At 43.3% G+C, this 72,089-nt stretch overlaps 1 protein-coding gene across 1 annotated transcript; it reads right to left on the reverse strand.

The window, feature by feature from the left end:
- Positions 1–24,049: 24,049 nt before the first annotated feature.
- Positions 24,050–27,212, reverse strand: LOC311141142 (reticulon-4 receptor-like; the record flags this gene model as incomplete). The annotated part of the gene is made up of 2 exons (XM_084176396.1): positions 24,050–25,464; positions 27,203–27,212. The coding sequence occupies 2 exons, from the start codon at positions 27,210–27,212 to the stop codon at positions 24,050–24,052; spliced, it is 1,425 nt and encodes a 474-aa protein (XP_084032522.1).
- Positions 27,213–72,089: the final 44,877 nt, after the last annotated feature.

The following is a 72,089-nucleotide window of genomic DNA, read 5'->3' on the forward strand; positions in this document are numbered from 1 at the left end:
ATCTCTGCATGTCTGGCAGACATATCAGTATGGATGACGGATCACCACCTCAAGCTGAACCCTGGCAAGACGGAGCTGCTCTTCCTCCCCGGGAAGGACTGCCCGTTCCATGATCTCGCCATCACGGTAGACAACTCCGCTGTGTCCTCCTCCCAGAGTGCGAAGAGCCTAGGCGTGACCCTGGACAACACCCTGTCGTTCTCCGCCAACATCAAGGCGGTGACCCGCTCCTGCAGGTTCATGCTCTACAACATTCGGAGAGTGCGACCCTGCCTTACACAGGAAGCGGCGCAGGTCCTGGTCCAGGCACTTGTCATCTCCCGTCTGGACTACTGCAACTCGCTGTTGGCTGGGCTCCCTGCCTGTGCCATTAAACCCCTACAACTCATCCAGAATGCCGCAGCCCGTCTGGTGTTCAACCTTCCCAAGTTCTCTCACGTCACCCCCCTCCTCCGCACACTCCACTGGCTTCCAATTGAAGCTCGCATCCGCTACAAGACCATGGTGCTTGCCTTTGGAGCAGTGAGGGGAACGGCACCCCTGTACCTTCAGGCTCTGATCAGTCCCTACACCCAAATGAGGACATTGCGTTCATCCACCTCTGGCCTGCTGGCTCCCCTTCCTCTGCGGAAGCACAGCTCCCCCTCAGCCCAGTCAAAACTGTTCGCTGCTCTGGCACCCCAATGGTGGAACAAGCTCCCTCACGACGCCAGGACAGCGGAGTCACTCACCACCTTCCGGAGACATTTGAAACCCCACCTCTTTAAGGAATACCTGGGATAGGCTAAAGTATTCCTTCTAACCCCCCCCCCCCCCCCCCCCCCCCCCCCCAAATTGTAAAGTGGTTATCCCACTGGCTATAGGGTGAACGCACCAATTTGTGAGTCGCTCTGGCTAAGAGCGTCTGCTAAATGACGTTAATGTGCCCTTGAGCAAGGCACTTAACCCTAATTGCTCCTGTAAGTCGCTCTGGTTAAGAGCGTCTGCTAAATGACTAAAATGTAAATGTAAAATGTAAGACTAGAAAACAAGAACTTGAGAACTGGAGAAACGGGAAACACGCTGGTAAGACCTGACAAAACAAGATGAACTGGCAACCGTCAAACAGAAAACACAGGTATAAATACACAGGGGATAATGGGGAAGAATAGCAGACACCTGGTGGGGGGTGGAGACAAGCACAAGACAGGTGAAACAGATCAGGGTGTGATAATACCCACCCACCCCCCCTCTAGGGGCGCCACCTGGCATCCTACCCGGGCACACACCTGGTTGACCGGGGTGAGAGCTGGGTCAGGATGTTCCTAGCGGGGACCCAGCACCTCTCCTCCGGGCCATAACCCTCCCAGTCAACCAGGTACTGGAATCCCCTGCCCCGAGGTCGAACATTCAGGAGGCGCCTCACCGTGTACGCCGGATGGCCGTCGATGAGACGGGGGAGAGGGGTGGGAATGTAAACAGGAGACAAAGGGCTGTGAGACACATGGAAAGTGGGATGTATACAGTGGGTGCGGGGCAACCGAAGACGAACAGCAGTGGGGCCAAGGACTTTAGAGATGGGGAAAGGGCCGATAAAGCGTGGGGAAAGTTTATGGGACTCCACCCGGAGGGGCAGATTTCGAGTGGAGACCCATACCCTCTACCCGAGATAATAGCGGGGAGCCGGGGTCCGGTGGCGGTCCGCCTGTTGCCGATACCTGGAGGTGGTCTTAAGAAGAGCGGACCGGGCTCTCTTCCAGGTATGCTGACAGCGGTGGACGAACATCTGGGCAGAGGGTATGCAGACTTCTTCCTCTTGCTCGGGGAAGAGCTGGGGCTGGTAACCCAAGGAACACTCTAAGGGTGAGAGACCAGTGGCCGAGCAGGGAAGGGTGTTGCGGGCGTACTCCACCCACATGAATTGCTGGCTCCAGTTGGTGATGTTGGCAGAGACGAGGCAACGAAGATTCATCTCCAGGTCCTGATTGGCTCACTCTGACTGGCCGTTAGATTGGGGATGAAACCCGGAGGACAGACTGGCTGATGACCCAATGAGGGTGCAGAACGCCTTCCAGAATCTGGAAGAGGACTGAGGACCACAATCGGCCAGCCTGTCCTCCGGGTTTCGTCCTCCGGGTTTCGTCCCCAATCTAACGGCCAGGGGGAATGAAATGGGCGGCTTTGGAAAACCTATCCACTACCGTAAGGATGGTGGTGTTGCCATTGGACGGAGGGAGACCAGTGGCAAAGTCCAGGGATATTTAGGCCCAGGGGTGGTGAGGAACAGGGAGTGGTTGAAGTAGGCATGCCGCAGCTTGCCACTGAGTCTTACTCTGTGCACACACAGTGCAGGCGGCGACGAACGTGGAGACGTCAGGAACCATAGTGGGCCACCAAAACCGTTGTCGGAGGAAAGCCAGGCTCTGGCGGGAGCCGGGATGGCAGGTAAGGTTAGAGGAATGAGCCCATTCCAGGACCGGGGACCGGGCAGAATCTGGGACAAACAACCGGTTAGCCGATTTCCCATTTCGTAGTTCCTCTCAGCGGGATTAAGACGATGGGTCAGGAAGGCGCAGGGATGCAACTTTTGGTCCTAGGGAGAACGCAGGGACAGGATGGCCCCCACTCCAATGTCCGAGGCATTGACCTCCACCATGAACTGAAGGGACGGGTCCGGCTGGATTAAGATGGGGGCTGTGGTTAATCAATGCTTGAGATCCGAAAACGCCCGGTAAGCAGCTGGTGACCACGTTAACGGAACCTTGGGTGAGGTGAGTGCAGAAAGGGGAGAAGCTAGGGTGCTTTAGGCCAGGATGAAGCAGCAGTAGAAATGAGCAAACCCCAGGAAGCATTGAATCTGCACTCTGGAGGTGGGTTGTGGCCACTCCACCACTGCTCTCACCTTGTTAGGATCCATCTGAATGTTCCCTGCAGTGATGACATATCCCAGAAAATAGATAGTGGAGCAATGGAATTCACATTTTTCAGCTTTAACAAACAACTGGTTCTCCAGGAGGCAGAGAACATGCTGTTGAGCCGAACGGGAAAAGATAAGGATGTCGTCGGGATAGACCAACACGAACCGGTTCAACATGTCACGGAGCATGTCATTGACTAGGGTCTGGAACACTGCGGGAGCGTTGGTCAGTCCGAATGGCATAACCAGGTACTCATAGTGCCCGCTAGCCGTGTTAGCCTCTTAAGGATCTGACCCTTTTTTTCAATTTTTGCCTAAAATGACATACCCAAATCTAACTGCCTGTAGCTCACGACCTGAAGCAAGGATATGCATATTATTGATACCATTTGAAAGGAAACACTTTGAAGTTTGTGGAAATGTGAAATTAATGTAGTAGAATATAACACATTAGATCTGGTAAAAGATAATACAAACAAAAAACATGCATTTTCCTATTTATTTATTTATTTATTTTTAGGATCTTTGAAAGGCCACAATATAATATTGCAACTTAGGCGCAATTTAGAATTTGGCCACTAGATGGCAGCAGTGTGTGTGCAAAGTTTCAGATTGATCCAGTGAAGCGTTGCAGTACTGGACTATTTTGTATCAAGTCTGCCCAAATGTGCCGAATTGGTCAATTGATACATTTTCAAGTACATAACTATAAATAACATACATTTTGTATTACCATATCATTTTTGTAAGTTTACACACTACCAGGAATGTCATGCATGACAGATCATTAATTTATACACTAACTTTCACACATCTAGATGGCCGGATGGGGTGGGTGTGGAGCAAGGGTTCAAACTGTAGATCCCAGTTCCTACATTTCAATATTACAATGGATTTTATCAAACAAAACTATGCTACATTTTATCTCTGGGACCCTTAGGATGACAAATCAGAGCAAGATTACTGAATGTAAGTACATTATTTACCTTCAGAGGTGAATGTATCAAACCAGTTGCCGTGAAGTTTTTTGTTGTTGTGCACTCTCCTCAAACAATAGCATGGTATTTTTTCACTTTAATAGCTACTGTAAATTGGACAGTGCAGTTAGATTAACAAGAATTTAAGCTTTCTGCCCATATAAGCCATGTCTATCCTGGAAAGTTTGCTGTTACTTACAACAGTCATGCTAATCACATTAGCGCACGTTAGCTCAACCGCCACGTATATGGGACACAGATTACATTGTATTTAGGCAGATATTACATGTACTCTGTGGTGTACTAGTGGGTTTATCCTCCCACTTGGATGGCAAGGAGGTTCAGGTTGTCATAATGGGCAACATACACATTAATTGTAAGCACATTATTTTATTATAATCTGGGATGACACCAGTATGGTAGACCCCAGTCAGTGAGGTTGACCTACATCTGATCTGTTTTTGTAAACTCAACCAAGTTAACCCAGATGAAACACTTTTGGGGTTAACTTCCTAGCAACAAAATGTGGAGATTCACACATAGGTAATTAGAGCCTAGTGAGCCTCCAACATTTCTAATCTAGGACACCCAGCGCATCTATCCATGAGAGATCATATCCTTGACCGAGTACGCCCCCATTCTCATCGACAGGACTGTAGTGGAGCAGGTTGAGAGCTTCAAGTTCCTTGGTGTCCACATCACCAACAAACTATCATGGTCCAAACACACCAAGACAGTCGTGAAGAGGGCACGACAAAGCCTATCCCCCCTCAGGAGACTGAAAAGATTTGGCATGGGTCCTCAGATCCTCAAAAGTTTCTGCAGCTGCACCATCGAGAGCATCCTGACTGGTTACATCACTGCCTGGTATGGCAACTGCTCGGCCTCAGACAGCAAGGCACTACAGAGGGTAGTGCGTACGGCCCAGTCCATCACTGGGGCCAAGCTTCCTGCCATCCAGGACCTCTATACCAGGCAGTGTCAGAGGAAGGCCCTAAAAATTGTCAAAGACTCCAGCCACCCTAGACATAGACTGTTCTTTCTGCTACCACATGGCAAGCGGTACCGGAGCGCCAAGTCTAGGTCCAAAAGGCTTCTCAACAGCTTCTACCCCCAAGCCATAAGACTCCTGAACAGCTAATCAAATGGCTACCCGGACTATTTGCATTGTCCCCCCACCACCCTTAGTTTTTACACTGCTGCTACTCGCTGTTTATTATCTATGCATAGTCACTTTACCCCTACCTACATGTACAAATTACCTTGACTAACCTGTACCCCCGCACATTGACTCCGTACCGGTACCCTATGTATATAGCCTCGTTATTGATATTTTATTGTGTTACTTTTTTTTTGATATATTTATTTTTACTTCAGTTTATTTAGTAGATATTTTCTTAACTCTATTTCTTGAACTGCATTGTAGGTTAAGGGTTTGTTAAGTAAGCATTTCACTGTAAGGTCTACACCTGTTGTATTCGGCGCATGTGACAAATAACATTTGATTAGAACATTTGATTTAATTATTATTTGTAATCATGCTAAAATGGATCATTAGATGTGCCAGTTCTACTGTGGCTGTTTCATGAGGTGAAAACTGCCAAATCCTTTTGGATATCAGCCTAATATACTGTAAATGCTCTGCAGCCTCATACTGCAGCTTTTCAGTGGTTGCTGTGTCCCTAACTAGTAGGAATGGCTCTAAAATAGTCTATTAATCTAGGGAATTGGGATAGAGAATAAATTGCCACTCTACATTCCATAATCCTAACTGATTGTGAAATTATGAGCAGCTCATCTCTCTATAAATGGTTCATGGGATTATCCCTGTTGAATACTACACCTCCCCTGTCCAATGAGTGGAGTAATGTTGTTTCATAACGTACATAGATACCGTATACAGATAAATGCAGTCATACCAGATCTAGGTAAAGACTGGTTTGAGAAATTTGTTGGACGTTTCTAATCCTTTAAAATCCCATATGAGATTTCTCATAGGGGGCACCAACATATGTAGGGTTAGGTTAGGACTTGCTTTCTGTTTCTACAATCCCACCTGGATGTCTCCTATATTGTCCTACAGCAACAGAAGCCATATTGTTGTTGTTTTTGTTCTTACTGTCTTACCTGTAAGCCACATTGTGAAGGAGATGGTGGATAGATGGTCTCCGATGTCACAACCTCTAAAATATGCTCCTAGGATTCTGCCCCCATTTCCCATTGCAGTTTTGTTTTTCAATCGCTTTGGTGCAATTTTCACAAGTAATTTATGTGGTACATTTTGACAACCTTTTATATACAAAACTCAAAACAGATCATCAAAAAGGCAGTTTCAAAACTGTAAGCACATTTTCAATTGACTAAGCACAACACACAAAATCATACAGTCACTTTTTCACCTAACTTAGTGAAATACATGTTTCACATTGCAATACATGTTTATGTTAAGTAATTGCCTTTTACATTACATTATTGATGCGATTCTCTTCTCATCTGTTAAAACATTTTATGATTACTTAATCCGACTACTCTTAATCATTTAACAGTTTTGAGAAAAACCTGCTGATTTTAGTCCCACTAAGCCCAAACCAGATGGGATGGCGTATCACAGCAGAATGCTGTGGTAGCCATGCTGGTTAAGTGTGCCTTGAATTCTAAATAAATCACAGACGGTGTCACCAGCAAAGCACCCCCACACCATAACACCTCCATGCTTTACGGTGGGAAATACACATGCAGAGATCATCCGTTCACCCACACCGCGTCTCTTAAATCCACAGCGGTTGGAACCAAAAATCTCAAATTTGGACTCCAGACCAAAGGACAAATTTCCACCGGTCTAATGTCCATTGCTCGTGTTTTTTGGCCAAAGAAATCTCTTCTTCTTATTGGTGTCCTTTAGTATTGGTTTCTTTGCAGCAATTTGACCATAAAGGCCTGATTCACACAGTCTCCTATGAACAGTGGATGTTGATGTGTCTGTTACTTGAACTCTTTGAAGCATTTATTTGGGCTGCAATTTCTGAGGCTGGTAACTCTAATGAACTTATCCTCTGCAGCAGAGGTAACTCTGGGTCTTCCATTCCTGTGGCGGTCCTCATGAGAGCCAGTTTCATCATAGCGCTTGATGGTTTTTGTGACTGACTGCACTTGAAGAAACGTTCAAAGTTCTTGAAATGTTCCGTATTGACTGACCTTCATGTCTTAAAGTAATGTTGGGCTGTTTCTCTTTGCTTATTTGAGCTTTTCTTGCCATAATATGGACATGGTATTTTACCAAATAGGGCTATCTTCTTGTCACGACACAACTGATTGGCTCAAACGCATTAAGAAGGAAAGAAATTCCACAAATTAACTTTAACAAGGCACACCTGTTAATTGAAATGAATTTCCAGGTGACTACCTTATGAAGCTGGTTGAAAGAATGCAAAGAGTGTGCAAAGCTCTCATCAAGGCAAAGGGTGGCTATTTGAAGAATCTCAAATATAAAATATATTTTGATTTGTTTTGGTTACTACATGATTCCATATGTGTTATTTCATAGTTTTGATGTCTTCACTATTATTCTACAATGTAGAAAATAGTAAAAATAAAGAAAAACCCTGGAATGAGTACGTGTGTCTAAACTTTTGACTGGTACTGTATGTCTGTAATGTAAAAACATACAGTATGATGTATACTGTAATGTACTATTATGATGATCACTATTATGATTTGACTACACAGTAAGTGAAAGATAAATAATCGTATTGACATGATCAGAGATGTAGTTTACTCTATGTAATAAATGAATCCCCTATATAGTAAACATTTATCCAACATGAAGTTGATGGGTGGGGGGTTAAAACTGCTTTACTAAAATTGCATTGGTCAGTACAGTACTGTAATACTGTTATATATAAAATGTACATAGCAGTAGCTTATATCCAAAATAACAGTATTTCTTTGTATGTGACCCCAGTGGACATCAAACCCACGACTCTGGTGTTGCTAGTGCCATGCTCTTATGAACTGAGCCAAGTACAGGACCACTACAATAGATAAGTATGACGGAGTCATTATACAGGTACAACCTGGTGCGCATTAGGGAGGGAGATGAGTGGAAGACAGCATTCAGTACCACCTCAGGTCACTATGAGTACCTCGTCATGCCATACGGGTTAATGAATGCTCCTTCAGTCTTCCAATCGTTTGTGGACGACATTTTCCGGGACTTGCGTGGACAGGGTGTAGTGGTGTATATTGATGACATTCTAATATACTCCGCTACACGAGCCGAGCATGTGTCCCTGGTGCGTCGAGTGCTTGGTAGACTGTTGGAGCATGACCTGTATGCGAAGGCGGAGAAATGTCTGTTCTTCCAGGAGTCCATCTCCTTCCTGGGACATCGGTTGTCCGCGTCAGGGGTGGAGATGGAGATTGACCGCGTTTCAGCCGTGCGTAATTGGCAGACCCCCACCACGGTGAAGGAAGTGCAGCGGTTCTTGGGTTTTGCAAATTACTACCGGAGGTTTATCCGGGGCTTTGGACAGGTAGCAGCTCCCATTACCTCCCTGCTAAAGGGGGGTCCGGTGCGTCTGCAGTGGTCGGCTGAGGCGGACAGGGCTTTTAGACATCTGAAGGACCTGTTTACCTCGGCTCCAGTGCTGGCACATCCGGATCCCTCTTTGGCGTTCCAAGTGGAAGTGGATGCGTTCGGTGCTGTACTGTCTCAGCGCTCGGGTACGCCACCAAAACTCCGCCCCTGTGCTTTCTATTCTAAGAAGCTCAGTCCGGCGGAGCGCAATTATGACGTGGGGGACAGGGAGCTGTTAGCTGTGGTTCAAGCCCTGAAGGTGTGGAGGCATTGGCTTGAGGGGGCTAAACACCCTTTTCTCATTCTGACTGACCATCGTAACCTGGAGTACATCCGGGCAGTGAGGAGGCTGAACCCTTGCCAGGCAAGGTGGGCTATGTTTTTTTTACCCGATTTTGTATTTCAGCTCACCTATAGACCAGGGTCACAGAACTCTAAGGCAGACGCCCTGTCCCGACTATATGACACAGAGGAGAGGTCCATTGAGCCCACTCCCATACTTCCGGAGTCTTGTCTGGTGGCACCGGTGGTGTGGGAGGTTGATGCGGGCGTTACGTACCGATCCTACTCCCCCACAGTGTCCAGAGAGTTGGAAGTATGTGCCGCTCGAGGTTCGTGATCGATTTATATATTGGGCTCACATGTCATCCTGGTATTGGTCGGACAGTGCACTGCCTTAGTGGGAAGTACTGGTGGCCCACTTTAGCTAAGGACGTGAGGGTTTATGTTTCCTCCTGCTCGGTGTGTGCCCAGTGTAAGGCGCCTAGACACCTGCCCAGAGGGAAGTTACAACCCCTACCCGTTCCACAACGGCCGTGGTCTCGCCTATCGGTGGATTTTGTCACGGACCTTCCCCCTTCCCAGGGGAACACGACGATCTTGGTCGTTGTGGATCGGTTTTCGAAGGCCTGCCATCTCATTCCTATGCCAGGTCTCCCTACAGCCCTACCAACTGCTGACGCCCTGTTTACACACGTCTTCCGGCACTACGGGGTACCTTAGGATATGGTGTCTGATCGGGGTCCCCAGTTCACCTCTAGAGTCTGGAGGGCGTTTAGCCGTCACGGATTCAGCCGAGGCTGCTCCTCCTCCTTGCTTGGGCAGGCTTCGGCGTTCGTCGTCCCCGGAGTACTAGCTACTACCGATCGATGTTTCGGTGTTTGTCTTGTTTGGTCTTTATTGTTTACACCTGTTTTCCATTATGTTACATGGTATTCCCTTTTAAGTACCCCTGTCTCTCATTGCTTGTTGTGTGTGATTGTTTTCCGTGAGGTCGGCAGTTGCTGTTTGTATGCACATATTGTTCCTCCCTGTTAGGAGGTTTTGTATGTTCCTTTACTGTGCTAGTAAAGTACGTCTGCCAGTAGCTCGGTGTCCTGCGCTTGACTTCGTTCACCGCATACACGTCACCTTGACATGGATTTAACAAGTGACATCAATAAAGGATCATAGCCTTCACCTGGATTCACCTGGTCAGTCTGTCATGGAAATGGCAGGTGTCCTTAATGTTTTGTGTACTCAGTGTATGTCAGGCTTGAATTCGCCATGCCAAAAGGTTTTTCCCCAGGTGCATGAACAATGAGGACATTTACTGCGATGTCGATGGGAACCTATGGCCAAATGCTCAAGAATACCTGCTAAACATTGTTTCTTTCATTTATTTTATTTGATTACAATACACCTATGTTGTAATTATATCTCAACAATTGTCACGACTTCGGCCGAGGCTGCCTCCCCTCCTTGTTCGGGCAGGTTTCGGCGTTCGTCGTCAACAGCTTACTAGCTACTGCCGCTCCTATTCTCATCACTCCACTTGTCTTGTCAATCACACACACCTGGTGCTCATCCCCTAATTAGTCTGTGTATAAGTGTTCCCTCTGCCTCCTTGTCTTTGTGAGTGATTGTTCTATGTGGGCGGAGAGTAGCTCGGTTGAAAAACGCTCTCATTTATTTTGCCAGGGTTGATTTTCCCCCTGTGTCATTACATTTATTGTATTTTCTGAGACTGTGTTTGGTCAGGGAGGATTGTTTCTCCTGTACCTGTTTCGATTGCAGTTGTAGGTGCATTGTATGTCTGGAATGAATAAATCTGCATCCGGTTATTTTACTCCTGCGCCTGACTCCGTCCATCATTCACCACAGAATCACTCACCCGCTGATATGGAGTCAGCAGGAGAAGACCGCATTCCTGGAGTCGTGGCAAGGGTCCAGGAGCATTCCACGATGTTGGCCAGCTTGGGGGAAGCGATGGATCGGGTTCTTCAGGTCGTCCAATGCCTGGAGAGGAGAGGACCCGATCTGTCGAGACCAGCTGGCCAACAGGATCCAGCCACCTATACCCGGAGGGATCCAGATATCCCGGCCACCGGCGTTTGATGGGACGGCAGCACGCTGTAAAGGATTCCTTCTCCAACTGGAACTGTATTTCTCCAGCATCAGGCCGGCGCCATTGGAGCGGGCGAAGGTATCCGTCCTCGTTTCCTGCCTCTGCGGGAAAGCCCTGGAGTGGGCCAGCGCGGTGTAGAACGAAGGAGGAGCCGCGTTGGAGGACTACAGGGAGTTCGCTCGCCTCTTTCGGGCGGTTTTCGATCAGGCGGGCGAGCGGCTGGTCCAGCTGGGGGACGAGGACCGCACAGGACTACGCGCTGGACCTCCGGACGTTGGCAGCGGTGACCGGGTGGAACGAGCGGGCCCTGATCGACCATTTCCGGTGCCACCTACGGGAGGACGTCCGACGGGAGCTAGCCTGCCGGGATGCCATGTTATCGTTCTCCCAACTGGTGGACATGGCCATCCGGCTGGACAGTCTGCTGGCAGCCAGAGGACGTCCTGGTAGGGGTCTGCCCGTTCCCACCCCGGACGACTCGAATCCCGAGCAGATGGAGCTGGGTGGAGCCGCCGGTCGAGAGAGTGGAGGAGGACAGCGACAGTGCCACTGGTCGCACGAAGGGACAATACACCTCACGTCGCAGTCAAAGTTATTTTGGGTCTGGAGGCGGTAGGCAGGGCACTCACGCATCACCCCAGGTATCGAACACCCACACTTGTTCAGAACCCTTTGCGGCGCACTGTACCCTATCTCCTTTCCTGATCACATGGTAGTTCCCCAGTGTAAGGCGCTAGTCGATTCAGGCGCAGCTGGGAACTTTATGGACAGGGCATTTGCACACCGTCAAGGCATTTCATTTGTTCCCCTATCCATTCCACTCCCCATCAGAGCCCTTGATAGTCGACCATTAGGGTCTGGGTTAGTTAAGGAGGTTACTGTACCAGTCACCATGATCACCCAGGAGACTCATTTTGAGCAGATCACCTTTTCGATTATTGAATCTCCTGCTTACCCCGTGGTTAGCCCTTCACAACCCCAATTTCTCATGGCCGCAGAGGGTTCTTACGGGGTGGTCGCGAGAGTGTCCGGGTAGGTGTCTAGGTGTCTCCGTTGGTGCAACCACGGTGGAAAGTCCAGACAGTAACCCCACCGTGCGCATTCCCCCCAAATACCATGATCTGGCGCTCGCGTTTTCCAAGACGCAGTCGACTAAATTACCACCTCATCAGAATGGGGATTGCGCGATAAACCTTTGGGTAGACTCTGTACCTCCCAGGAGTCATGTGTATCCCCTGTCGCAGGATGAAACGGAGGCTATGGAGACATACGTCACCGAGTCCCTGGGCCAGGGGTATATACGTCCCTCCACTTCACCTGCTTCCTCATATTTGTTCTTTGTGAAGAAGAAAGATGGTGGTTTATGCCCGTTCATTGATTATCGACCACTGAACAAGGTGACGATACAATTTAGTTATCCTCTTCCCCTCATTCCTTCAGTGATTGAGTCAATGCATGGGGCCCGCTTCTTCACCAAATTAGATCTCAGGAGTGCCTACAACCTGGTGCGTATTCGGGAAGGGGATGAGTGGAAAACAGCATTCAGCACAACCTCGGGGCATTATGAATACCTGGTGATGCCCTACGGTTTGATGAATGCTCCATCCGTCTTCCAGTCCTTTGTGAAACGAGGTGTTTCGGGACATGCTTGGTCGCGGTGTGGTGGTCTACATCGATGACATCCTGGTGTATTCCGCTACGCGCGCCGAGCATGTGTCCCTGGTTCGCAAGGTACTGGTCCGACTGCTGGAGAATGACCTTTATGCTGCTGGGTCTGTTCACCTCAGCCCCGGTACTGGCCCACCCCTATCCATCACTACCGTTCGTAGTGGAGGTGGATGCTTCCGAGGTAGGGATAGGCGCTGTCCTGTCTCAACGCTCGGGCACGCCACCCAAACTCCGCCCCTGTGCCTTCTTTTCTAAGAAGCTCAGCTCGGCGGAGCAGAACTACGGCGTTGGTGATCGGGAGCTGCTGGCTGTTGTCCGAGCTTTGACCTTGTGGAGGCATTGGCTCGAAGGGGCGAAACACCCTTTCCTCGTCTGGACAGACCACCATAACCTGGAGTACATCTGGGTAGTGAGGAGGCTGAATCCTCGCCAGGACAGGTGGGCCCTCTTCTTCACCCGGTTTGATTTCACACTATCATACATTCCGGGTACGAAGAACGTGAAGGCAGACGCACTGTCCCGGCTGTATGACACAGAGGAGAGGCCCAGAGACAACACCCCCATACTCCCGGCCTCTTGCATCGTGGCGCCAGTAGTGTGGGCGATGAACGTGGATATAGAGCGGGCATTACGCACAGATCCATCTCCACCTCAGTGTCCAGCTGGGCTGCGGTACGTGCCTGCTCTTATCCGTGATCGTTTGATCTACTGGGCACACACGTCACCCTCCCTGGTCACCCAGGTATCGGTCGTACTGTGCGCTGCCTGACCGATAAATACTGGTGGCCTACCTTGGCTAAGGACATGAGGGTGTACGTCTCCTCCTGCTCGTGTGTGCACCCAGAGTAAGGCACCTCCCAGCGGGTAAGTTGCAACCCTTACCAGTTCCACAACGACCATGGTCTCATCTAAGTATTGATTTTCTACATTTACTTTTTACATTTTAGTCATTTAGCAGACGCTCTTATCCAGAGCGACTTACAGGAGCAATTAGGGTTAAGTGCCTTGCTCAAGGGTACATCGACAGATGTTTCACCTAGTCGGCTCGGGGATTAGAACCAGCGACCTTTCGGTTACTAGCACAACGCTCTTAACCACTAAGCTACCTGAATATGAGACTTGCTGTGTTACAAGTGATACCAGTTTGGAGTTTTGTACTAAGAGTTTAGAAAATTCACCACATACTTGTGAAAATAGTAATATTTGAAAAAACTGTAATATTACCTTCCTGTCTATTCTGAGCAGACTGAGAACTGGCGAAGGTTAATGGATTTCCCGATTGATTCCAGCAAATGTTCACAAACGTGTAAAATGCTCACAAGGTATTTAAATTAGGCTGCATATTCCATTGTGCTGCGCCGTGTGACCGTCGGAGAGGAGAAGGGTGACATTGATGAACCATCTGCTCGCCGAGGATCACCGTAGGCAGCCGTACTGATGGACAGAGCCCTGTGCCTTCTGACACTCCGTGCTCTTGAAAATGCCAGCTCAGCAAATATTTGGTGTAATAATTATGTACCAACTCTTGTGAACCAGAACCAGCAGAGTACAGTGAGCCCTCTCCTCTCTCTGGATTACATAAAGAAAGGGAGAAAGAACATTTTCGGAAGTCTGAGTGAGAAAAATTGCTTGTGAAGGCTGGAGTATATTTTTGCACTGGTTCATGACAACACTGAACCTTTCAGGGTTGATTGTATGTGTGTGTGCGTGCACATGCATGTGTGGGTGTGCATGTACTGTAGGTGCGTTTTGTCAGAGAAAAAATGTTAGTATGCAGACTGAAAAGCAAGCAACTGTTTTAGCCTTTATAATTTATGTCTGAGGTCCTTCAGTGGTGAGCAGTGAACAGCATAAACCTTCTCATATAAGCCTACGCTGAGAAAAATGTCTTATTACTCATGATCAAAGGGTGCTGTTCTGTGAAGGAGATGTGGAGAGAAACAAAATATGCATGAAGAATTGTAGGCAGGTCACTTTTATTGAATATTGGAGAATTTTCTGTCTGGACTGCGGATATTTATTCTTTGTTGTTGTGACTGCTTGTTCCTGTGTCTTTTAAGCAAGCTGGAGTAAATGAAAATAGGCTAAATATCACCATATTAGGCAATATAAACAATAAATAACTGCTAAAATGAGTTATAATGAAAATGCTATGACAAATGTGACTGAATTCAGGAAGGTGAGCTCATGTCAACATTTCAAGATTTGATTTTTTTTACAGGTATATCACGCTGCAGTTGGAGGAAACATGGGAAAGTTATGCTTCTTTGAAATTTGGTAAACATGTTATGCCACTTTGCGGACAAGTAGGAGGAAAATTACCTTGAATGATTTTCACACTTTCTAGAGAGCTCTTCTTTATTTACGTCCATTCAGCATCGTTCACGCCCTCTTAATCCTTAACCCATCTCTTAAAAAATGCACATGTACTGAACAAAAATATAAACGCAGCATGTAAAGTGTTTCATGAGCTGAAATGAAAGATCCCAGAAATGTTCCATCCGCACAAAAAGCGTATTTCTCTCAAATGTTGTGCACAAATTTGTTTACATCCCTGTTAGTGAGCATTTCTCCTTTGCCAAGATAATCCATCCACCTGACAAGTGTGACATATCAAGAAGCTGATTAAACAGCATGATCATTACACAAGTGCACCTTGTGCTGGGGACAAAAAATGCCACTCTAAAATGTGCAGTTTTGTCACACAACACAATGCCACAGATGTCTAAAGTTTGCAATTGGCATGCTGACTGCAGGAATGTCCACCAGAGCTTTTGCCAGAGTACTGAATGTTCATTTCTCTACCATAAGCCACTTCCAACATCGTTATAGAGAATTTGGCCGTACGTCCAACTGGCTACACAACCACCTACCACGTGTAACCACGCCAGCCCAGAACCTCCACATCCAGCTTCTTCACCTGCAGGATCGTCTGGAACCAGCCACCCAGACAGCTGATGAAACTGAGGAGTATTTATGTCTGTAATAAAGCCGTTTTGTGGGGAAAAATTTATTCTGATTGGCTGGGCCTGGCTCCCCAGTGGGTTGGCCTGGCGCCAAAGTGGGTGGGCCTATGCCTTCCCAGGCCCACCCATGGCTACGCCCCTGCCCAGTCATGTGAAATCCATTGATTAGGACCTAACAAATGTATTTCAATTGACTGATTTCCTTATATGAACTGTAAATCATTGAAATTGTTGCATGAGTCAGCATGGCATTGTCCTCCAGAAAGTAGTCCCTCTATTATCCCCCTCCATTATCTCAGCCAGTCATGGATCTCCCTACATACACTGCGTATACAAAACGCCAGGCCCACCCACTATATGGCTAAATAATGTATTGAGTCCTCATGCTGGGCCTCATTGCCTTCAAGTCACTAGTATCACAGTCTCAAATTTGCTCAAATTTGTTCTACTACATTTGTAACAAGTTAGATTTTCTATAACTCTCTCTCGCTTCCGGGTGAGGTAGATCAGGATTGGAGACAAGATCTTCACTTAATTTGCCGCAGATTACATGCCCTCGTGCTGTTTAGCTAGAGGCTGTTTTCCTTGTCAAAATACTTCATGGATGACATTCAAATTCCACATCATTGTACATACAGTTTATGTGCATTTTGGATGTGTACTGAATATTGTACATAACAATGTCTCTTTATTATAACCACTGTCAAGATTAAAATAGCCATGTGAGTGTCGTTTCATTGAATATTCAGCCAATTTATCATATGCGCTGAAATCATCAGAATTCATAGATTGCAATAGCGCATTCGGAAAGTATTCAGACCTCGACGTTTTCCACATTTTGTTACGTTACAGCCTTATTCTAAAATTGATTAAATTGTTTTTTTCCCCGTCATCAATCTACACACAATACCCCATAATGACAAAGCAAAAACCGTTTTTGAAAATTATTTTTTAAAACTGAAATATCACATTAAAATAATTATTCAGAGACTTTACCTTCTTTTGCAACGATGACAACCATGCCCATTCTTGGGTATGACGCTACAAGCTTGGCACACCTGTATTTAGGGAGTTTTTCCCCATTCTTCTCTGCAGATCCTCTCAAGCTCCGTCAGGTTGGATGGGGTGCATCACTGCACAGATATTTTAAAGTCTCTCCAGAAATGTTCGATCGGGATCAAGTCCGGGCTCTGGCTGGGCCACTCAAAGACATTCGGAGACTTCTCCCGAAGCCACTCCTGCATTGTCTTGGCTGTGTGCTTAGGTTCGTTGTCCTGTTGGAAGGTGAACCTTCACCCCAGTCTGAGGTCCTGAGCGCTCTGGAGCAGGTTTTCATCAAGGATCTCACTGTCCTCCGTTCATCTTTCCCTCAATTCTGACTAGTCTCCCAGTCCCTGCCGCTGAAAAACATCCTCACAGCATGATGCTGCCACCACCATGCTTCACCATAGGGATGGTGCCAGGTTTCCTCTAGAAGTGACACTTGGCATTCAGGCCAAAGACTTCAATCTTGGTTTCCTCAGACCAGAGAATCTTCTTTCTCATGGTCTGAGAGTCCTTCATGTGCCTTTTGGCAAACTCCAAGCAGGCCGTCATGTGCCTTTTACTGAGGAGTGGCTTCCGTCTGGCCACTCTACCATAAAGGCCTGATTGGTGGAGTGCTGCAGAGATGGTTGTCCTTCTGGAATGTTCTCCCATCTCCACAGAGCAACTCTGGAGCTCTGTCAGAGTGACCATCGGGTTCTTGTTCACCTCCCTGACCAAGGCCCTTCTCCCCAGATTGCTCAGTTTGGCCGGGCGGCCAGCTCTAGGAAGAGCCTTGGTGGTTCCAAATTTCTTCCATTTAGGAATGATGGAGGCCACTATGTTCTTGGGGACCTCAATGCTTCAGAATTTTTTGGTACCCTTCCCCAGATCTGTGCCTTGACACAATCCTGTCTCTGAGCTCTACCGACAATTTCTTTGACCTCCTAGTTTGGTTTTTGCTCTGACATGCACTGTCAACTGTGGGACCTTATTTAGACAGGTGTGTGCCTTTCCAAATCATGTCCAATAAATTGAATTTACCACAGGTGGACTCCAATCAAGTTGTAGAAACATCTAAAGGATGATCAATGGAAACAGGATGCACCTGAGCTCAATTTCGTGTCTCATAGCAAATGGTCTGAACACTTATGTAAATAAGGTATTTAAGTTTTTTATACATTTGCAAAGATTTATAAAAACCTGTTTTTGCTTTGTCATGATGGGGTATTGTGTATAGATTGATGAGGGAAAAAAATAATTTCATCCAATTTAGAATAAGGCTGTAACGTAACAGAATGTGGAAAAAGGGAAGGGCTCTGAATACTTTCCGAATGCACTGTACATAAACCTTATTTGATCTTCCTGTCAGTTGCCCCAAGGCATGTCATACAAGTGGCATAATGTGTCTGCAGTTAATGCTAAAGAAAGATCTTGACGCATGCAGGGCATATGAACAAAGAAACAGTGGTATAGCTATTCCAAATTGGCTTTCAAATCAAATCAAATCACATTTTATTTGTCACATGCACCAAATACAACAGGTGTAGACCTTACAGTGAAATGCTTACTTACAAGCCCTTAACCAACAATGCAGTTTTAAGAAAGAATACCCCAAAAAATCACAACAAATAATTAAAGAGCAGCAGTAAAATACCAATAGCGAGGCTATATACAGGGGGTACTGGTACCGAGTCAATGTGCGGGGGCACCGGTTATTCGAGGTAATTGAGGTAATATGTACATGTAGGTAGAGTTATTAAAGTGACTATGCATAGATAATAAACAGAGAGTAGCAGCAGCGTAAAAGAGGGGGGTGGGGGTGGGGGGGGGGGGGCAATGCAACTAGTCTGGGTAGCCATTTGATTAGATGTTCAGGAGTCTTATGGCTTGGGGGTAGAAGCTCTTTAGAAGCCTCTTGGACCTAGACTTGGCGCTCCGGTACCGCTTGCCGTGCGGTAGCAGAGAGAACAGTCTATGACTAGGGTGGCTGGAGTCTTTGACAATTTGTAGGGCCTTCCTCTGACACCGCCTGGTATAGAGGTCCTGGATGGCAGGAAGCTTGGCCCCAGTGATGGACTGGGCTGTACGCACTACCCTCTGTAGCGCCTTGCCTTGCGGTCGGAGGCCGAGCAGTTGCCATACCAGGCAGTGATGCAACCAGTCAGGATGCTCTCAATGGTGCAGCAGTAGAACCTTTTGAAGATCTGAGGACCCATGCCAAATCTTTTCAGTCTCCTTAGGGGGAATAGGTTTTGTCGTGCCCTCTTCACGACTGTCTTGGTGTCCTTGGACCATGTTAGTTTGTTGGTGATGTGGACACCAAGGAACTTGAAGCTCTCAACCTGCTCCACTACAGCCCCTTCGATGAGAATGGGGGCGTGCTCGGTCCGCTTATTTTTGCTGTAGTCCACAATCATCTCCTTTGCCTTGATCACGTTGAGGGAGAGGTTGTTGTCCTGGCTGTTTCGTCGTTGTCGGTCATCAGGCCTACCACTGTTGTGTCATCTGCATATTTAATGATGGTGTTGGAGTCGTGCCTGGCCATGCAGTCATGAGTGAACAGGGAGAACAGGAGGGGACTGAGCACGCACCCCTGAGGGGCCCCCGTGTTGAGGATCAGCGTGGCGGATGTGTTGTTACCTACCCTTACCACCTGGGGGCGGCCCATCAGGAAGTCCAGGATCCAGTTGCAGAGGGAGGTGTTTAGTCCCAGGGTCCTTAGCTTAGTGATGAGCTTTGAGGGCACTATGGATAGCATTCTCACATAGGTGTTCCTTTTGTCCATGTCTGAAAGGGCAGTGTGGAGCGCAATAGAGATTGCATCCTGTGGATCTGTTGTGGCGGTATGCAAATTGAAGTGGGTCTAGGGTTTCTAGGATAATGGTGTTGATGTGAGCCTTGACCAGCCTTTCAAAGCACTTCATGGCTACAGATGTGAGTGCTACGGGTCAGTAGTCATTTAGGCAGGTTACCTTAGTGTTCTTGGACACAGGAACTATGGTGGACTGCTTGAAACATGTTGGTATTACAGACTCAGACAGGGAGCGGTTGAAAATGTCAGTGAAGACACTTGCCAGTTGGTCAGCACATGCTCGGAGTACACGCCCTGGTAATCCGTCTGGCCCTGCAGCCTTGTGAATGTTGATCTGTTTAAAGGTCTTACTCACATCGGCTACTATTAGACCTATTAGTCTGTGTAGATCTTTTTCAAATAGCTTGTAGAGGTCACACCAAAAGCATATATTGATGAACGTGCTTAGGGTAGGCCTACTCTTTACAGATATATCAGCTTTGATGACATTAGACCAGATAAACTTAGACCCCCACAAATGTAAAAAGCTAAAAATGAAATAGCTTTTAGAGGTCATCATAAAAGCATGTAGGGCAGGCCTATTTACAAAAGGTGTATGGGCACTCTCTTTAGACATATCAGCATTGGTGACATTAGACCAGGTGCCTTTAGCCCCCCACAGAGTAGAGAAATTAAAAAGAGAAAATAATATGAAAGACATTAGCCCCCCCACACACACACACACAGACAAACAAACACAGTGGAGCCAGCATGTCACTCACTCGGGTGGCGGACGCCAGTATCCCGTAGAGGACTGAGAGGAGTAATAACTAAATGTGGAGTACTACTGTACTGGGGCTTGAGATCAGGCCAGGTTTGACAAAGCACTTGGTCATCAGCCACAAACAATGAGCCTGCCTTGACACAGTAGGCCTGGGCCAGAAACGGACTGGCAATAGAGCTGGTCCATCTTTACGCAGTGTGCCTGTCTAAATTGGGGCTCTTGCACAGAACAATCATTATTTGGCTAATAATGGGGGCCTCAAGGAAGAAAATGGGCCAGAGCGTGGGCCTGCCATCTGTTTAGAAGAAACTGAGGGAGAGATTACAGTCTACATACAGTGGGGGGAAAAAAAGTATTTGATCCCCTGCTGATTTTGTACGTTTGCCCACTGACAAAGAAATGATCAGTCTATCATTTTAATGGTATGTTTATTTGAACAGTGAGAGACAGAATAACAAAAACAAAATCCAGAAAAAACGCATGTCAAAAATGTTATAAATTGATTTGCATTTTAATGAGGGAAATAAGTATTTGACCCCCTCTCAATCAGAAAGATTTCTGGCTCCCAGGTGTCTTTTATACAGGTAACGAGCTGAGATTAGGAGCACACTCTTAAAGGGAGTGCTCCTAATCTCAGTTTGTTACCTGTATAAAAGACACCTGTCCACAGAAGCAATCAATCAATCAGATTCCAAACTCTCCACCATGGCCAAGACCAAAGAGCTCTCCAAGGATGTCAGTGTTACGTTCCCCAGTTTCTGTGTTGTAGGTTGTGTATTTTCATGTATGTATTTCAGGAAATGGGTTCCTGAAATTCCCCAACAAGCAGCTGATTGGTCAATGAACATTGATGATTGGAGAGCTGACCCTGCGCCCTCGTCAGGACGCAGCTGTCTCCAATTACCAACTCCTTCTGAAGCTATATAAGCCCCAGTTCTGTTGCTCAGAAGAGGAGAGGGGAACCAGAATTGCTGAGAGTTATAGCATGTTGGTTGTTGCTAAGACATTTGGTATGTACTGTGTAGTTGTTGCTGTGAGAGCTGATTGAAATGTTTTGTGTTAGTTTGTTGCTCAGAGAGTATCTTTAATGTCCTGAGTTAGTTTTTTTTCTCAGGTTTTGTTGTGAGCCAGTTTGTATTATTCTGTTTCATTTGTTCCCAAGGGGGGAAGGGGAAGGCACCTAGGGAGTGCTTAGGCAAGAGGCCCGCGGGCATACATTACCCGTAGAAGTTGACTGTCTATGCACACTAGGAAAGACCTGGGCGGACCATCCCTTGTATTTTGGTTAGTGCACCAGGTGGTGCTAGTTAAGTAAGTAGTGGGTAGGCAGGTAAGGTAGGAGAGGGGGCTTTGATATTTACTTTCTTTGCTTTGGTTCCGTCCAGCCCCTTTTCCCCAAACTTACCGTGCGAAGGAATAAATTCCCTGTTAACGGTATTCTCTGCCTTTTGTCATCCTTACTCACACCTACAGTCCCATTCCTCTTTCACACCACGGAGAGTTGAGTTGTAGCAGGGTGTTGCGTTCCCTCTTCCGAGAGGCGTGCGTAACAGTCAGGGACATGATTATAGACCTACACAAGGCTGGAATGGGCTACAAGACCATCGCCAAGCAGCTTGGTGAGAAGGTGACAACAGTTGGTGCGATTATTCGCAAATGGAAGAAACACAAAAGAACTGTCAATCTCCCTCGGCCTGGGGCTCCATGCAGAATCTCACCTCGTGGAGTTGCAATGATCATGAGAATGGTGAGGAATCAGCCCAGAACTACACTGGAGGATCTTGTCAGTGATTTCAAGGCAGCTGGGACCATAGTCACCAAGAAAACAATTGGTAACACACTACGCCGTGAAGGACTGAAATCCTGCAGCGCCCGCAAGGTCCCCCTGCTCAAGAAAGCAAATATACAGGGCCGTCTGAAGTTTGCCAATGAACATCTGAATGATTCAGAGGAGAACTGGGTGAAAGTGTTGTGGTCAGATGAGACCAAAATCGAGCTCTTTGGCATCAACTCAACTCGCCGTGTTTGGAGGAGGAGGAATGCTGCCTATGACCCCAAGAACACCATCCCCAATGTCAAACATGGATGTGGAAACATTATGCTCTGGGGGTGTTTTTCTGCTAAGGGGACAGGACAACTTCACCGCATCAAAGGGACGATGGACGGGGCCATGTACCATCAAATCTTGGGTGAGAACCTCCTTCCCTCAGCCAGGGCATTGAAAATGGGTTGTGGATGGGTATTCCAGCATGACAATGACCCAAAACACACGGCCAAGGCAACAAAGGAGTGGCTCAAGAAGAAGCACATTAAGGTCCTGGAGTGGCCTAGCCAGTCTCCAGACCTTAATCCCATAGAAAATCTGTGGAGGGAGCTGAAGGTTCGAGTTGCCAAACGTCAGCCTCGATACCTTAATGACTTGGAGAAGATCTGCAAAGAGGAGTGGAACAAAATCCCTCCTGAGATGTGTGCAAACCTGGTGGCCAACTACAAGAAACGTCTGACCTCTGTGATTGCCAACAAGGGTTTTGCCACCAAGTACTAAGTCATGTTTTGCAGAGGGGTCAAATACTTATTTCCCTCATTAAAATGCAAATCAATGTATAACTTTTTTGTTGTTATTCTGTCTCTCACTGTTCAAATAAACCTACCATTAAAATTATAGACTGATTTATGTTTTTGTCAGTGGGAAAACGTACAACATCAGCAGGGGATCAAATACTATTTACCCTCACTGTACTGTACACATAGGTGAAGTGTAATGTGAGGTTTCACATGCTGTTGTTCACTATAGATCTGAAGGCAGTTTTGCTGACAAGATCCGAGGGATCTTTTTGTGGTATTATGGGTCATATATTTTTCACATACCTCATTCAAATAGTATAACAGAATGCTTTTGTACATGTTCATGAATGTTGAAAGTTGATGATGTAATATTTGAGTTGGCAGTGTAAGAGGAAACATGCCTCTGCTATTATTTAGGTTATGAATTATGTCATGGTGTTCATTAGATCATACACAATGTATAATACGGTCTCATATTACTATGTGCGAACGAATTCAGACACGGCCATAGGCCTACTATATGTTTGGACATGTCCATTATTACATTACATTCGTAAGCATTAGTCTGCGGAAGCAATATATGATTGAGTAGTCATGAGTGATTCTGGTTAATGCTGTTGAATTCTGTGTGATTATTAGTTATACTTGAGTGCCTAAAAATACCACATCAATAACCAACCAGCTATACGAAAGGATAACTTTTATTCATAATATATTCATACTTGTACACAAGTAAAATAAAATCCATATCTATGATTCCATTGCAATCTCTGTGAAACATTTAGACAGCATTATTTTTGCTACCCGTACCTATACTGTGATTAAAACATAACTCAAACTGGGGAGAGAATAAACATTTGTCTTTACTTATAAACATAAAAAACATAACAGTACCCAACAAATGCAACACTTTTTGAATAAATAATGGGGGGGGGGGGGTGAAAATCTATTTTTCAACAAACAGACCCCAAACTTTCTTTGTGTGCGTTCAGACCCTCGGAATTAATGTGTATTTTATTTTACATTTTTTGTGGTCTGTCTCAGCAGTCACTGTCTCTGCAGTAAAAGCTTTTGAGACGGAAAAAGGAATAAGGAAAGTCTCCAAAGTGGTGTAGCTTAGACACGGTACACTACATATAGAACAAACAATTTTGGGCACTGATTTGTAATATACATTAGATCTGACATGTTCTGTAAAGGCATCCATTTTTGTTAACATGTTTATTATCATTAGTCCTTGTTACCCTGGCGACGGGTCCAAACCTGACTTCCTGGGTTATCAGTCTCTGGGCTGTTAGTGGAGGTCAGAGATCACTGCAGATAAATTCTGTATCATTGTCATGAGCATTAATAATAATCTGTGAGTCCCAACAATGTTTATTTAGCATGTGATCCCATCCCAGGCTCTAAGGTCCTAAGACATGACCAACGAGAACCAGAACCAGATTATGGACATGAAGAGAAAACTCAGCGCCGCCTGCATTGTAGATCCATGGCCTTTGAGACATTGTGCATCAGATTTGGGCTTTTTAGTGCACTTCTTTTTCTTCCTGGTTGGGGCTGTAGAAGGTTCCAGATCTTCCAGTTGGACTAAGGACTGGTCAAGGTTGTTGGACAAAGTCCCCAGAGGCCCGTCGTTGAGACTCTGCTTATTCCGGATGGTCTCGTTTTTTGTTCGCTCCTGCTCTCTGAATTTGGTCTTGGATATGTTCTCCTTCTCCTTGAGGGGGTTGTTGGTAATCTGGCGGCTGTTGTAGGATGAGGGGTCAGGGATGGTTTTCCCGGAGATAATAGAGGACTTATCATTATCTGGAAGACAACACCTGGGAATTCCATCTCCAAGAGGATTTTCCGTGGAGGCGAATTTTCCAGACTGCGGCTTGGAGCTGAAGAGCTGGGTTTGGATCTGAGGAGTTTCCACACACCCTTCCAGATCATCACTCTTCAGCCGTTTCAGGTCCTTCCCAAACAACTCCAGTGGGACGTTACACTCAAGCTCTGAGCTGGAGCCCTTGAAGCGTTTGAACCAGTCCCACAGGGTCCTGGCCCGACAGTCACAGACCCACTGGTTCCCGTTGAGACGCAGGTACTGGAGGGACCCCAGCGGGTCCATGGTCTCCCCGGTCAGCACGGTCAGGTTGTTGTAGAACAGGAACAGCGTGGTCAGCTTTCCCAGGTCACTGAATGCCATTGGTTGGACGTAGATCACCCGGTTCTGGTGCAGCAACAGGCGGTCGAGGTTAATGAGGCCACGCAGCATGTGGTCTGACACGGTCTTGATCTTGTTGTTGTGCAGGAAGAGATAGGTGAGGTTGGCCAGGTCCAGGAAAGTGTCATCGTGCAGGGCCAGTAGGTTATTGTCCTGCAGGTAAAGGTACTGCAGGGAGAACAGTCCCCGGAACGCTCCGACAGGTAACTCCGACAGGCCGCACCTGTGCAGGTGGAGGGTGTGGAGCTTGGACAGGCCCCTGAAGGCCGTGGGGCTGATGATTCTCAGGTTACTGTTGTCCCCAATATCCAGCTCCTCCAGCCGCTCAAGACCATAGAAGGCCCCGGCCTCAATGTGGCTGATGTTGTTGGAGTACATCCAAAGGACGGTGAGGTTGTGCACAGAGCTGAAGCTGGTGGAGCGGACCACGGTCAGCTTGTTGCTCTGGAGGAATATCCGCTGGCTCCGCTCAGGGATCTCGTTGGGGATGGAGAACAGTCCTTGCTGCTGGCAAGCCACGGTGGGCCGTGGCTCACTGTAACACACACATTTGACCGGGCAGCCCTCCGCTCCTCGAGGCACCAGGTTTAACCACACCACAAGGAACAGGAGTCGGCCCCCTGGAGAGAGAGAGGAGAGAGAAGAAGAGATGAGTGGGTCAGTTCTACAAGTACATAAAAATACTTCATCTTAATTTCAATGTAAATGTGATTTATAAATGGTTTGTAAATGTGTTTTGTAAATGTGAACACCTCTGCCTATCTCTTGATTGGATCTTCATTTTGCTTTCCTCTAAAGCAAAACAACAACTTTACAATATTGTTCCCTAATCTCCCTGGTCATTTTCTGCAATTAGACACGGGCCTAAGATTCAACTTCAATACATATACCTTCTCTCCAATCACCATTACAGCACTTTCCTTTACATTTACAGTAAGTCATCCCCAAATATTCTGCAGCATAAAAGGGCAGTGGAATACCCTCTAGGCCAGGGCTCTCCGACCCTGTTCCTGGAGAGCTACCGTCCTGTAGGTTTTCACTCCAACCCTAATCTAGCACACCTGATTCTAATAATTAGCTGGTTGATAAGCTGAACCAGTTTAGCTACAACTGGGGTTGGAGTGAAAACCTACAGGATGGTAGCTCTCCAGGAACAGGGTTGGAGACCCCTGCTCTAGGCTCTCTTCTAGTCCTCTCCTAACTAGTGATGCAGTGTGTCTTTTAAAGAGAAAACCGTCAATAGTTATTTGCCCCTGGGGACCCATTTCCTCCTTGCTGCCAACGCAAGCATGAAGACCCGGACGATTGAGGAGAGGAGTCCCGAGAAGCTGATTAATTAAATATGGGTGTGTAGCTTTTAAGCAGAATTAACCAGCACTAACAGGGCGGACGGAACTAATGTTTGACATTTAGCCTGTCGCATAAAGATAAGTGTAGTGGGAGCCTGGACCCTTTCGTGTCTGGCTGAGATGCTGAGATCTTGGTGCTGGTTTTCAGGGTGGAGAGCAGACCTGGGTTCAAATTGTTTTTGAGATCACTTAAAATAAGTTATCATAGTTGTGTTTCTAATTGTTTCCAGAAGTAATCAATTTCCCCTTCCGTTATAAGAATGCAATGTGTTATCGCTAACCTAACACTGGAACATGCAGATATAGTACAGATACAAGTACAGCGATTTCACTAATTCATCAAATGCTGATCAAGATTTCAAAGTGTGACAGCAGGAGAGGCCAAATCCAATATGTCATGTCAGATGTCAGTGGCAGATATTGTCCAAATCTCCGTGAATCCAGCCCTAGCTCCTGTCCTAACTGAGGATTTCCATCCCCAGCTGCCACAGCCATCACTGGAATCGCAGACTCTCTGCCATGACAGGTAGTGAAGTACTGGAAAATGCATGAGCTTTACCCTCCTTCACTCACTCCCTCCCTCTCTTCACCACTCCTGTTTTTCCTCCCCTGCCTCCCTCCCTATCTCGCTCCATCTCTTTCCTCCTCCTCCCCTCCCCTCCCTCCCTCTCCATCTCTCTCTTCATCCTCATCCCTCCATCCCTTCCTGTTCATCATGCAGCAGTGGTAGCAGCTCATCCCTGGCTGTTGTTAAACGGGGGTTGTGGTGTGGCCTGACAGCAGCTCCCTGCTGCACTTTCCCTCCAATCTCCCTCTTCAGCCTTCAGTCAGACACAGTATGCCACCGGAAAGCTGTTAAGAGTTTCCTTCCACTACTCTTTATTTCTGCATCACAGCACTTTTCCCTCCCAGCTCCCAGCCACCTGCTTCTCTAACAATAGCAATAAAAAAATGTTGTCACTGCAGTACGCTTTGTATCTCCTCGCCGTATCTCTGCTCGCTGTCTTACTTCCACCCATGCGTTGTATGTCGGAGACCTGGTTTTCTCAGTTCCTGGTATAATGTTCTCTTCATTAGCAATGTTGTCTTCATTAGCATCTTTTGAATGACAGTATAGTCTAAACCAGTCAGGTGTCAGTTTTTTTTTTAAACTAATTATTTCTTGCCTGCTGACTGGTTTCCTTATATACAGATGTAGGATATTAATTATAGCCAGTTTGCTACAGCAGGAAAATAATCCTGCAGTAATAGGAAATGTGAAGTATTATGTGGATTATAATTAATGGACATTGTTGTAGGGGTTGATACATTTTTCAAGTCTGAAATGTAAAAGTGGAAATTACAAACTTCAGAAGCCTTTTTAAACCTCAAATATGCTACAAGTTTTAAGTTTCCTGCATTGCAGTAAAGTTGTCCTGCAACAGGGTGATCAAATTAAGATCCTACATCTGTAGGACTGTGTCAATTGCCTTGCTGTCAAACAGAATTAACAATCCAAAGCCGTTATTGCTCTCATCACGTTGACCTCTTGCACCTTGTTTTTACTGTGCTTACACTTCCGTGTAATAACTGTGTTAACAACATAGTAGTTCCATAGGTTTTACTATGTAACTACATGGTAATAGGGTTGTTGAGGAATCAGTTATTACACAATTGAAACAAGGAATGTGTAATTACACATTCACTTGCGGAAGGTTATTTCACATGTGTAACTACTGATGTTATTACACATTCTTGTTCCATTATGTAACTAATGTTTTGTAATTACACATTTGAAAGTCACCTGTGAATGACCATGTTAATAACTCGAACCCAAATCTGACCTTGTTACATGTAACTACAAGGTTGCACTACCATCAAATCCACATGTAATACCAGGGTTGATAAATAGGCTAAATAACAACAATTGTAACAAGGCACGCCCTGTCATTAACTACCGGCCATTTTCAATTAGTTTATTACTATGTTATGGAACAAGCAACAATGTAACGTGAAGTGACATTTGAATTGCTTTGTAGTTACAATGTAACAACTTTTGCAGACAATAGGCAAACCAACAGAAATAAGGATACAGGAAAATGTTTTTTCAGTTTGAATTTTCTTTAAAGGATTTGACAAAGATTCATATTCAAACTATTCAAATTCAATTCCCCATTTCAGACTCAAAGCAATAACTATTTTAGTTAGTAAAAATACAGGATGGTAAAGCTAGCTTGCTAGGATTTCCCCATCATTCACTAATGTAGATAGCTAGCTAGATGGCTAACTAGGCACTGGTAGCCTAATGTCAACACGTTTTCCAACTCGGTTAATATACATTACTAAATCATCATAAAGCTCATGAAACATTTCATGAAGTTTTACGATATCACTAATGTTCTCCTGTCTCCTAATTTCTCCTGGTTAGCCTGTTGTCCGCAAAGGTTTTTCATTTTAACTACAAAGGTTGTTACATTGTAACTACATAGTAATTATAAAGCTTATACCCTACTGGGTTTCACTTTACGTTAAGTTGCTTGCTCCTGGTTATGTACATGATGATGACAAGTATATGTAAGTGTAAGTCGCTCTGGATAAGAGCGTCTGCTAAATGACTAAAATGTAAATGTAAATGTATATCCTATGTAACTACATTGTTCTTACAATACACTTGATTTGGTATAGCCTTTGAGCCAGGTCATGGCACACATGTGGAATAACCTTCAGCAAGCGAATGTGTAATTACACTTTCCTTGTTCCAATTGTGTATTAACTGATTCCGCAACAACCCTATTACCATGTAGTTACATAGTAAAACCTATGTAAGTACTATGTTGTTAACAGTTATGAATGTGTTAGTTACTTAGAAATAGGGGCAACTTAATGTAAAGTGTTACCTGAATACATATATAGAACATTGTTATTGTTTTGGTGCCAACCTTCATATCACACAATCATAAAATGTAGTATAAATCCACAAAAAAACATTTATCTTAGTTTGTTTTGCCGGCTTTGGTTTCAACATTGAATCTCCCCTATCTGGTGTGTCTAAACACAGTCCAACACAACACAATGTCACAAATCCACATCTCCAGAAACTGGTGTTTCAGAAACTGGCATCCCACTTAAAAAATTTATTATGGTCCAACATCAATCTTAACTCTGTCTAAGATGAGCCAAGAACCTCTTTGTCTTATGGCGACGAGACAATGTCGTACATCCTCCCAAGCTATTTGTAAAATGAAGCTCATTGACTTAGGCTCGCTTCTGTGTTTGAGAAGCAATTGTACTCACAAAAGGATGCAGAGGCTGAGTCCCAACTGGCACCCTATTCCCTATATAGTGTACTACTTTTGACCAAAGTGCTATGCCATTTGTGACACAGACAGAGAGGCAGACAGGGAGACAGAGGTGGAGATATGCCCAGACAGTTAACAACCTGGTGATGAACGGCAGACATCAAGCATAATCCTCACTTGTCTAATTGTATTATTTGCCAAAACAAAACAAAAAGACTGAACAATGTGGGAGAACCGAGAACACTCCAGATAATAGCGAGGGGTGAGAAGGGGTAAGGAGGACATAAGTGGGAGCAGCCAGAGAGCGCTGTTTACTTAGCGCAGCAGTGCATGACAAGCCTGACACCCTCCAGCTCATTTGCATACATCCCTGGCTGTGTGTGTGTGTGTGTGTGTGAACTACTTCCCTACTCCTCTACTCTAGCCCCATCCGTGGCTTTCTCTCAGCATGCTAGAGGCATCCTATCCCGACCCTGGCGGCACCTTGAGCACACACAGGGCATGCACACAGGGGATCCAGGGGTTCTGCAATCCATCATGCTGGCTTTACTCTGAAGAGGCCTGTATTGGGCCCGGATGGGTAACATGACAGTATTATCCCTCAGCTGAGAGGAGAGGAGAGTGGAAAGGAAGGGAAGAGAAGTGACATCTCTCTCTGAGATCACACGGTGCATCTCAAGGGATGCAATGGCCTCTTTCTTTCTTTACTCACACAACATTAATGATTGTTGTTTCTGTGTGGATTTCAACATGTTCTTAATATAGTCAAGATGTGTGTACGTTAGGCTGTTTGTTGTAAATGCATTCATGCATACAAATGCAGCCTTATATCATGTAGAAATGAATAACTTAGATCTGTCATCTAGGGTGATGTGGTGTTATTTTCCCAAAGCACTGTCACAAAGTGGTTGTAAACCCAAGTGATTGTGTATGGTGATAGAGTGCATTAAAACCTCTTCCCTGCTGTCATTTAAGGACCTACATTTTGACTGAATGATGACCAGATTTGGAAAGTTGGTACCACTCCTAAATGCTTCCCCCCAGGAACATACAGGCATGGAACTACTGTTCCTAAATGTTTTCCCACATGAACATATGCAGGGATGGAACAGATGCACTCTTGTAACAGTACATAAAGATATGTGCATCCTGATCAACCAAGGGTGCTTAGGACAAGATGCCGTATAACTAGCATTGGAGTGGGAGTCACTGCCTGCTCTGTGTGTGTTTGTGTGTGCATATGTGAAAGTGTGTGTTTGCATGTGTATCTGTGTATGTGTGTGCCTGCGTGCATGCATGAATGTGTGTGTGTTTCTGGGGGACACCATGGTCTAGCACGCAGGTGTGGACACAATTAGCAGCGGGCAGAGGGACAGATCAGGGCCTGTCTGCCACACATCTGAAAAAAAGAAAGAAAGAAAGAAAGAAAGAAGGGAGCAACAGTGTGTGTGGCTGGGTGTGTGTGTGAGGGGAGGGGGGATGGGATGGGGAGAGGAGGATGGGCGCTATGTGTGGGAGAAGTGAAAATATGTAGACAATACCAGATTGTGAACTACTTCTGGCCCCAAAGCACTGTCTTTTCAGAGGCACGACTCTTCACTCGTAAAATGGGAAACAATACGAGAAAAAAAGAATACAACACTGACACAATATAATCTAGGAAGTCACTGGGTGAAGGCCTCAAAGCACAGCATTTTTAGAATGCTTGTCATCATTTCTAAAATGGTCAACACAACGCCGAGACCAATTTAGAAAAACAGTGAGCAAATCACTTAAAGTCTGGGATGAAGTTATGAAAACCTGAGACCACTTGCCCTGTTTTGTAATTGGCATCCAACCAACATGCCCTCAATACAACCTCATGTCATCATGGTAAAATGGGAAGATAGTCATAGATGACATTGAAGTCCCTATGGGAGGTTTTTAGAGGTTTCTTCCATACAGTTCTCTCTCTGCACCCCCAAACCCAAAGCCCTTGCCACTTCGCACATTAATGCAAGTAATGTGAGCTGACAATAATGTAGGGGCCTCAGCTGAGAAAGTGTGGGGGTTCTAAACAAAAACCACACAGGAGCCATAGCAGAAGAGTTGGCCTACTTTGTGTTATATAATGTGGTTCGTCCAAATCCCTTATAGCCCATAGCATAAGGAGTAACAGCAAGCGTCATTCTGCATGGACATATTTTCTTCAGCTAAAGTAACTTAATTATGCCATGCAGAAGCACATAAGAATAACGTAAATATGCCAAGGGGAATAAGCAGCACAAATGCGAATGTATTTAGTGTGGTTGCCATCTTTCAGATGTTTGTGCATCTAAGAGCATCATTCTGCATGGGTGTAGTTTTTTCTGCATACAATTACACTATATATACAAAAGTATGTGGACACCCCTTCAAATTAGTGGATTCTGCTATTTCAGCCACACCCGTTGCTGACAGGTATACAAAATCAAGCCCACAGCCATGCAATCTCTATAGACAAACATTGGCAGTAGAATGGTCTTACTGAAGAGCTCAGTGACTTTCAACGTGGCACCGTCATAGGATGCCACCTTTCCAACAAGTCAGTTTGTCAAATTTCTGCCCTGCTAGAGCTTCCCCGGTCAACTGTAAGGGCTGTTATTGTGAATTGGAAATGTCTAGAACCAACCACGGCTCAGCCACGAAGGGGTAGGCCACACAAGCTCACAGAACGGGACCCCCGAGTGCTGAGCCTAAAATCACCATGCGCAATGCCAAGTGCCGGCTGGAGTGGTGTAAAGCTTGCCACCATTGGACTCTGGAGAAGTGGAAACGCGTTCTCTGGAGTGATGAAACACGCTTCACCATCTGGCAGTTCCGACGGATGATTCTGGGTTTGGCGGATGCCAGGAGAACGCTACCTGCCCCAATTCATAGTGCCAACTGTAAAGTTTGGTGGAGGAGGAATAATGGTCTGGGGCTGTTTTTCAGGCTAGGCCCCTTAGTTCCAGTGAATGCAAATCTTAACACTACAGCATACAATGACATTGTAGACAATTCTGTGCTTCCAACTTTGTGGGAACAGTTTGGGGAAGGCCCTTTCCTGTTTCAGCATGACAATTCCCCCATGCACAAAGCGAGGTCCATACAGAAATGGTTTGTCGAGATCGGTGTGGAAGAACTTGACTGGCCTGCACAGAGCCCTGACCTCAACCCCATCAAACACCTTTGGGATGAATTGGAACGCCGACTGCAAGCCAGGCCTAATTGCCCAACATCAGTGCCCGACCTCACTAATGCTCGTGGCTGAATGGAAGCAAGTCCCTGCAGCAATGTTCCAACATCTAGTGGAAAGCCTTCCCAGAACAGTGGCGGCTGTTATAGCAGCAAAGGGGGGACCAACTCCATATTAATGCCCATGATTTTGGAATGTGATGTTCAATGAGCAGGTGTCCACATATCTTTGGTCATGTAGTGTACTTCAATATATCACTTGGCAGTACAGAAGCTATTGTATTTAGATTAGTGTTGCCAGATGCTTAAAATGAGTCACTAGGTAGCTCATAATGGACTAGGCACAGATAATGGTCCTTTTTTATCATGGGACCTCCATTAATCAGAATTTAGATTAAGCCATCATAAGTAAACAGTTTAAAAACCATGCCCCTCCTTCACATTAGAAATGTCATCACTGTCTCGCATTTGGGCATTTTATTAGCAATAAAGCTTCAATTTGAAATCTGTGAAGTTGCCATCCCTGCAGGGTTGAGAGAATGCATTACCCTGAAATAAAAGAGAATGATTCACCACTGCATTTTCAGAGGGCTGTGCCACACTGTTAAGTGTTAGATTTGAGCTGTGATAGGTTAGGATGCTTTCTACCCAGACCTAAACCAAGCAGTTCCAATTAAAGTGGTTATTCACGATAAATGAAACCATGTCAGACCTCTCTCTAACATGATCTACTCTGTACGCAATCGCAACATCAGTCTGACAGGTTCATAATGTTACATTCTAGTGTTTTGCAGCAGACTGTTTCAGACTGGTACTTGTTTTATTCTTGTCAGTTAGAGACAGATTTTTTTTGTGTGCCCTAAAAAAACCAGCGGCCCACATTATCTACTCTCTCTGCAATCTCTGCATCCCCATGACAAGTTAATTATGGTACAATTCTAGTGTTTGGCACCATTTTAGATTGGCATTTGTTCTTAGCTTTTTTGTCTTGGGCATAGTTACACAGTTAGTTAGGCAATTTAGAAATGGTTTAAGCCCCAGCAGCCCAATAAAACAGTTGTTTGTGCTTAAAAGGCACTACAGTCTGACCTTTAACGTTATGTACTCCATCCACATCACTTGGACAGGATCATTACCGCAAAATTCTAGTGTTAGGCGTTTGGCACCTAGACTTTTAAGAATGGCACTTGTTTTCTGCTTGTTAACAACAGAGGCAAGTTGAGATGAACTCTGTTTGCAAAGGGTGTTAGAATTGGAGGAAAACAAATCAAACAAGGTTCTCTCTTACTCTCCACCTCTAGACTAAATCCCATCCACTTCTTAAATGATCCATTTACAGAGCATTGTGAGCGATAGACGGTAGTAGAAATTGCCTGGTAACCAAGCTGCTGCAAAGGGGGAACTTATAGGGGATTTTGATTATCTTCTAACACCTCTGGGTTTTGAACTATTTATCTCGAGCTCAATGCGAACTTCCAACCCCTTATAAGTACTTTAAAAGCTTGTACCATTCGCCATTGTCATTGTTTCTTGCATTTTCCGCACAAGGCAATTAGTCTTCTGTATCATGCTTTTCAATGTGACTAGGGTTGCAAAGCTACCGGCAATTTACCAAAGTTAGTGGAATCTTCAGTAATTTTTTGTAATGAAGAGGTAATCTATGGCAATGTATGGTGACTTTGGTAATTTGTACCTGAATAACTTAGAAATACATATTAATGTACAGAATTCCTTTTTTTTAAATGGGTCCATATAGAATACCACAGTATGAGTCATAATACCTAGTGGTCCCATAGGGGATTTTAGAAATAAAAGAGAATGATTCTGTGAAGTTGTGTTTCGTGTAGGCTTACTCTGTCATGACATTATGATAACCGTGACAATCACTCTAGGACAATGTGACTTTTTTCAATATATTTGCCTGTATTCCCCCCCCCCCCCCCCCCCACCCCCCACCCCCCTCAAAAAAGAAGAAAATAAATGCTAATTAGCTGCCAATGTGGCAATCAGGCAAAGGTAAGAATCTCTGGATTAACTATCTAATGTTAGCTAAATGTAGTAATGAATAAATTGGCTACATTTCTTTAAATGGACAATTCTGTGAACTGTCTTGTGCAAGTTTTAAATTGACACAATACCTGTAAACAAAGGTGTCAGCTAGAGATTACATGCAGAAGCTTGCAGGGATTTGTAGTTTTGCATGATGTCTACTTTGACGCTAATGAGCATTTTTGAATCTGCGAGGAAATAGAGCCAAATGTATTGCTAAGTCACCTTGTCCGAGACAGATTTATATGGTTATCAAAACGTCATGCCAGGGTAAGCCTACATGAAACACAGCCCTTATTTAAAGTGTTTCTAAAGTCCCCTATGGGAAAAATGAATCGTGGAAAAACTATTGGAACCATTTCTCTGTTTGACTGCTAGGTTTTATGGGTATTATGACACCTCCACTGTGGGGCTCTATTGTCCATGAGTTTCTAGTGGATAGACCATATGGTTCAACAGGAAATTATTATTTTTATTCTCTTTGTGCACACTACAGATGCTCAAGAATAATGACGTGATGACATTTTACACAATTCCCGGGAACCCGTTTTGCGGCGTGCACAAAGAGAATAAAATAATATAATTGTGGTGTGCATGTGGGCTGAGCATGTTGGGCTCACCCCACAACATCATTGAACAATACTGTGCTGACCTGATCCCACCTCACACTTTAATCCTTAAGAGTCGATTGATCTGTGTGTCAATCTAATTAACATAACAAGTCGCCATCAAAATCTGTCCGTGTAGCTCTTTCCTGCAGTCAAATGACCAAATCGCCCTCTTGTGGCCTCATGGGTGGAATGTTATTAATATTTTTCATTATTCCATACACAAAATAAAATATAAAGTAGAAAATACAGTGTTTCTACACTACCAATCAAAAGTTTTAGAACACCTACTCTTTCAAGGGTTTTTCTTTATTTTTACTATTTTCTACATTGTAGAATAATAGTGAAGACATCAAAACTATAAAATAACACATATGGAATCATGTAGTAACCAAAAAGGTGTTAAACAAATCAAAATATATTATATATGTGAGATTCTTCAAATAACCACCCTTTGCCTTGATGACAGCTATGCACACTCTTGGCATTCTTTCAACCAGCTTCACCTGGAATGCTTTTCCAACAGTCTTGAAGGAGTTCCCACCTATGCTGAGCACTTGTTGGCTGCTTTTCCTTCACTCTGCCGTCCGACTCATCCCAAACCATCTCAATTTGGTTGAGGTCGGGGGATTGTGGAAGCCAGGTCATCTGATGCAGCACTCCATCACTCTCCTTCTTGGTAAAATAGCCCTTACACAGCCTGGAGGTGTGTTGGGTCATTGTCCTGTTGAAAAACAAATTATAGTCCCACTAAGTGCAAAGCAGTTGGGATGGCATATTGCTGCAGAATGCTGTGGTAGATATGCTGGTTAAGTGTGCCTTGAATTCTAAATAAATCACAGACAGTGTCACCAGCAAAGCACCCCCACACCATAACACCTCCTCCATGCTTTACGGTAGGAAATACACATGCAGAGATCATCCGTTCACCCACACGCGTCTCACAAAAACACGGCGGTTGGAACCAAAAATCTCAAATTTGGACTCCCATTTCCACCAGTCTAATGTCCATTGCTCGTATTTCTTGGCCCAAGCAGGTCTCTTCTTCTTATTGGTGTCCTTTAGTAGTGGTGTCTTTGCAGCAATTCGACCATGAAGGCCTGATTCACACGGTCTCCTCTGAACAGCTGATGTTGAGATGTGTCTGTTACTTGAACTCTGTGAAGCATTTATTTGGGCTGCAATTTCTGAGGCTGGTAACTCTACTGAACTTATCCTCTGCAGCAGAAGTAACTCTGGGTCTTCCATTCCTGTGGCAGTCCTCATGAGAGCCAGTTTCATCATAGCGCTTGATGGTTTTAGTGACTGCACTTGAAGAAACTTTAAAAGTTCTTGAAATGTTCTGTATTGACTGACCTTCATGTCTTAAAGTAATGATGGATTCTCGTTTCTCTTTGCCGTTTTGAGCTGTTCTTGCTTTAATATGGACTTGGTCTTTTATCAAATAGGGCTATCTTCTGTATACCCCCCTACCTTGTCACAACACAACTGATTGGCTCAAACGCATTAAGAAGGAAAGAAACTCCACAAATTAACTTTTAAGAAGGCACACCTGTTGATTGAAATGCATTCCAGGTGACTACCTCATGAAGCTGGTTTAGTGTGCAAAGCTGTCATCAAGGCAAAGGGTGGCTATTTGAAGAATCTCAAATATAAACTATATTTTGATTTGTTTAACACTTTTTTTGGTTACTACACCATTCCATGTGTGTTATTTCATAGTTTTGATGTCTTCACTAATATTCTACAATGTTGAAAATAGTGAAAATAAAGAACGCCCCTTGAATGAGTAGGTGTTCTAAAACCTTTGACCGGTAGTGTGTGTCAAATGTTTTTGTTATATTTCAAACCTCTTTGATGTATATAAAGTGTAATATTGGGATGCAATCTCAAAATGTAATGCAATTGAACTCTATATCTGACATGGTACAGGTGTCTTCTTTTTTTAAGGCCCATAACTATGTGTGTGACGTGTACACTTTTGTTTCAAAGTAGATTTGTTTAAGACTACCAAGAAACACTCTGTGGGGCCCTGATTTAACCCACTAGAGTAAATTAAGCTAGACATATTTTTTTCTGAGCTTTCTTATGTCTTCGCGATATAGAGCGATAAATCTTATGATTTATTTTTGACAGTCTGTTTTGCCATCTATGAACGTGTTATTCAATGTGTTTCTAAGGGCTATGGTAGTACATCCTCTCCTACTACTCCTTGAAAGTATTGATTATATCATATGTCTACGTGATGAATGAAAATCACTGGCAATCAACAGCTGGAGTGTTGCCAACATTGATTACCCCATATCATTGAATATGTGTGTGAAAGTTTATAAAAACAACAGGCGGACACATGCAGTTCTTTGATTGGATGGATGGTTGACACAATATAAAAGTACACCGATATTTTCTTAACTTTCTTATCTAAAAAGTTGGTGAAAGTTTGCAGTATACATTTCTCGAACGCATCAAAGTTGTGTGTTGTGTCGCGATTGAACAGGATAAATGGATGAACGCGCTCCTTGTAAAAACCTTATAGCCTATTGCACAATATATTCCAAAATTCTAACAAAATACACCAGCGACACCAATTAGGATATACAGGTTGTGAGCATATTGTTTCTGATCGGGTTGATAATTATCTTTGAATGTATTTGTGTGGCTACAATGCCATCTTTAGCACACAACATTTTCTGGTTTGCTGAGAAATACATTGAAACAGATCAATTTAACTACTACAGCAGTCTAATGGATCTAACTTCTAATTTCAAATGTTTTCTAAGTTATGATGCATGGGTTTGATCGATGTATTCAATGTATTTTTCTGTTATCAAAATAACTACTGGTAAGCCACTCATCCCACTTGCTTCAGCAACTCTTCCAACTGTTGACTTTTTTGACAACTGCTACTAGTTTGCCACCAAAACATTTACAACAAAGACATATTGACATTGTAAAATAAAAAAGTGTGTAAAAAAAATGAATATTTCATGCGGAAGCTCTCATATTGAAGATGTCCTCTTGTTGAAAATGTATGTCCCATGTATAAATACAGTAAAGTACACACACTAAAGAGTAAAAAAATAGGTTTTGAGCAAAGGAGTAGGGCATTCAAAGAGTTGGTCTGATGGTCAGATGTGATGTCATCAGCCTCCCTCCCTCTACTAGGTTACTAGTTTGTAGGCCAATGTTTTGACGTTACAGACGTTTTTCATGAGAAGACGATTTCCGGGATGTCTCATGGTCTGCCAAACACCGCTGTAGCTCGGCCACCTTCCTCCGCAGATGCTGTAGGCCGACATAGGCGGATGCGGTGGATTGAGATGCAGCCCAGATATCTCAGTTTAAATTGACGGATTTTGATGGGATTTTTTTTATTATTATGTTACTTAGATTGACGCACGGGTGCGTCAATAGACTTTTAAGGTTAAAATAATTTTAATGGATTATTTTATATATTTTACATGTGATAAAACCACACAGAGGGCCAAAGATAATTACAGACACCTGTGATAATCCGAAGTACCCAAAAAGGCCAGTAGATTTCATCTGATTGAATTCCCCCCCAAAATTGAAAGTTACCAAAATTCTGGTAGTTTACTGGTGAACTTAAAAAATGTCCAGTAATATACCCTCCCTTTGAAACCCTAAATGTGACAGATTGATAGTGCTTTTGCAGGGGGGTAGAAATCTGAACTGTGAATGGTTTGAGAGACAAACCACTATCGACCCCTCTCTTATCTCCTTAATGTGTCATGTAACCTCCCGCTGTCTGCTCTGGTTCTGCAGTCTCTGCACTTTGTTGGAGGGCTGCGCTCTCTCGCTGACTACGCAGGCAGGTGGCAAATGTGTCATCCACAATCATCTCAGGCTTAGCTTGATTGGGAGTGGGCCAAGGGGTATGCTTAAACTGATAAACCAAAGTACGTCAGCAAGTCTAACAAACAGAATGGGCTAATCCTTCAGTGATGCGTTATAGTGTTGTGATGGAGTTCAACTTAGAAGTCACATGAATGACTTGAAAGCACAAATAGAATCAACATGCACGTGCGCACACACACACACACACACACACACATACACACACACACACACAGAGAGAGAGAGTTCCATATGGTTTAGCATTCTGTAGCTTCCACAAGCATCTGCCATTCCAACCTCCACTTCAAGGCAGCAAATGAATGATGCAGACGTTTGTTTCATTTCCAAACAAAAGACGAAACGTTTTTTATTCCTAAAGGAGTTCTGCTATTCCCCTACCAGCCAGTGATAGGTTGGTTGAAACTAGATTCATTGGACTTAAAAGCCTGCAATGCAGTAAAAAAGCTTAAATGAACCTGCACTTGTTCGATCCAGAAATTGAATGCGCTGATTGAAGCTTGATTGACATGAGAGGTGCGTGCGTGCATACGTGTGTGCGTGTGATGTTTCACCCTGAAAGTAGCACCTGGTAGTCCTTGGTCTTGGCATACACAGTATATACATTATGACACAATGCTGACATGCTGATCGCTGAGAGGCATGCTTTAGATACACTAGTACACAGTTGACAGATGGGCTGCTTTGTATCTGGAAAAGTAACTGAACTGAGCTGACATCTTAGAGTTCTGTGGCCTGTCTCTGAGCTCAAGTATTGCATCGGTGAATTCAAGATTGCGGGGTATGTAATACTCTGCTTTGTAAGGAGTGTAACGAACGGACACACTACTGGATGAAGATAAATGGATGAGATGGATTGCATAGTGCAGGTGTAGGGACTCAGTTACAAGCTCTTGAGGTGTATGCGTGTAGGGATGAGGTGTGTGTGGTGTGTGTATGCATATATGTGTGAGTAAGAAGAAGGACTATATTGTTGACATATCGACTACAATTGTAGTCGAACCTCGGCCTACAGTAGAGGTCGTTATCCCTCAACTGACTTTTACAACATTATAATTAACAAGGCTCGGCTCACACAACACATTTGTTTACTCAAGTGGCATCTCAAGTGACATCCATTAGCTAGCCATTAACTCACATAATGAGTACTAATCTGAATGCAAAGCACACCTGGACTCATAGCATAACTCATCACTTAAGGGGAAATGGGGAGAGCAAACTATGCAGCTCTGTGATTTGTAGGCTACATCCATTTTTGGTATTTTAAAAGAATAATATATCTATTGATTCTTCAAGAGTATCATCTCATAAATGCCTCATGAGCTAAGGTCAACACCAGTCGACTGCAAACACGCCCGGATAATCACAATAGAGACATGAAGCTGGAGGAGTGATTCACACAAGGCTTAGCCCATACAGATACAGTAAGCTCCCATCACAGAGCAGTCTCTACTAATTCTGACCAAGCTTTTTGCAGATCCATCTATTTTCGATGCTCAGGCACCCTTGAGGCACGTTGACCTGGAAAAGCCAAACCCTCTCTCTACTTTCATCTCTGAAATCTAACGCATTAGGGCCAACTGTACAGTGTGCCTTAGTTCTCTCCTGTGATTCTGCCCAGTAATAAGAGGAGAGCTATTTTCTACTCTCCTCTTCTGTGCTGTTTGGTCAAAAATATTTCCACCCAAGACAATTTGTGAAATTTTAACCCAAATATCTACTAATAGACATATATATATATGCTACACATCTAGCCTAGACGCATTTTTATTCTGAAAATAAATTCACCTTTTCATCTTGTTCTATTCTGTGATTCTGACCAGCAATAAGAGAAGAGCACTGTAACTTCTCCTCTCTGTTACTGTGGTGTTTTCAGTCGGTTTCTCTTTTCAAAAAAGCAATGTCAAAGAGATACATTTACTGCTTAGTGACTGTAAATCCCATTTGTTTTGCCTCCATACTGAGCTGTGTGTGTGTGTGGGTGGAGAGCTGACATCACGGGGGCATGCATTCTCATATCTTACTTTTCTGCTTCCACATATCGCTACGTATCTGTAACTCATTCTACTCTAAACCCATCACATACACTGGATATTACACAAAGTGAAATACACTACTCAACTCTTTTGAGACTCTTTATCCTAAAACTCTGGGTTCATTGTTACCATGCTTAAACTATTTTGAGGAAGTCATAAAAGGGACCACCTAGTGAATCAGATGATAACATCTTTATTATTGTATGATGTAAACACTTCAGAGTGACGATAATGAGGGATTTCGGGGGAGAGAAAGAGAAGGGGAGGATAAGACAGTCATGGCATTGGGGAGAAATCCCCCTCTTCGTGCAGAGAGAGATACTGTATAACAGGCAGGCAGAGGGTTTAAGTCCCAAACTTTGAATGCAATCAGGCCTGCTCTGCTCTGAATCCCTTCCAGAGGAGGATGCCTGCACGCCTTCATAGACATACGTCACATTCACCATCTGCTCCTCTGCTTGATGTTTGCTGCTGTCAACACTGTAAGCCAGCAATTACACAGCAAAGAAACAAGCTGGCCTAGCTGGCCTACGATCTGGGAACAAGACCCCATTTGCACCGAGATGGACAAAGGCTGAGGACGAGTGCTGGGGACTCTTCTGTGCTGCATTCTCAACATCTCGCAGTCCATTACAGCAGGGACACGGGGGGGGCACTTAGGAGGAGAAATGGGGCTGGAATGTACGGCACTCTGAACCACAGATTCTGATGGAATGAAAAAGTGAGGGGTGTATGCACTAAAAAGGGTTATTTGGCTCGTAACGATAGCGGATCCCTCTATGGTGTTACACTACCAGTCAAATGTTTTAGACCACTTACTCATTCAAGGGTTTTTCTTTATTTTTAATATTTTCTACATTGTAGAATAATAGTGAAGATATCAAAACTATGAAATAACACATATGGAATCATGTAGTAACCAAAGAAGTGTTAAACAAATCAAAATATATTTTATATTTGAGATTTTTCAACTATCCACCCTTTGCTTTGATGACAGCTTTGCACACTCTTGGCATTCTCTCAACCAGCTTCACCTGGAATGCTTTTCCAACAGTCTAGAAGGAGTTCCCACCTATGCTGAGCACTTGTTGGCTGCTTTTCCTTCACTCTGCCATCCGACTCATCCCAAACCATCTCAATTTGGTTGAGGTCGGGGGATTGTGGAGGCCAGGTCATCTGATGCAGCACTCCATCACTCTCCTTCTTGGTAAAATAGCCCTTACACAGCCTGGAAGTGGGTTGGGCTATTGTCCTGTTGAAAAATAAATGATAGTCCCACTAAGCCCAAACCAGATAGGATGGCGTATCGCTGCAGAATTCTGTGGTAGCCATGCTGGTTAAGTGTGCCTTGAATTCTAAATAAATCACAGACAGTGTCACCAGCAAAGCACCCCCACACCATAACACCTCCTCATCCATGCTTTACGGTGGGAAATATGCATTTGCAGAATATCTGTTCACCCACACCGCACCTCACAAAGACACAGCGGTTGGAACCAAAAAACTCCAATTTGGACTCCAGACCAAAGGACAAATTTCCACCGGTCTTGGCCCAAGCAAGTCTCTTCTTCTTATTGGTGTCCTTTAGTAGTGGTTTCTTTGCAGCTATTCGACCATGAAGGCCTGATTCATACAGTCTCTGAACAGTTGATGTTGAGATGTGTCTGTTACATGAACTCTGTGAAGCATTTATTTGGGCTGCAATTTCTGAGGCTGGTAACTCTAATGAACTTATCCTTTGCAGCAGAGGTAACTCTGGGTCTTCCATTCCTGAGGCGGTCCTCATGAGAGCCAGCTTCATCATAGAGCTTGATGGTTTTTGCGACTGCACTTGAAGAAACTTTCAAAGTTCTTGAAATGTTCCGTATTGACTGATCTTCATGTCTTAAAGTAATGATAGATTGTCGTTTCTCTTTGCTTATTTGAGCTGTTCTTGCCATAATATGGACTTGGTCTTCGACCAAATAGGGCTATCTTCTGTATACCACCCCTACCTTGTCACAACACAAGTGATTGGCTCAAAAGCATTAAGAAGGAAAGAAACTCCACAAATTAACTTTGAACAAGGCACACCTGTTAATTGAAATGCATTCCAGGTGACTACCTCATGAAGCTGGTTGAGAGAATGTCAAGAGTGTGCAAAGCTGTCATCAAGGCAAAGGGTGGCTATTTGAAGAATCTCAAATATAAAACATATTTTGATTTGTTTAACACTTTTTTGGTTACTACATGATTCCATATGTGTTATTTCATAGTTTTGATGTCTTCACTATTATCCTACAATGTAGAAAATAGTAACAATAAAGAAAAACCCTTGAATGAGTAGGTGTTCTAAAATGTTTGACCGGTATTGTATATAGAACCCTTTTTTGAAGGTTCTATAAAGAACCATGCTCATACGGTTCTAAATGAAACCTTTATGGTGCTATAAAGCAGGGTTTCTCAAAGTCGGTCCTGGTTAGCCGTATTATATTGTTACAATTCCATAGGTTTTATTATTATGTTAATTGACAGGTTCAATCAGGTGTGCTAGCTGTGGAATGGGTAGAGGGTCCCTGAGGAGAGGTTTGAGAACCACTGATTTAGACATACGTTTTCTCAGTTGACACAATGCCATACGTGAGTCTTTCACAAGACACTTTCACTGGCCATAGTCATATTTAACATGTAATGGCATAACACAACAGATTAGATAAACTGGAATGACATGGCTCTATGTGGAACCATACTGACCCAAATAACCCTTTGAGCTCTTCAATGGTTCTTTGCAGTTCAAAAAAGGGTTCTTTCCTCTTTTAGTGATAATAAAAATGTAGGGAAGGCTGCTTATAATATTTTGGGGAGTGGTTTGCTCACAGCTTGTGAAAGACTCATATGGCCTTGTGTCAATTAAGAACGGCTCATTATAATATTTTGGGGAGAGGTTTGCTCACAGCTTGTGAAAGACTCATATGGCCTTGTGTCAATTAAGAACGGTTGACTAAGTCAGTAGTTCTCAATTTTGGTGCTATACAGAACCTTTTTTAATGGTTATTTATAGAATCTTAGGAAGGGGTTCTTTATAGCACCATACAGGTTATGTACAACAATCCTTTATGTAAAATAATAAATAATGGTTACTTCTCTGAGACCTTTGAATTGTCAAGAGGCGTAAAACAAGGTTGCCCTCCATAACCATACCTATTTATATTGGCCATTGAACTGTTAGATCTAATGATAACATTAAGGGGCAAAACATTTATGAGGACCTGGATAATTTCTAAATTTTCTCTGGACTAAAACCCAACTATGATAAGTGTACTATATTACGGATTGGGTCAAAAAAAAGAAACAAACTTTAAATTGCCAGGTGGTCTCCCAATTAAATGGGTGGATGGTGAAGTCGATGTGCTTGGTGTACATATCCCAGAAATGTTGAGCGAACTTGCACCTATTAACTTCGATAGAAAACTTTGCAAAATAGATAGAATCTTGAAACTTTCGAGAGGGAAACACCTATCCATTTACGGGAAGATTATCCTGATTTAATTCTCTAGTGATATCACAGTTTACATATTTATTCATGGCTCTACCGACTCCAGGAGAATCATTTTTGAAAACAATATTACACTTTATTTGGAATGGCAAAACAGATAAAGTTAAACGAGCATATTTATATAACGAACATGTGTTTGGAGGGTTACTATACTAAATATGAATGCATTAAACCTCTCTCTCTCTAAGCCTCCATTGTGCCAAATAATCAAGAAAAACAATAATAAGGGGGAAAAGAAATGATGCAAACAATTAAATGAAACCCACAATCTATCTGCAATATTACAAAATAATTCCCGTCCATTTTCTCTGCAGTTGGACGAATTGACTGATGTCAGTGGGGAAGCCCAGTTGATTGCGTTGTGCGATACACAGACATTTTGGAAATGAATAAGCACATTCTGTTCTGCAAGAAGCTAACGGGGAGAACTACTGTTGAGGAAGTGTTTCACGTTATTGACAGCTTTTTCTCAGAGCACAATCTAGATTAGAAATCCTGTGTTCATGTGTGCACGGAACATGCCGCATCAATGCCTCGGAGAGATAAAGGATTAATTACCCACATAAAGAAGGTAAATCCCACTGTATCATTCACAGAGAGGCATTAGCCAGCAAGAGAATGAGTCCTGAGTTACATTATGTTTTGAAAGATGCAGTGAAAGTGATTCATTTTATCCATCCAGTCCAGGCCTCTAAATCACTGACTGTTTGAAAGGCTCTGTGATGACAGTTGGACTCAGCACCAGCAGCTACTGCCTCACACCGACCTCCGTTGGCTATCCAGAGGGAAAATGCTACAGAGTAAGTGATTTTCTGTCTGAGCACTCATACCCCGTTGCTGATGTGTTCAGCAAACTGAACAACCTGAATCTAGTTCTGCAAGGTAAAGACACACACATTCTAAACATGTATGACAAAGTGTGTGGATTCATGAAGAATGTGAAGATGGGGATATAAGTAGTTTCCAGCACCTCGACACCTACCTTTCTACAGGTGATGTTCACAGAGCTCCTATGGTGCGCTATAACCTGTTGGTTCATATGCCTTGCGGCCGTGATATATAGGCCTAAAGGCCAACACAATAAGAAAACACAGTGGTAGAATAAATTCAACCACACCTTTGTTTTATCACAAAACCGGATAGCAACCTCTGTCCAGTGAAGTCCACAAAGCATATTGCATGTACAGTAACAGACAGTTACATGACCTACAGCATGGTCAAGCAAGTTAATGTTTCTGACATTTTCAAACCACTGAACAACTATTGATTTAGAACCACAGACAGTTACCGCAAGTCGTAAAGAAAACAGGAGCTGCCTGCACTATTCCAGCACCATTTCAATTTCAACATCATCAAATCACCAATGCTTACTCTAACACAGTGACAACTAAAAGATACCAAAAACTATTTAGTCCAATCAACGTAAGCTAAATATGATGTGGCTGTCCATGGTTCTGATTTCTGTGTGTGTGTGTGTGTGTGTGTGCGCGTTCGTGCAAGTAGAAAAACATGTTGACTCACCCTACTTGTAGAGAAACGCCAATGCCATCCTCTCTTTCATGTTGATGAAATTGTCTATCACTCTGTCATATAGTACACGCTTTTATTTTTTTGTTGTCCTAGGCTACCTGGATAAAATGCTTGCTCGGTAACCTAACTTCCATTCATGGGCAATGTTAGCTGGTTAACATTAGCCTTCTACATCTATCTAGCTACATATTGAACTTCCATCCTATCAGGCACAACAATGTATGAATTAATGGTTGGATCAGAAACGCTGTTATAATCATTGGCCAGTATGGAGAATTAAGTAAAACCACAAGTCCAAATCCCTATATCAATCCATGGCTAATTTAGGAAAGGGCCAATTTTAGCTAGCTGGCTAGCTAGCCACATGAGGACAACAACACAACGAGATGCAACAATTGTTTCTATCAATGATGTATGCTCTCAGTGGGATTTGATAGGAGTGACGCCAAATCCAAGCTGGCTTCCCTTGACACTTTTTTTTGGTGCGCCAGGACCATTCACAGTTGAGCTCGCTCAGTTTAGCACAAAGCTGATTGGCTAATAAAAAATAAAATAATAATAATTGTCAAGGGAGGCTGGCTTCCCTTGCCTTCAATGCTATGGCCGGCAACAATGTCATACTTGTTTGGACCATACAGCATCACATAGATGGCCTACACGTGGAGAGACAGAGGGGAACTGTTTCGCTCGCTCGGATGCTTTCTCCTGTGAGATACATTCAGCCTCTTGCGAATTGAAGGAAAATTATGAAACACAGAGAGACGAAAGATAAATTATTGTATGTTTTTATTTATTTTTATTGGTCAATTTTTTTGGAAGACGTGCTTCCCTTGGCATCCATGAATACACATCACTGCTTCCCTGACATTGAAAACAAGACTGGCAAACTTGACTGGGTGCGTAAACCACATTTTTGTAAAATGTACACCTAATCTAGGAATCACGCTGGTCGCAGACACATGAGGGGGTACTTCAGGCAGGTCAAAGTGTTTTAGGGGTACAGTACCCAAAAAAGGTTGGGAACCACTGTTGTAGCGAGCCGAGCTGAGCAGTTGGTCTTCTTTAGAGGAATGAATAGAGAAAGGCCTGTGCATTATTTACCAGCTGTATCAATGTGCCGACAAAGTGCCCTGCAGCAAGAAAATTGATTTTCTGCAGAGGAGACGCTGTGATAAGGAGGAAGGGAAGGAGAGAGAGAGAGAGAGAGAGAGAGAGAGAGAGAGAGAGAGAAACAGAGACATAGAGTCTTATTTCCACCTACACCACTAGACTATTCTGTGCTCGGCTATCTCCTCTGCCTCCTCCCGGTCTCCTGATAAGGGTGATAAATGTGTTCTTTACATTAGAGCCCTCCATGGATCAGTCACCTTTTTCATTCCAAAGCTTGAGCCCTGGCCCTCCACACGTCCATACTGGGAAGCTATCATCCCTCCTCTCTTTATCTCCAGCGTGAAGGATGAGCCCAGACCCAGGGTAATGCCACATCACTTCCTCTATCCTATGGAGCGATTTCAGCGCCAACAGAAACTGTATTTGAATTCAATATTTTTGTAATGCACACATTGAATCATTGAATTCATAAATGTAACTTGTATTTCATGATTTGAAACTGAATTGAATGAATATTGCATTCAGTTTTAAAATTCTACTTATATTTAATTGAATCAAATCAAATCAAATTTTATTGGCCACATGCACCGAATACAACAGGTGCAGACATTACAGTGAAATGCTTACTTACAGCCCTTAACCAACAGTGCATTTATTTTTTTTATAAAAAAGTAACATAAAACAACAACAAAAAAGTGTTGAGAAAAAAAGAGCAGAAGTAAAATAAAATAACAGTAGGGAGGCTATATATACAGGGTGGTACTGGTGCAGAGTCAATGTGCGGGGGCACCGGCTAGTTGAGGTAGTTAATAATAATAATAATAATATGCCATTTAGCAGACGCTTTTATCCAAAGCGACTTACAGTCTTGTGCGCATACATTTTTACATATGGGTGGTCCCGGGGATCGAATCCACTACCCTGGCGTTACAAGCGCCGTGCTCTACCAATTGAGCTACAGAGGACCACTAGTTGAAGTAATATGTGGGTAGAGTTAAAGTGACTATGCATAAATAATTAACAGAGTAGCAGCAGCGTAAAAAGATGGGGTGGGGGGGCAGTGCAAATAGTCCGGGTAGCCATGATTAGCTGTTCAGGAGTCTAATGGCTTGGGGGTAGAAGCTGTTGAGAAGTCTTTTGGACTTAGACTTGGCACTCCGGTACCGCTTGCCGTGCGGTAGTAGAGAGAACAGTCTATGACTAGGGTGGCTGGAGTCTTTGACAATTTTGAGGGCCTTCCTCTGACACCGCCTGGTATATATGTCCTGGATGGCAGGAAGCTTGGCCCCAGTGATGTACTGGGCCGTACGCACTACCCATGGTAGTGCCTTGCGGTCGGAGGCAGAGCAGTTGCCATACCGGTGATGCAACCAGTCAGGATGCTCTCGATGGTGCAGCTGTAGAATTGTTTGAGGATCTGAGGACCCATGCTAAATCTTTTCAGTCTCCTGAGGGGGAATAGGCTTTGTCGTGCCCTCTTCACGACTGTCTTGGTGTGTTTGGACCATGATAGTTCGTTGGTGATGTGGACACCAAGGAACTTGAAGCTTTCAACCTGTTCCACTACAGCCCCGTCAATGAGAATGGGGGCGTGCTCAGTCCTCTTTTTTTCCCTGTAGTCCACAATCATCTCCTTTGTCTTGGTCACGTTGAGGGAGAGGTTGTTATCCTGGCATCACACGGCCAGGCCTCTGACCTCCTCCCTATAGGCTGTCTCATCGTTGTCGGTGATCAGGCCTACCACTGTTGTGTCGTCGGCAAACTTAATGATGGTGTTGGAGTCGTGCCTGGCCATGCAGTCATGGGTGAACAGGGAGTACAGGAGGGGACTGAGCACGCACCCCTGAGGGGCCCCGTGTTGAGGATCAGTGTGGCAGATGTGTTGTTACCTACCCTTACCACCTGGGGGCGGCCCGTCAGGAAGTCCAGGATCCAGTTGCAGAGGGAGGTGTTTAGTCCCAGGATCCTTAGCTTAGTGATGAGCTTTGTGGGCACTATGGTGTTGAATGCTGAGCTGGAGTCAATTAATAGCATTCTCACGTACGTGTTCCTCTTGTCCAGGTGGGAAAGGGCAGTGTGGAGTGCAATAGAGATTGCATCATCTGTGGATCTGTTGGGGCGCTATGCAAATTGGAGTGGGTCTAGGGTTTCTGGGATAATGGTGTTGATGTGAGCCATGACCAGCCTTTCAAAGCACTTCATGGCTACAGACGTCAGTGCTACGGGTCGGTAGTCATTTAGGCAGGTTATCTTAGTGTCCTTGGGCACGGGGACTATGGTGGTGAAAATGTCAGTGAAGACACTTGCCAGTTGGTCAGCACATGCTCGGAGTACACGTCCTGGTAATCCGTCTGTCCCTGCGGCCTTGTGAATGTTGACCTGCTTAAAAGTCTTACTCACATTAGCTACGGAGAGTGTGATCACATAGTCTTCCGGAACAGCTGGTGCTCTCATGCATGCTTCAGTGTTGCTTGCCTCGAAGCGAGCATAGAAGTGGTTTAGCTCGTCTGGAAGTCTTATGTCACTGGGCAGCTCGCGGCTGTGCATCCCTTTGTATGATGCTCACAGGCTGCGCATGAGGGAGTGTGGAAATAAACGACATTTGGCCCCCACAAGAATATAGTTGTCGCTTTCTACTCCCTATTTGATCTTGCTCTTGTGACTGGGTTCGAATCAGGTCACCTGCATGTCACAAGACTGTTAGCCCACTCAGCTAAAGCCTATAGGGATAAGGTCAGGAAGTGAATGTAAAGGACAACACACTGCTTGCTTAGCGAGTACCACTTCCCTCTGATTCAGCTCATGCGGAGAGTAGAACTCAAGACCTCTGCCTCACAGACACACGTGACCACCCTTCTGAGGCATTCCAACCCACCCTGCTATTGAAAAAGGCCTTCTTCAATTGCACAAGGGGCGACACTTCAGGCAAAAAAAAAGAGAACGAAACCTGTAAAGAATAAAAAATATTCCAAAACATGCATCCTGTTTACAATAAGGCACTAAAGTAAAACTGCAAAAACTTGTGGCAAAGAAATTAACTTTATGTCCTGAATACAAAGCATTATATTTGGGGCAAATCGAACACAACACATCACTGAGTACCACTCTTCATATTTTCAAGATTGGTGTTGGCTGCATCATGTTATGGGTATGCTTGTCATTGGCAAGAACTAGCGAGTTATTTTGGGGGGATGAAAATAAATGGAAAAAAGCTAAGCACAGGCAAAATCCTAGAGGAAAACCTGGGTCAGTCTACTTTCCAACAGACACTGGGAGACAAATTCACCTTTCAGCAGGACAATAACCTAAAACACAAGGTTAAATCTACTCTGTAGTTGCTTAAGGAGACATTTAATATTCCTGAGTGGCCTAGTTACAGTTTTGACTTAAATCGGCTTGAGAATCTATGGCAAGACTTGAAAATGACTGTCTGTCAATTATCAACAACCAACTTGAAGAATAAAAATAAAATAAAAATGTGCAAATATTGTACAATCCAGGTATGCAAAGCTCTTAGAGACTTACCCAGAAAAACTCACAGCTGTAATTGCTGCCAAAGGTGACACTAACATGTATTGACTTAGGGGTGTGAATACTTATGTAAATTAGATATTTCTGTGTTTCATTTTCAATACATTAGCTAATATTTCAGGCTGTAACACAACAAAATGTGGTCAAGGGGTATGAATACTTTCTGAAGGCAGTGTAGTCCTGAATAGCATTATTGATGATGTGAGTCAAAAAGCAGGTCACATTTAATTTGCTCTTTTAAACCTACCCTTTGGAATGACTTCGATAGCAACAGTAAATCTATTTAGTTTTTAAGTGGAGAATGCTGAACAATCATTCTCACGATAGCACATTGGTAATAGTCAGTGACAAATATCAAAGCTAAGCTGGGCTTGGTTAAAACCCTGGATGGGAGACCAAAGGGTAGCTGTAGATAGATCAATTCTCCAGTAGGAGGTGCTGCCCAGCCTATAGATTTTTTCCTCTGATAGTGGATATAACATTGAAGATCTGATGTTGTTTTAAAGGTACAAATTCAACATATTTTATACAAGGTTTGTCGAATGTTGGTATGTTGAAATTTGGTTACTATGCTGACATAATCCTGTGGTATAAATGTTACCCTCAAAACAACAATTGATGACTTTTTTCCAATCCAATGTATTTTCCACGTAGATTCCACGTCACAATATGTTGACAAGTTACGTTGAAACAATGTTGAATCAACCAGTTTGTGCCCAGCGGTTTGTCTGAAACCTAAAAAGTTGCATTGTCGTTGAACCAATTCCTCTCCTACTTAATTATTTACGCAGCTGAATGAGAAACAGTGTAAGGTTTGACTGGCTGGGTTGACTTCTGCCCAAAAACATATTTTTCAGCTATGGTTACCACCATATGACCTTCATTTTAGAAAATGATTGGCACAATTTCAGGATGTGGTTATGTTGGAGTTATCCACTGGCCGCATTAACAAAGCTGACCACTTTCGAGATATGGAAAATGGCTGCCTCCAAAATTTCAAAACTCTAGGTGTGAGGAAATAATGCTTTCGTGGTGTTGATAGGCAAACAATGTTATGGTTTGTACTTATTGTAATGTATTTATTGATTTTATTGTATTTGATCTAATAAAAATATATTATTTACAAAGAAAGAAAAGTTGCATTGTATGGAGCACAGGAGACCTGGGTTAGAACCCCAATAGTCAAACTAAGACATGTCTTCAGGTCTCAGGCAAGGTTGCTCATCACACGGATCACCAAACCACCTCTGTTGAAATCTCTTAAATGGGGGGTGCAGATCCTTCTGTTTTTGTTTGCCACACCTTCTGATAAAAAAAAACAGCATTTGCTGGTGACAAGTGCTGGTTTTGCTAGTGACCAGCCCTTTGATGCTGGTATTCTGGTAACCATCTTATGCTGGTGATGCTGGTATGATGGTGCAATACAATACATTTTATTTTTATTTATTTATTTATTTATTTAACCTTTATTTAACTAGGCAAGTCAGTTATGAACAAATTCTTATTTACAATGACGGCCTACACCGGCCAAACCCGGACGACGCTGGGCCAATTGTGCGCCGCCCTATGGGACTCCCAATCACAGTACCAGTCAAAAGTTTGGACACACCGACTCATTCAATGGTTTTTCTTTATTTTTACTATTTTCTACACTGTAGAATAATAGTGAAGCTATCAAAATATGAAATAACACACATGGAATCATGTAGTAACCAAAAAAGTGTTAAACAAAACAAAATATATTTGATATTTTATATTCTTCAAAGTAGCCACCCTTTGCATTGATGACAGCTTTGCACACTCTTGGCATTCTCTCAACCAGCTTCATGAGGTAGTCACCTGGAATGCATTTCAATTAACAGGTGTGCCTTGTTCAAAGTTAATTTGGGGAATTTCTTTCCTTCTTAACGCTTTTGAGCCAATCACTTGTGTTGTGACAAGGTAGGGGTGGTATACAGAAGATAGCCCTATTTGGTAAAAGACCAAGTCCATATTATGGCAAGAACAGCTCAAATAAGCAAAGAGAAATGACAGTCCATCATTACTTTAAGACATGAAGGTCAGTCAATCCGGAAAATTTCAAGAACTTTGAAAGTTTCTTCAGGTGCAGTCGTAAAAACCATCAAACGCTATGATGAAACTGGCTCTCATGATGACCACCACAGGAAAAGAAGACCCAGAGTTACCTCTGCTGCAGAGGATAAGTTCATTAGAGTTAACTGCACCTCAGATTGCAGCCCAAATAAATGCTTCGCAGAGTTCAAGTAACAGACACATCTCAACATCAACTGTTCAGAGGAGACTACGTGAATCAGGCCTTCATGGTCGAATTGCTGCAAAGAAACCGCTCCTAAAGGACACCAATAATAAGAAGAGACTTGCTTGGGCCAAGAAACACGAGCAATGGACATTAGACCGGTATAAATCTGTCCTTTGGTCTGATGAGATCAAATTTGAGATTTTTGGTTCCAACCCCCGTGTGTTTTATCTATATATATTTTTTTAGGGGGTAGATCAGCTTTAGATCAGCGGGGGGCTGGGGTTAGTTGGTTATACCTGGAGTACTTCTCCTGTCTTATCCAGTGTCCTGTGTGAATTTAAGTATGCTCTCTCTAATTCTCTCGTTCTCTCTTTCTCTCTGAGAACCTGAGCCCTAGGACCATACGTCAGGACTACCGGGCATGATGACACCTTGCTGTCCCCAGTCCGCCTGGCCTTGCTGCTATTCCAGTTTCAACTGTTCTGCCTGCGGCTACGAAACCCCTACCTGTCCCAGACCTGCTGTTTTCAACTCTTAATGATCGGCTATGAAAAGCCAACTGAGAGACCTGAGCCCTAGGACCATACGTCGGGACTACCGGCCGTGGTGACTCCTTGCTGTCCCCAGTCCGCCTGGCCTTGCTGCTATTCCAGTTTAAACTGTTCTGCCTGCGGTTATGGAACCCCTACCTGTCCCAGACCTGCTGTTTTCAAACTCTTAATGATCGGCTATGAAAAGCCAACTGAGATTTATTCCTGATTATTATTTGACCATGCTTGTCACTTATGAACATTTTTGAACATCTTGGCATGGTTCTGTTATAATCTCCACCCGGCACAGCCAGAAGAGGACTGGCCACCCCTCATAGCCTGGTTCCTCTCTAGGTTTCTTCCTAGGTTTTCGCCTTTCTAGGGAGTTTTTCCTAGCCACCGTGCTTCTACACCTGCATTACTAGCTGTTTGGGGTTTTAGGCTGGGTTTCTGTACAGCACTTCGAGATATTAGCTGATGTAAGAAGGGCTATATAAAATAAAATTGATTAATATTGCAGATAGATTGTAACTTCCATCAATGTAATTGTCTGCATCACTTCCAATCCCCCATATGTTTTTTTTCTTCTCGCAAATATATATATACATACATACATACATACATACATATATACCTACATACATATATATATACATACACAGACATACACATATACATATCCTTTTTAAAAATATATTTCCCTTCATTACTTTCCAACCCCACCACCCCTTCCCTAATTGGAGTAAACTAGTGAACAACAATGCTTAGGCTTCTACTTCCAGCTTATACATACTACATACATTTTATGGACACAGTCAATTTTACAATAATTATATTTTGTTTGTTTTTACTCCAGAACTTCCTCTACCCTCAACCTCTCCGATCATTTTCATGATTTCCATCCGGTTTGCTTCTATATGCCATATCTTTCTAACTGTGCTCTTTCACAAAAGCTCTCAACCTATAACCTATATACTTATTATGGACACAGTATGCTTACATTATTAGTTATCTTGTTGTTATTAGTTGTTGTTAGTTGTTATTAGACTGCCATGTCTTTGTGAGACGCAGAGTAGGTGAACGGATGATCTCGGCATGTGTGGTTCCCACCGTGAAGCCTGGAGCAGGAGGTGTTATGGTGTGGGGGTGCTTTGCTGGTGACACTGTCGGTGATTTATTTAGAATTCAAGGCACACTTAACCAGCATGGCTACCACAGCATTATGCAGCGATACACCATCCCATCTGGTTTGCGCTTATGGGGACTATCATTCGTTTTTCAACAGGACAATGACCCAAAACACACCTCCAGGCTGTGTAAGGGCTATTTGAACAAGAAGGAGAGTGATCGAGTGCTGCATCAGATGACCTGGCCTCCACAACCACCCAACCTCAACCCAATTGAGATGGTTTGGGATGAGCAGGAAAAGCAGCCAACAAGTGCTCAGCATATGTGGGAACTCCTTCAAAACTGTTGGAAAAGCATTCCTCATGAAGCTTGTTGAGAGAATGCCAAGATTGTGCAAAGCTGTCATGAAAATATATTTTGATTTGTTTAACACTTTTTTGGTTACTAAATGATTCCATATGTGTTATTTCATAGTTTTGATGTCTTCACTATTATTCTACAATGTAGAAAATGGTAAAAATAAAGAAAAACCCTTGAATGAGTAGGTGTGTCCAAACTTTTGACTGGTACTGTGTATACAGTATTAAGGGCTTACTTTTACGGCCTAGTTTTTCCCCTAATACAGTGCCCACATCAGGCCTGCAAGTCGCATTATGCTGGCTTGCAAAGTGATGTTCAATTCCTATTGGAGTCCAGCCAGAGTGGGGATATCCAACTATTTGAATTTGTTCAACCAGCATAACCAGCTAGACCATGCTGGTCAGACCAGATTGACCAGCTAGACAATGCTGGTCAGAACATGGACATAAAGTGTTGTTGTTGTGCAGTCAGCCCACCAAGGCCAGCCCCTTCCCAGGTTGACTTCAAAGTGTCAATGGAAACAAAGCTTAGGGCAATTCCGTCACTTTTCAACGTCATATTCATCATCTCAGCACCAAACCAGTGTCTATATACATGTGAAAACAGCGTGTTTTTATGATCAATGGTTAAAAAGATAAGAAGAAAGGTCCTTAAAAAATGTTTCTCTGTGACATCACAGGGTAGGATTAAAAGTAAAAAACTGCAACCTTCTTGCTCTCCATGTCACTTCAAATCTCATAGCATTTTAAAATCACTGATGATGTCATCGGGTAGAACTTTTTCACGCAATATATTTTTTTCTTTAAATGCGTCATTTTCACTTATGTTGACACTGGTATTTTGCTGGAGATAATAAACACGAAGTTGTCCTATACAGTGCCTTGCAAAAGTATTCATCCCCCTTGGTGTTTTTCCTATTTTGTTGCATTACAACCTGTAATTTAAATTGATTTTTATTTGGATTTCATGTAATGGACATACACAAAATAGTCCAAATTGGAGAAGTGAAAGTAAAAAAATAACTTGTTTAAAAAAATTGGTGTGTGCATATGTATTCACCTTCTTTGCTATGAAGCCCCTAGATAAGATCTGGTGCAACCAATTACCTTAAGAAGTCACATAATTAGTTAAATAAAGTCCACCTGTTTGCAATCTAAGTGTCACATGATCTCAGTATATATACACCTGTTCTGAAAGGCCCCAGAGTCTGCAACACCACTAAGCAAGGGGCACCACCAAGCAAGTGGCACCATGAAGACCAAAGAGCTCTCCAAACAGGTCAGGGACAAAGTTGTGGAGAAGTACAGATCAGGGTTGGGTTATAAAAAAATATCCGACATTTTGAACATCCCACGCAGCACCATTAAATCCATTATAAAAAAATTGAAAGAATATGGCACCACAACAAACTTGCCAAGAGAGGGCCGTCCACCAAAACTCACGGACCAGGCAAGGAGGGCATTAATCATAGAGGCAACAAAGAGACCAAAGATAACCCTGAAGGAGCTGCAAAGCTCCACAGCGGAGATTGGAGTATCTGTCCATAGGACCACTTTAAGCCGTACACTCCACAGAGCTGGGCTTTACGGAAGAGTGGCCAGAAAAAAAGCCATTGCTTAAAGAAAAAAATAAGCAAACACATTTGGTGTTCGACAAAAGGCATGTGGGAGACTCCCCAAACATATGGAAGAAGGTACTCTGGTCAGATGAGACTAAAATTAAGCTTTTTGGCCATCAAGGAAAACGCTATGTCTGGCGCAAACCCAACACCTCTCATCACCCCGAGAACACCATCCCCACAGTGAAGCATGGTGTTGGCAGCATCTTGCTGTGGGGATGTTTTTGTGAATAGTTATGCACGCTCAAGTTTTCAGTTTTGTTGTCTTATTTCTTGTTTGTTTCACAATCAAATATATATTTGCATCTTCAAAGTGGTAGGCATGTTGTGTAAATCAACTGATACAAACCCCCAAAAATCTATTTTAATTCCAGGTTGTAAGGCAACAAAATAGGAAAAATGCCATGGGGGTGAATACTTTCGCAAGCCTCTGTTCAATATCACTTACCCTTGCATTTCTTGACCAGTTGTCTGAGACAGGGATGTATTTTTCAATGTAGGGCTGGGGTCAATTCGAATTGAAGGCAGTCAATTCAGGAAGTAAACTTAACTTAAATAACAATTCAAAATGTGAAATAACAGCATCTATTTTCAATGACTTCTTAATAAATTGGAGTAGAAGCTATTTATTTCAAATGTTTTTCCATTATATTTTATTTTTAATTAAAATGACTCCCGGAATTGACTGCCTTCAATTCGAATTGACCCCAACCCTGTTTAGATGTGCCAAAATCGCAGGCAAGTTCTCTGCATTTGAGGCTACTAAGCCCATGAAACTGGTCTTGAGTTCATATGCATGACACATTGCAAAAATACTATGCATATTATGCATAAAACTGACAAAATGTAATCATAATTTGTATGGGGTGGTGGCCATTGGCTCAACTTACCCCAACATTTTGACTATATTAGCCCACACAGCTACAAGGATGCACTTTCATGCTAGGTTTATGACCTCATATTGTAGCTTATAGAGACCCCAACAGATGTATAAAACAATCATAAAACTATCTACTTTGGTTTAGATACAAGCATCATGAAACCTATAACACATTAAATTCATTTGACTTTGTGAAAATCTGTTTTTCTTTGTACATATCTTGCTTACCACTTCTATGTTGTTTCTTCCTTCACAGACTCTGACATTATGACCACTTCCTAAATATTTAGTCAACTGATTAATTTTATGTATGGTTTCCTAGAAACAAGGGGTGGTGGCTCAACTCATCCTTTGGCTCAACTTACCCCACTCTCCCCTACAGTAAAGATGGATGAGATACAGTACTGTCCGTAAGCAGTAGTTTAATGTGCAGAGGTGCATGTGAATCAAATTCCAAAGTCATTAGAACTGTCATCTGACTTCTGAATTCAATACTTTGAAGTTAATGGCACCCTCTGCTCTTTTCGGCAATCATCAGCACTTGACAATGTTTGATTGTGTGTGCATGCTTACGTGCCTGTATACCTTCGTGCATTCATGAGATATGAAGCCAGCAGCAGAGGTCACACAGAGCGACAAAGCTCACTTGATCTCCCCTCTGCTGAGAATTCTGCTTACTAAGACAGTCTGCCTGCCCGCCTCATCACCTGAGCAGACATCACCTGTAGGGCTGAACCCATTTAGTCGACTGGTCGATTTTTTGGTCGATAGGCTGTTGGTCAACCGAGATTTCTTTGACGAGCAGTAGCAAAAATATATATATATATATCATGGTGTACAAGACACCTGTCTGATTTGCGCTGAGTGGACTGATCCATTGTGGAGGCCGTGGGGATGGCACAGTCCATCAGTCTAAGACATGTGCTACTGAAATTGTATATGGTTATATTACATAAGAACAATGGTGCAACACTAATACAAAAGTTTTTATTTTTAAATAAATGAGCTTTCTCCCTCATTGGATAGCGGTCGCTTTCAACGGTTCTGAAACAAATCAGTGTGGTGTTGAATTGGTGCCTTTTCCTAGACCATGTTGCTATGTGCATAATAGCAAAGTTAACCAGCATATTGCTGTTGAGAACAATGTCGGGGAGGCAGCAGCAGAATGAGGAGATGAGAAAACAGCCCTTGCCTTATTGTCTAAGAAAAGTGAGGAGAGAGGAAACCCCAACTTAATTAGGTCTATAATCAAAAGCCTAACTGTTAAATGTACCTGGTTATACAAGTCATAAATGTATCTACCGAAATAAGACAGATCCTGCTTCTACATTTACATTTGAGTCATTTAGCAGACGCTCTTATCCAGAGCGACTTACAGTTAGCGCATACATTATTTTATCGAACCCACAACCCTGGCGTTGCAAACGCCATGCTCTACCAACTGAGCTACATCCCCTGCCGGCCATTCCCTCCCCTACCCTGGACGACGCTGGGCCAATTGTGCGCCGCCCCATGGGTCTCCTGGTCGCGGCCGGCTACGACAGAGCCTGGATTCGAACCAGGATCTCTAGTGGCACAGCTAGCACTGCGATACAGTGCCTTAGACCACTGCGCCACTCGGGAGGCTTCCGTTGCCTGTTTGAGTGTTTGTTTAATAGCCTACTGATTCCGTGAGCACCAAGCCTCACGCAACGACATGTCAAGTAAACAATTTCATAAATTAGGCTCTTTTTGCTTTGTTGTAATAAAGACTTTATACATTTTTTTTCGTTAGAACAGCCTCTCTGGCAGGGGCACAACTTTGGTTTTAGAAGAAGGGGGGACATTAAATAAATGTTTTATCCGGTCGGATAAACACTCCAAACAGCCTACCCGACCGCTCAGAGGCGTCCGTATGGTCCTAAAGCACACCGTTGCCTCGTTTTGTATCACATTCCAATGATAAAACTGGGGGGGGGGGGGGGGGGTGACAAAACTGCAATTTCAGAATGTGGGGGGGACATGTCCCCCCGTCCCCAGTGAAAGTTGCGCCCCTGCACTCTGGTATTATTTCTAAACCAACCCCGTCATGCTAACTCAATTCCTGCAATGTGTCTACTTAAGATGTAGAGTTTTACATTTACATTTTAGTCATTTAGCAGACGCTCTTATCCAGAGCGACTTACAGGAGCAATTAGGGTTAAGTGCCTTGCTCAAGGGCACATTTACGTCATTTAGCAGACGCTCTTATCCAGAGCGACTCACCAATTGGTGCGTTCACCCTATAGCCAGTGGGATAACCACTTTACAATTTTTGTTTTCCCAGTGCCCCCATCACAAACATGCAATTAAGGGATCTGCATGGATTGAAACTTGCTCAAAGGGATCATTTCTATCCCTCATCAAAACCTTGTTAAGAAGTCTTTCTTGGGTATGTTATTTATGCATGTTTTTCTTTGCAGGAAATAGTTTCTTGACCAAATCAGGGACAATATGAGGGATAATTATACAGTTAGGAACTGCTTTATAACACTTCCATACCATTCAACTGTATGTCTGTGTATGAAAAGAGCAACCTTGCAGTATCTGGTGTTAATAATATAATGCATTGGTTGGCTATCTGGGGGAATAGGGATGCATATTATTCACCTGATAAGCTTGAATAAGATAAGAAACACAAGAGTTTTGCATTCAACTGTATATCTATAAGAGCAGCCTCGCTGTACAGTATCTTGGGCTAACAATAGAACATCATATTTCCCTTTTCCTTACTACATTCATTATCTTTGCTTGAGGATTCTCACCGCAAACTTACGATAAACAAGCAAAGATGGTCCAAGAGATAGTACATTACAGCATGCACAAATCTCATAAATGATTGTGCATCAGCGTACAGACAAACAACAAAAACGAACACTTAAAAATGTGCATTTGCATAGGCACAAAAAAAGCTGATAGCCAATGATACAAACAACATACATATTGTGATCAGCTAAATAGTTCCTATTCCAACTTCTGTTAGCTTACTAGCCTGCTGCTAGCATAGCATTAATATCTCACAGTTGCCTATGAAGCTAACAACTGTTAAACAGTTCCCATGCCAACAAAATATCTGTTGTTGATTATCTTTTTTTAATAAGCAAAACAACTGAGAGAATAAATATGCCACAGTACTGCTTTGCTACAGCCTATACTTTCAAAATGTGCTATACTGCTTTATTACTTCAGAAAATCCATAGTCATACTTTATAATCACAGTGATGACCTGGGTAACCTCGATACATAAAGGAGCCTGACAAGCAAGTTATGATTAATGAGACCTTACCCTCTGGGCCTGGATAAGATTAGCCGCCAGGGCTAGCAGGGCTAAGACCTTGACTTCAGCTCCACAGGCTAATCCCATGTATTTTGTTAGACTTAGTAATGTCTTGTCCTGGAGGCAGAACTGAGCAATTTCCCCTTAGATAGGCCAGCTGCAAATTCAAATTGATTATAATGTAAACATTAATGAAAACAAAAGTTAGTATTTTGGTTAGGTTTACAATTTGATCACTTTGTGGCTGTGCCAGCTATAGTGACCACTCTGCAGAGCTGCCTCCAGAACAAGATTCATGATGAAAAACGTTAACCTGCCTTAGTTAGCAGCAGGGGGTTAGAACATTATCATTGCTGTTGTACAACGTCAGTTAAATACATAGACTAACCTACTTCTTATATTAACAATTATTCAACAACATATGATCTGATTTCGTAGCACAATCCTTGTAGTTGTAGTTTCCATTTATATGATGGTGGACTGACTGTGTGAAGCCAATTTTGACCAATCTTTCCCATCTGGCATTGCTCTCCTTTGCCCTTGAGGGCTGCCTGCCTGTGACAACACTCATTGAGAGGAATTGAATTAAACTCTTTTAAGTTAAATTAATTCCTCCATGGTGTTAATATTTGATGAGGGTTGGGCCTCCGTGGCCTCCTGCGAGGAATCAGACATGCTTAAAGGTAGACTCAGAAATGTGACGTAGATGCAGAAATTAAACAGCATAGTGGGTAGATTTCTGCAACAACTAAGAGTGTTGAAGCGCGAGGCTCAACTTCTCCATTGTTTTGGTGCCCTGGCTACCACGCTGTGAACAGCGTGAAGCGAACCATACCCATGCAGAGATACTGTGTGTGAATGTGTAAGAGTGAAGTCTCACTCATCTCAATATCTGTGGTGCTGCTCGTGGCAATGTCATTTAGCTGAGTCTACCTTTAACCCACACTCCTCCTCCCTGTGGTCACGCTGATTTAAGTAATTTAATACTTTTATCATCTTCTTATCAGGCCGGTGGCTGAACACTTTATATACAGTTGCTACAGTCCTCTAAAGCATGCATACAAGGACAACTACATCACATCACTGGGGGCCAGTATACAGTGGGGACCACTGGTTGAAGACTTCATATAGAGTCAAAGTCATGCATATATTTAGATATGGCTCTGACTACAGTGCTCAAAGGCAGCTATACAAGGACATCTAGTACATCACAGAGAGCGTGCTAATAGTACAGTACAGTAGTTACAGTACAGTGTGTGCTGTTCTCTCTAGTGAGAACCATGCCCTCGATGGGCAAACTTGGGTCGCCATCTGTTCTACCTGCCTCAGTGGAAACGAAAGACGGAGAGAGAGAGAGAGAGAGAGAGAGAGAGAGAGAGAGAGAGAGAGAGAGAGAGAGAGAGAGAGAGAGAGAGAGAGAGAGAGAGAGAGAGAGAGAGAGAGAGAGAGAGAGAGAGAGAGAGAGAGAGAGAGAGAGAGAGAGAGAGAACCACTCCCATCCCAGACCAGTCGGGAACAGATTGTAGTGGCACAGTTACAAGGCAGATAGCTAAATGCAGGATGAAAAGAGCTGTCAATGGGAGAGGAGAAGAGTTGATCGGGGGGGCTAACACTTCAGACCCACGACTGATACAAATTAAGGAAGGCACTGCAAAGGAGCCGCCACGCGATGGGGGAAAGAGCAGAGGCATCGGATACAATACATTTTTAATTCGAGAGGAGAGACACCAGAAAAAAGTCCACACTACTTGCCTCAATCAGAATACTAAGTAGCCTGCTGACATTATTTATAGATTTAAATGAATGTGGGCGGACTGACTCGATTCACACATTGCCGTCCATGCATGCACACACACATGCACACACACACACACACACACACACATTACATAGATAGCAGGACAGTATTAGAAACAGTGAAAGAGATCCAAGCTTCTCAATATGTCATGTAGTGTAGTTGCATGAGAAAAGCTTGCCCCCTAGTGTTCATCCCAGTCCCACATGGCACCAGATCAACTCTAAAATGCTGTTACTAGTTTATACTTAAATACCCAAAGTATGTCTGTGCTCACAAACTGATTGAACCCTTATTAAGCATTCTGTCTTCTGCAGACCCAAATCCCCACTCTCCAAACCCTTATATCAGTTAACATCTTGTATGATTTCATATGAGACACCATTCCATAACTGTAGTATACAGTAGATAATAAGTCCTCCCTGGCCCAGAAAATCTGTGCAGTAGTACAAGATGTCTGAGAGCCGCTGTGACTGTGCAATCATACCGTCTCTCTGCCCTAGTCTCTGTAGCTCGTCTAAAAACAGGCTGCTCTGTCGGGAGGAAGGTAGGAGTTTGTATGTATGTGTGTGTGTATTTGTGTGTGTGTGTGTGTGTGTGGAGGAGGAGGTGCAGGGAGGGATTCACCAGAAATGTCCAAAGCTCATTAAATGGTCTGCGATGAATCCTTTAGAGACGGTAGTCATTGAACTCATGATTTGCATGACATATCTCTATGAATACATTTCTGCAATAAATGGGGCTAGCAACAGCACTAAAACACAAACACACACACACACAAATGTGTGCATGCTGGCACACAGGCACACAAACACACATGTAGGCACAAAAATGTTCTGGCATCAAAAGGTATTAAAATAGAGGACAGAATGTGCTAGACTACAATATTTAACAACAGTAGAAATATACAATAAACTGTCAAGACAGTGCCATTGGTAATAATAGTGTATGCTCATTTATTGTGCTACATCAAAGTCTAGCAGATTGCATTAAGAGGAAGATGAATCCTATGACAAATAGACGTGATCTACTCTATTAATAAGGAACACCAGTATTGTTTTGAAAATTCTCCATATTTCAACAACACATTGTTTGTTGGCTACTGAAATGGTGTTATATAGTCATTTGCAGCAGACCACTAAAATACTCAAATGAATAAATAAGGAATCTCACCCCAACATCTCTTCCCACTGATATATAGGGATTATGGCCCTCACGTCCGTTTCTTCCCACCGGACAGTAATCCGACAGGATAAGGTAAACACTGCTTGTCTCAACCATCAGCAGTACGTATGGTCAAGGTCTCTTTGTTTAAGAATCCAAGCTAGTAGATACCTGACAGCTCAAATCCCAGCAGCCAATGGACTGAATAACAAACAGCATCAACACACCGTCCAACCGTCGTTATGCAGAAAGAATGTCTTCGCTAGCTGCCATGGAAATGATTTCCCTGTCAATGAAAGCTTCCGATTGTCAATAGAGGGTGTCAATAGCTATAATCAAGCTGAGATATATATAATCAACATGTCAACAGTAAAAAATAAATAATAATCATGCTGTTTGTTGACAAGGGCATTAACTGAAACCCAGACATGTTTAATTTAGATCTAAACCAAGCCTCAGTGAATGGCTGTCATGGTAGGAACTATTCTGTCAACAGCTGTGTAAATTGTCATTACCTGCAGTCAAAATATAAACCAGTAATCAAAGATACAAGAGGGAAAAGAGAAAACATACAGTCAAATGGTGATATTTGGCAGAGTTGGGGACTTGAAGTCAGGACACAGCCTAAAGTGAAGTCTGATATTTGGTAACTGTGCCTGAAGTTGGACTATTACTGTGCAAGTGTGCCATGTTTCACCTCAGTCCCCAAGCAGTACCGTGCATAAGCCTTACAGATGGAAATCACCTCCAATTTGGAGACCTGGCTGTCTACGATATTGGCTTCAAGTCAAAGTCTGCCTCAGAGGCCAAGTCTTGGCAGGGGTGGAGAATAGCTCCAGTATGTTCAACAGAAACCTTAGCTTGTTGGTTTGTTGTTTTATTCAATTGACTTTAAGGGTTGACGAGAGGCTTACATATTTTTGGTATTTGGTATTTTATTAGAATCCCCATTCGCTAAATACTTCTCTTTCTTGTTTCCATGAGTCTAATGGGGTATAAAAAGTATAGGGCCAAAAGTATTTCCTAACCACAGGATATTGACCCCAGTTTTCAGTCCAACAAGGGCCCAGAGTTCTCCCCTGGCCAGGTCATGTAATAAAAAATATAAATAAAATTCTTACAAGATTCTTATTTCAAGTCCAATGTTTTCTTATCTTCTCATGTGGAAAACAAGCAGTGACTAATGGATATGAATCAGAACCCAATGGTCTGATTGCCGCCTCCCTCGGAATCCCTCTCCTAAACTTTAAGAGTTCTCCTCCTGCTTCGCCTCCTTCTCATTATGATTTAATAAGGCATGGCAAACAATGCTGACTGACAAACCCCCTGATACTTCAACCCATTATCTTAACATTTCTTCTTCCCTTGGCGTAACAAATTGATTGTCTTAGACCACCACACTCATACAGAATGGAGGATAAAAGGGGACAAAAAGGTATAGGGGAAAAAAAACATGTTTCGTGAAAGGAAGCAGCAGTTCCATCCATTTGACCAATTTGTTTTCATGGATTTTTTCCTCAGACAACAGCACTGTGCATACATCCACCCATCGCAACAATGACGTGTTTATCAGACAGGCACCATTCTAGAAATGACCAATTTACATAGTGGCCTACCAGACATGAAGGTCATGAACATATGTCTACACGCAACTCAACACCTGCTTAATATTCGGTCAGACAGGGATCAAATCGTATGGAAACAAATAGGATCAGCACCTGCCCTTTACAGTTGAAGTGCCCCATTATACAAGGTTCCTACCCAGATAGCACATAACATTCTGAGAACCATATGTTTCTTAGGGCTTGGTGAGTGCGTGTAGCTCAGTTGGTAGAGCATGGCGCTTGCAACGCCAGTGTTGTGGGTTTGATTCACACGGGGGGCCAGTATGAAAAAATAAATAATGTATGCACTCACTAACTGTAAGTTGCTCTGGATAAGAGCATCTGCTAAATGACTAAAATGTAAATGCGTGGTTGTCCTATGGTAATTTTGCATACAACCTTCCCACAACTTTCTGGGAATGGTGCAGGATAGTTGCCTAGATTTGGAAAATTCTCAGCACATTTAAGGAACTTGACAAAAAAAAAAAACGTATTTTCTTGGTATTTCATTACTTTATCAGAATGTTTCCTAAAAGTTCAAACATGGTTACATTTCATTTAAATTTTGGTAATATTCTAGGAACGTTCGCCAACTGGTTTGACATTGGGAATGTTCTCAAATTGTTCCGAGAACGTTAATAAAACGTTCCATAAAAACCATAAGAAAACTTTAGTAATGTTCAGAGAATGTTCTAAGAATGTTATTTAAAAACATATACATTCCGTTCTCAGCATCAAGAAAACGCTCTCTATCCTTATCTTGTTAAGTGTGTTCAGGTGTGTTGGCCACGCCCACTAATTGGTCACACGTGATCTTAATGAGTGCTTGTTTCTTTCGAAATGGGGTCTGTTTGAATAGGCAAAAATTAACAGCTTTGTAAGCATAAAAAAAACATGGCATGCTAGCTCCATCCTGGTTCCGCAGTGAACTAGTTCCATGCATAGAGAACAAAGGATTATAGGTTCGAATCTCAAATAAATCTCAAATAAATAAATAAATAAATAAATGTGTTTGCATGATTAATGCCTAAGGAAATGAATTTCCATGTGTTTTATCTGTGCTTGTTAACCCAAAATAAGCTAGCAGTGTTTCAAGTCGTATTGAAACATTCAGTGAAAGTTTTAAGGAAGTTATTAAAAAACCTCAAACTAACCTATAATTTCTGTTCTCAGAGCGTTAAAGGGATACTTTGGGATATTGGCAATGAAGCCCTTTATCTACTTCCCCATATTCTGATGAACTCGTGGATATAATTTTTATGTCTCTGTGTCCAGCATGAAGGAAGTTCATAGTTTTGCGAGCCAACGCTAACTAGCATTAGTGCAATGACTGGAAGTCTATGATATGCTAGCAGTGGATACAGGGCCTCATTATCAAAATCCTGAAGGGAAACGTTCCCAGAATGTCCTTGCAACCTAAAAATAATAGTTCCCAGAACAGGCAAAGTTTTCAGGAAACGTATGGCTTCACTCCAACACCAATGTGAATCCAAAAATACAAGTTCCCACAACTACCAAGGAACCAAATGTGCTAGCTGGGTATCGACCTCATGCAGCAGCCTGCTGCTGCTCTACCATTGAGCAAACAGGGCTTAGTGGGGGGAAAGCAAAGTTAGCTATCGCATTATTGGGAGGAAAGAAAGGACTTTAGGGATTAAAGTTTTTATTTTTTGAATTGAATATCAGAACGTCGGAGCAAGCCGGGATAAATAAACAAAGGCAATGCAATCCGATGAAATCCTCTTGTACCTTTGAATATATTATATTATCGTGTCTGCTTATGTGTAAAACAGATTTATTTGTTTTGTTTAGTGTCGTTGTGTGTGTATGTGAGTGTGCCTGACAAGGGATTTAGTTCTTGGAAGGTTTATAAGATGGATGTTTCCGGTATAAACTGACCAGGTTGATCATATTGGGCGAGAGAGAGCGGGAGAGAGAGAGAAAGACAGAGACAGAGAAATCATGAGAGAAAGAGAGAGGTATTAAGCATAAACATAAAGGGAGACGGGTCATAGAGCGATAAACAGTTAGAGAAAGGGATACATTGTGAGTAGGACTGCATTACGGTGAATAAAAATAAAAAGGTCTGTATAGGTCCTCTAAACAAAACGAGGCTATTCAAACATGAGTATTTGCCTTTAAGCCTGGGTAAATGTCCGTTGGGATAGAACACCACCATGCAGAACTATGAGACGACATGATGAATCTCAGACAGTCTCTCTCCTCTATCTTTAAGATAGAGATCCTATCAGGACGACAGAGGACTTAAAGTAAACTTATCCTTAAAGATGTAACACTTAAATCAATACTTTGAATGTGAAGGCTTGCACGATGCCAATGGGAGTCAGCCAGGCCTGCTACTTCAGTCAGTCCCCTAGAGGTGCAAGAAGGGCCCAGGCCCCCAAACCTGAACAGATAAGATATATCCTCTCCTCTTCAGAAGGAGGGGACAGCTTGAAGAGATAAAGTGACATCAATCAGCCAGACCTCAATGGTGGCTGTGGTCAGCGGCTCAGATAAGAGGCCGAATGGAGCTGTGCAGCTGGAGTGGTGACTGGCAGCTCCTTGAGTAGGCAGCTAAGGAGGTCTGGATACATTAGCTGTCTCTCATGTTTGGGGAGAGGTTGAAAACGTCCCCTTATACACTCCAAGCAATCCAAGCAGTGTTAAGCTGTCTGAGGAGAGAGTGATATAACACTGAATACATTTAAAGATGTCTCTCAGACTATGCTTTAGCATTTCCTTTGCAGCTGTATTGCTTTCTTAGTGATTGCTCCAAGCAATATGTACAAACTCACACAAGCACAATTTCAAATAGCATTTTCAAACAAGATGAATCATTTTCCGAATTCAATGAGAAACTCATGGTCCGTTCTCTGCACCCTCTGTATTGCCATTACCACAGCAACATACAGTACATCTGAGGGATTACAAAATGGAGGGAAGCAAAAGTACAGCAGTATGGATCCAAACCAACGGGAGCTCCAGCGACTCTAGGGCAACATTTGAGTGGCGAGTCACAGCAGCAGCTGTTGCGTTTTGGCAACCACTGAACCCAACATGTGTCAGAGTTATTTCAGAACAGTATGATGATCCTGAATGTCTCTGAACTTGCCTCCGTGTTCATTGGTGTTTTGACTTATTTGACTTACTCCTTTTAGCTCCTGGAGTAAATGCACCAATGAAGTTCTAAGGAGTCAAAACCTTTCTGTTCTGAGGGTAGAAAGATTATGAAGCTACCTCATCGGCTTAGTTTTGATCTCATCTCATAACAGCAATGTGTGTAGCAATGTGTGTTGCTACTCAAGCATTCACTGAAGTACAGTAGTAACTAATGACATGATGCTACCTCTGACAGCTTTTCATTCATCATGCCATTCCAATTACTTGAAAGTCAATTAGCTGAGCTAATTAGTTGTGTTAGTTATCACTAGGGTTGCAAAGCATCCGGTAATTTAACAAAGTTACTGTTATCTTTGGTCATTTTTAACATTAATAATTATTCCTTTAGAACCCATAGCGGCCGTCGACGGCCTTTCTTTATATTACTATGCATCCGCGAACTGCCTTGTTTTTCTAACAATAATATCTGTGTCAATATCGCAAAATTAACTTGCTAACAACCTCTTATTGTATTCGCGTGGCTGTTGTCATCAACCAGAAACCGGAAACATGGTATGCTGTCATTTGACTTTTCAACGTTTTTTTTTTAGTTCACTACTCAAAATGACAGCGCCGAAGCAGACACGACTTTTACCCGGGAAATAGGCTTTATTTATGTTGGTTGGTGATACGGATACGCACACGTCCTTGCACTTTGAAAAGTGATGATATCGAGGTGAGTGAAATAAGTAAACAGCAGATATATGTTTGGTGTTGTCGATGTTTGATGCTTTGAAACTTGAGGAATAGCTCACAGATAAGCAAGTCCTGTTATGTCATGATAACTTGGTTGGTACAGGCTAGCACATCAGCGGTGTTGTCTCATGGAAATAGTTGCAATGTTTAGCTGTATATAGTCAGCTAACTAGTTGGTTGTTTTGTCTTGTTTGTACCAATGCATTTCATATAGAAATGGCCCAAGCTGCTTGCTATAGATAGCTAGCTAACTAGTTAGTCTGTCAGGCAAGAAAAGTTGTGTGTTATGGTAATTTTGGGCTGCGCTCACAAAGCGTCAACCTCAGCTGTCACTTTCACTAGCTTGCCATACAGACAACCAGCTAACTAGCCACCTAAATCAAGGCTAGAGTAATTTGTGTTTAGCTGTTGGGCTTAGGTTATGGTTGGTCATGTTTGCTAGGTGCAGATATTCATAGACCTAATTTTCCTATTATTTGACAGCTTAGCTGTCGCGTTAGGGTAGTAGATGCCAGCACAGTGGAGCTCATATGATGAGTTGAATATTTGTTTACATAGACAGCTAACAAGTTGCTTGTTTTGTCCTGTTTCTACTAATGCAATTCATTTGGAAACTGTCCCAGCTTTGTAACTAATCAACTCTGTAGTTAGTCGGTCAGGCAAGGTAGCAAGAGTTTATTGGAGGAGAGAGAGAGAGAGTGTGAGTGTGTGTGTGGTCTGTACTAAATCTTATTGAGAGATTAACTTGTAATTGTCATTTGATCTTTGTTTTTGAGCTACACTACCAGTCAAAATCTTTGCACACTCTTGGCATTCCCTCAACCAGCTTCATGAGGTAGTCACCTGGAATGCATTTCAATTAACAGGTGTGCCTTCTTAAAAGTTAATTTGTGGAATTTCTTTCCTTCTTAATGCGTTTGCGTCGACCAGTTGTGTTGTGACAAGGTGGGGGGGGGGGGGGGGGGGTACACAGAAGATGATGAAACTGATGAAACTGGCTCTCATGAGGACACAGGAATGGAAGACCCAGAGTTACCTCTGCTGCAGAAGATAAGTTCATTAGAGTTACCAGCCTCAGAAATTGCAGCCCAAGTAAATGCAGAGTTCAAGTCACAGACACATCTCAATATCAACTGTTCAGAGGGGACTGTGTGAATCAGGCCTTCAAGGTCGAAACCACTACTAAAGGACACCAATAAGAAGAAGAGACCTGCTTTGGACCAAGAAACACGAGCAATGGACATTAGACCGGTGGAAATGTGTCCTTTGGTCTGGAGTCCAAATTTGAGATTTTTGGTTCCAACCGCCGGGTCTTTGTGAGACGAGGTGTAGGTGAACGGATTATCTCCGCATGTGTATTTCCCACTGTAAAGCATGGAGGAGGAGGTGTTATGGTGTGGGGCGCTTTGCTGGTGACACTGTCTGTGATTTATTTAGAATTCAAGGCACACTTAACCAGCATGGCTACCACAGCATTCTGCAGCGATACGCCATCCCATCTGGTTTGGGTTTAGTGGGACTATAATTTGTTTTTCAACAGGACAATGACCCAACACACCTCCAGGCTGTGTAAGGGCCATTTTACCAAGAAAGATAGTGATGGAGTGCTGCATCAGATGACCTGGCCTCCACAATCCCCCGACCTTAACCCAATTGAGATGGTTTGGGATGAGTTTGACAGCAGAGTGAAGGAAAAGCAGCCAACAAGTGCTCGGCATAAGTGGGAACTCCTTTAAGACTGTGGGAAAAGCATTCCAGGTGAAGCTGGTTGAGAGTATGCCAAAGTGTGCAAAGCTGTCATCAAGGCAAAGGGTGGCTATTTGAAGAATCTCAAATTGAAAATATATTTGTTTAACACTTTTTTGGTTACTACATGATTCCATATGTGTTATTTCATTGTTTTGATGTCTTCACTATTATTCTACAATGTAGAAAATAGTAAAAATAAAGAAACCCCTGGAATGAGTAGGTGTGTCCAAACTTTTGATTGGTACTGTTTATACAAAAGTATGTGGACACCCTTTCAAATTAGTGGATTTGACTATTTCAGCCATACCCGTCGCTCACAGGTGTATAAAATCGAGCACATAGCCATGCAATCTTTTTCCAAACTTTTGATTGGTACTGGATACATTGGGCTTCTGCTACTGGGCGGTGAGAGAGGGAGAGAGGTTTTTGTATGTGGAAGGCGGAGATGGGATGTGTGTTTTGCTGTATTGGGGCAAACGATAGAATAACTGAAATAGATTATATTCCCATCTCCCTGATGCTGTGGGAGGGAGGCACGGCACACTGTATCACAGTTTGTGTTATTCTCATGCCACTTTTAGTTCTGATCCTAACAGCCCTCCATTGGCAGCTCAACCCACTGAACTGAACTGAGCTGAGCTGAGGAAGTCAGGCAGGCAGGCAGGCAGGCAGGCAGGCAGGCAGGAGGCAGCAGGCAGGACACCATTCTCAGCCTAACGGTACTGTTGCTGCTTACAGAGAATATGATTATCATTAATGTATTATTATCATAGAGTAGGGTGCTACTCATGGAGATGATAGTGGTACAATGACGCACTAACGATCCCACCTGGGAATATAATTCAAATCACAAACCAGGAAGTTGTCCTTCCTGCCAAACACTACATTCCAGTTCTTTCAATATGGT

Source organism: Coregonus lavaretus, assembly GCF_964263955.1.
Source record: "Coregonus lavaretus genome assembly, chromosome: 14".
NCBI classification, from domain to species: domain Eukaryota; kingdom Metazoa; phylum Chordata; class Actinopteri; order Salmoniformes; family Salmonidae; genus Coregonus; species Coregonus lavaretus.